Source organism: Nicotiana tomentosiformis, chromosome 1 (assembly GCF_000390325.3).
Source record: "Nicotiana tomentosiformis chromosome 1, ASM39032v3, whole genome shotgun sequence".
Taxonomy (NCBI): domain Eukaryota; kingdom Viridiplantae; phylum Streptophyta; class Magnoliopsida; order Solanales; family Solanaceae; genus Nicotiana; species Nicotiana tomentosiformis.
The window spans coordinates 98741039-98813127 of NC_090812.1; the positions used below are offsets into that span (position 1 = coordinate 98741039).

Genomic DNA, 72089 nt, shown 5'->3' on the forward strand with positions numbered 1-72089 from the left:
GCTTCATTTTTAGAATTTTTAAACCCGACCCTTTTTCGTTAAAACATATGCCATAGTCCATTTTTGAGCATATTTCTGATATTTTTAGAGTGAGAAAGAGTTCTTAGAGTGAGGAAGTAATATTCAACCTAATATCCAACAATTCTTGCTCAATCCTTGAAGATTATCAAGAATGTCTTCACCTTAAAGGTAAGAATCTATGCCCTGGCTCTTAATTTCAAAAATCTACTAAAAAGGGGATAATTAGAAAGACAATTATTGGGTGTGGGGGTTGTTCATCTTGCATGCATGTGTTATCAAAGAATGTGGGAAGGTTGTGAGCTAAAAATAGTAGAGAATGGTTTGGAAAAAGTTGGAATCTTTCACAAAAGGGCCTTAAAAATATTAATGCACGCCTAGTGTTTGATAATGTGCTCAAATGAGCTAGAATCATGACCATCTTCCTAATTTTGGTCCAACTTGTTATATTTCTAAAATAGATCGAAGTTGCTAAGAATTTCGGAACGTTTTAAAGTTTAAAGGAAGCTCAATTGAGGTATGTTGGCTAAACTCCCTTCTTTTTAGAATCGAATCCCACGGTGTTCATGTAATTGGTGTAAGTCCCAAATTGATCATTATAGAATTGGCTATTCCTAATGTGTTTGTGTTGAAGGATGTATGTTTAATATTTATTCTAAATGCTTCATCATGTCATCTTGCCATTTGAGGATGTGTTCAAAATGTGGAATATGTGTTAGAAATGTTAAGACTTCATGTCAAGATCGAATAAAGGTTGTTATGCCAAATTGTATGAAAAGCCTCTATGTGCCTAAGATTTCCAAATTGCTCATATGTGAATTTAATGTCTTGAATGGGAAGCCTTATTGTTGTTGATAATGATAATGATGTTTGAATGTGGAAAGGGGAGCTGGAATTATGAAATACGGCCAAGTGCCAAGAATGATCTTATAATTGTGGCCACTAATGCCAATGAATTGAAAGGATGTGAAAGAAGTATGATGTGAGATGATTGACTAAAAAAGGTTATGTATCGGGTGGAACGGCCTAGCCGATCGGGCCGTGATCGGACGCCATGCCACACACATGGTGGTAACTGTGCTGGAAATTATAATGAGATTGTGGTTATGGTTGATGTCTCAAATGAGACGACCTATCCGATCGGGTCGAGATCGAACTCCGTGTAAGAATACGGAGGTATTGTGAATTATAGTATATCGGCTCTAAAGATCATCCAACCTAATAATATGGAAATTAACTTGAGAACTTATGTGATCCTTACCTGATGTTTTAGTATTGTTTGAAGCTCTTATTGAACTCATGGTTGTTTCTCCCCTTGTATTATTATTCATTATATTGAGATGGTATTTAGTTTTTCATACTAGTACTATTCGACAGTACTAATGTCCCTTTTGCCGGGGCGCTGCATCTTTAAATGGATGCAGGTGGTTCCATAGCAGGAATTGTTGATTAGCAATAGTGGTACATCCTTTTCCCAACAGACTTGGTGAGCCCCACTTTATCCCGGGGTCATGTATTGTATCTTTCATATTATTATCACGTTTTGAGGTATAGACGGGGCCTTGTTGCCGGCACTATCATAATACTCTTTTGTATTTTTTAGAGGCTCCGTAGACACTATGTGGGCTGTACATGGGTGCTAGAAAAGTCAAACAGATTATGTTGTATTTTGATCTCTTGTCCCACTCTAATCATAAGAATATGTGTATCTTGAAACTTAAAAAAATAATGTAACCAATGAGACGATTTAGTATTGTATATATGATCTTCCTACTGTCTAAATAATAAAATCATGTCTTCTCTTGATCATGGGTGAGTTGGATAGAAAGTATCTAACATGATTGCTCGACCGGGTTCACTCGGTTGAGCGCTGGTCGCGCTCCCCGAGGTTGGGGCGTGACATGAGGGCACATGATTTTGCAAGGAATATGTGACGTTATTAGATTTCTCTATGATGTTAAATGTTCAAGCCTTGAATGCATTGTGATATTGAGTCGGTTTGTGAGGTTAGGATTGTTAGAAACATGTTGTCTTTTTGTTGAATAAAGATTTGAAGTATGGCATAAAGTAAAGAGAAATGTGTGTCGAAGACATATGCTAAAGTTTGTTGCTATCAACCATAGTCATAGGTATGGTGTACTTCGGATGTGCTAAAAAAAAAAAGTGCTCTAGGAATTGGTGGTTGACTCGAGAACGAGCAACTTTAAGTGTGGGGTGGTGATGTGATGCCAAAATGCTTTACTTTTAGCACATTAATCGCCCTATATTTTGTTGGTCTAATGAGTTATTGTGCGATATTTGAGCTAAATTGTGTTGTTTTATGTGTAGGAATATCGGAAGGAATCATCAAATGAAAATTTCACAAAAAGAAGACATAAATACAAGAAAAGAGCACAAAAGCATCAAGTATCCAAACCGTGCTACAGACCAGGCTTTACAAGGTCTATAGCCAGGTTGACCGTGCTACAGACCAGGCTTTACAAGGTCTATAGCCAGGTTAACCGTGCTACAGACCAGGCTTTGCGGGGTCTATAGCTAGGTCGACCGCGCTATAGACCAGGCTTCGCGAGGTCTATAGCCGGGTCGACCGCGTTATAGACCAGGCTTCGCGAGGTCTATAGCCAGGTTGACCACGCTATAGACTAGGCTTCGCGAGGTCTATAGCACGGTAATTAAAAGTCGAGGGTTAAAAGACCCAAACCCGAAATTAAACCGAGGGATTGACATAAATACTTCCCAAATGATTTATTCTAGGGTTGAACATGATTTTGGAGAAGAATCAAACGAGTTGTATTTATGAGTAGCTAGAATCATGTTTTTATCTCTTTACGAGTTGTATTTATGAGCAAGAATCAAACGAGTTTTCTCTTTCTTTATCTCTTTACTTAGTAGTTTCATGTTTTTAAACATTATATTGATTGTTGTTGTATTTATGAGTAGCTAAACTCTTTAATCTAAGGTTTGATGGAACCTATTGGAGGATGGTTCTCTACTGCGTTTAATATAGATTTGCCTTTGATTTTTTTCTACTTGTTCAACTATATTTTCATTATTGTTAATTGAAGAGCTCTCAATTAATTATGCATATTTAGTGTGTATATTGCTCGAGAGAGAGTGCACATTTAGGTAGTTGTTGAACAATACCACTCCTAACGTAGTTGAGAGATCGATACAGAGGGTTTAAAGGCAGAATTAGAGATAACGAAGCCTTGGTGCGATCGTAGTGAGCGGTAAATTAGTGCAAGCTAGCGTAGTTCGAGAGAATACGTCTAGTAAATTGTAGTAGTTACTCGAGAGAGAGCTACAACACTTAAAGTACTCACGATCGGTAAAAAATAATTAAGCGAATTTATGGGAGACGTAGCGGGGAAGATTCCGACAATAGGGGAAATCATAACCTTAGACTTTTTCAAATCCTGTCTATAATATTTGTCTTGTTAGTTATAAATTACTGCATTTTTAATTACTTGAATTCGTGCAAAACTATTAGTTGTAATTAACACGTTATTAGTTGTAATCCCAAAGGATTATCTTGATCTTGAAGCTATCCCCAAGAAGAAAAATGAATTGGAATGAGAGGAAACAAAAATGAAAAAAATGCAAATTTTTAATGTAAAGAGCAAAATCTCAATGAGATCACCAGCTGTAATTTGGTGGGAGTTGAAAGAATCTGGGCTGAATCTAAATTCCCTTGAAATCTTGAGCTTCGTAATCTAGTATGGCCTTAAACTTTTCATTCTTGATAAAAATTACAGAATCACCACTTCCAGCATAAGAGGCAGCACAAATAGAAATAAGTAGTAACATCATTCCCAAGTTTCATCCTAGGGCAGGCAAGTGGGCCGGTCCCGGACCTAAACGGGTCAAATGGGCCGGTCCAAACGATCCCAGCCCCGGTTCCGGGCCCAAATTAAACGGGCCAAACGGGCCCGGGCCTAAACGGGCTATTTCTAAGGATCGGCTCGGAACCGGGACCGGGACCGTTTGGTCCCGGGCTAAACGGGCTAAGTGGGCCCAATATTTTTAAAAATAAATAAATAAATAAATAAATAAATATTACAGACAAAAGGATGTTAAAATAAATATCTAAGATGTATAGATATTCGAATATATATAGTATATAAGATGTATATATAGTATAATATATATATTAAATGTATATATAGTATATATATATAAGCTATATTCCATAAGCTATATATACATCTTATATACTATATATAAGATGTATATATAGTATAGTATATATATTAAATGTATATATAGTATATATATATAAGCTATATTCGATAAGCTATATATACATCTTATATATAGTATATAAGATGTATATATAGTATAGTATATATATTAAATGTATATATAGTATATATATATAAGCTATATTCGATAAGGTATATATACATCTTATATACTGTATATAAGATGTATATATAGTATAGTATATATATTAAATGTATATATAGTATATATATATATATAAAAGCTATATTCGATAAGCTATATATACATCTTATATACTATATATATATATATATATATATATATATATATATATATATATATATATATAGTATAGTATATATATTAAATGTATATATAGTATAGTATAGAATATATATTAAATGTATAATATATATATATATAAGTTAAATTCGATAAGCTATATATACATCTTATATACTATATATGTATATATAGTATAGTATAGTATATATATTAAATGTATAATATATATATATCGATATAAGATGTATATATAGTATATTTATATATAAGCTATATTCGATATGCTATATATACATCTTATATACTATATATAAGATGTATATATAGTATAGTATAGTAAAGTATATATATTAAATGTATAATAGTTGGATTATAATAAAGAGCATTCATTAATTTATGGTCTAAGTATTCACCAGATCTAATATTATGGCAAAATTGACTTTCAGTAAATTGTAATAAACTATTATCGCTATCAAGAATAGCAGGTGTAGGACGTATATGGAGTTTGGTTCGGGGAGCCCGGGGCAGTGGGGAGGAACAAATTGAGCACTAGATTCGTCACTCTTGGATTTTCCCTTATTTTTACTAAAAAGTTTTTTTAAGGAAGTCATCTTAATTAATAAAGTAATAGAAAATAAATAAAACAAACAAAATTATAATATTAAAACTTAAGAGTTGGAACGAGTTTACCGAATTGACGAACAACTTGTTGGAAATTAATTATCGTTGAAGACTTCAATTCACCAACTTCACAATTATTTCACAAATTGTAACAATAAAGTAAGCAGTAGTAGCAATTATAGAAGAAAATTAGAGAGAGATTGATGATTTTGTAAGAAAAAATGAAAGAATGATGGGGTATTTATAGTTGAAAATAGGGAAAAAATATAATTATAAAAAGTTTGGGATTAAAAAAAAGTTGGGGTGGTTAAATGGCTATTTTATAAATAGCCAACGGCTATATTTTTTTAAAAAAAATTAAAAAAAAATAGCCGGTGGGACCGTTTGGCCCGCTAAGGAACCGGGCCGGTTTCGGGTCTGACGGGCCCAAATTATAGGATCGGCCCACGAGATCGGTCCAGGCCCACTAAAACCGGGTCAAACGGTCCTGGCCCGTTTAGCCCGTATGACCCGCGGTCCCGAGCCTGGACCGGCCCACTTGCCACCCTTATTTCATCCTTTTCTTGAAATCACTACTGAAACATTTCTCCTTGTAGTTAAAAGGCAGGCTTTCAACATTTGGATCTCTACGTTCTTTAACTAATCTGTAAAACTCAAAACTCTTACTTTCCAAGTCGAATGTTATCATCTTGTCAATCTCATCCAAAATTTGAAAACACCCATCAGCAAAAGTAGCACCTTTAACACCACCAAAAAATCTCAGTGAAAGATCATATTCATACTTCACCTTTGACATAGGAGGAGAAGTAAACACCGCAGAACCTTTAGAAATTTCTGATTCTTGAAACAGGGTGAGGTCAATTCTCGCGCGAGAGAAAGGGGAGAAGAAGAAAATGAGACCCTTTTGGGATAACAGTAACCAACCATGACTCGAAGCCAGGCAAGTAGCTTCTTTTAATTCGGGGATAATAAGGGAGTAAGTTCTGTCATTGGTGGGGTTAAAGTGTATGCTTTCCTCATCTTCATCATCGTAGAGTAGGAAATAAGGGTGTGTATCAGGAACAGATTCTATAGCTGCAGTAGCTGAGAAAGAAGCAGAGCGCCAATTTGTGCAGACTCCACGAAAAGCAAGAAGATCAGTAATTCCGAAGCTGTCTGCTATTTCTTTTAAAAGTTCTGAAGGCAGATCGCGCCATGATCTTGATGATAGTAAACAGTCTTGAAGTTTTCCTTTCTTTCTAGAACATTCTTCTCTTAACTGCTCTGCTTCGTCGTTGTTACTTTCGACATTAGAGAGATTAACAGGCTTCTGGAGAAACTCTTTGGCCACTTCCTCCATACGTCTATTCAAAACAAAGCAAAGGGAATTCAATCAGCCTAAGATTCGAGAACCAACAGCTTGAACAAATGAAGCATTAGTTTCAGATAGTACACTCCAAACAGCTATAAGAACACTGACAAATGTTTAGACTAGCAACTACTCACTCTCACAAATGTTTAGACTAGCAACTACTCACTCTCTTTGTACTAATTTATGTGTCATACTTTCCTTTTTAGAGACGATTTATAAACATACAACTATTTATGACTTGTTTTAAACTACAAGTTTCAAAAGTGTTCTTCTTTTTAATAAACTTTGTGCCAAGTCAAACATTGTCACACATGCTTGGGCGAGAGTACTAGTTTTTGTTGGAACTATGAAGATATGTTGATATTGCATAGTACGTGTCAAAGTTTAAGCAGAAGAGATGGAGTGAGAGTTCAACAATGGAGGATCGAATGTTCTAGAGAGAGTCAATGGAGAGAATTTTCACTTTCTCATTTTCATCTAATCTGTATGTACACAATACAATGCTTATATAGAAGATGACTACTACTTACTAACTAACAATTACACAGCTAAGCTTAACATAATTAACTATACTGTCAACCCACTAACCGTCTAACTAACCAATCCAATTGACAGCTAACTACCTCACACAAGTTGCACGTGTTATGTGACACTTCTACTCTCAATACTCCCCCTCAAGCTGAAGGGTGCGAATACATTTAGCATCCCCAGCTTGGATATTAGATATTCATGTTGTTGCCTTGGTAATGCCTTGGTCAACACATCTGCCAGCTGATCCCTTGAGCACACATGCACAGTCTTAATTGCCCCTAACTGTATTTTTTCTCTGATGAAGTGACAATCGATCTCGATATGCTTAGTTCTCTCGTGATACACATGATTGGCCGCTATCTGCAAAGCTGCCTTGCTATCACTATGTATGTTTACTGGTAGTTCCACTTCTGCTTCCAGCTCCTTGTACAAATTTATCAGCCAAACCTGTTCTGATATAACTGATGCCATACTCCTGTACTCTTCTTCTGCAGAACTCTTTGACACAGTGTTCTGCTTCTTGGATTTTCATGATATTAATGATTCCCCATGCTTCACAATGAATCTTGTCATTGACCTTCTCGTATTTGGGCATGAAGCCCAATCGGCATCACAAAAGGCAGTCAGCTTATTTTCTCTTTTGCTGCTCATCAATACTCCTATTCCTGGATCCATCTTCACATATCTTACTATCCTCAGTGTTGCTTCCCAGTGTGACTGCTTTGGCTCTTGTAGGAACTGACTAAGTGTCTAAACTGAGAATGCAATGTCCAACCTGGTTAGAGTCAAGTATAATAGCTTTCCTATGAGTCTTTGGTATTTTTCTCTATCTATCAAAGGCTCATCAGCTTGTAACCCTGTTAATGCATCCAACTATCTAGTAGTGAATTTCTGATTACTATCAAGAGGAGTCCAGCTTGGTTTTCCAGCACTCAGGCCTAAGTCTGATATGAGTTCCAGGGCCTATTTTCTTTGGTTCATCAATATCCCCTTGTGTGATCTAGAGAATTCAATCCCCAGAAAGTACCTTAGTTCCCCTAGATCTTTAATTTTGAATGACTGATGCAACTGCCTTTTAGTATCTTCAATCATTTGCAAGTTGTTGCCTGTAACTAGCATATCATCTACATATACTAGAATGACCATAATGTTGCTTCCCCGCTTCTTTGTAAACAATGAGTAGTCCAAACAGCTTTGAGTGAACCCCTGTTGGATCAATGCTTCAGTCAGCTTCACATTCCATTGTCTACTCGCTTGCTTTAGGCCATATAGGGATTTAACCAGCCTGCAGACCATCCCTTTAGACTCCCCCTGGCCGGTAAATCCCTCAGGTAGGTCCATGTATACTTCATCATGCAGGTCTCCTTGGAGGAAGGCATTATAGGCATCCATTTGATGAATATGCCAACCTTCAGCTGCAGCAATAGAAACTACAGCTCTAACAGTTACTATCTTCACCATTGGGGAGAAGGTTTCATGAAAATCAAGCTCTTCCCTTTGATTGTAACCCTTGGCCACAAGCCTAGCTTTGTACCTTTCTACAGTGCTATCTGCCTTGTACTTTACTTTGTACACCTATTTGCAGCCTATTGACTTCTTCCCTGTTGGCAATTGCACCAACTCCCAGGTTTTATTATCTTCAAGAGCTTGAATTTCAGCTCTCATAGCTTCAATCCATAACTTGTCTTGTGAAGCTTCATGAAAGGATCTTGGTTCAGTTACTGCAGATAAAGCCTGCAAGTAAGCTTGATAAGTTGGCTTCAAGTTGGAGTAACATACTGAATTGCTAATGGAATAAGATTGTTGCTGCTGTGAGGGAATGACATAATCTGTCATCCACATTGGCACTCCCTTATCTCTACTAGATCTCCTGAGCTCTTGTGGAGGTGGTAGATTCATCTGTGATGAAGCAGCTATGTCAGCACTATGTGGAGCAACTTCATGAGTGTCAGGTGGTTTGAGTTGATGCTGCAGGAAGATGACTCTCATGTGGCATGTCTGGATATGCTGTCTGTGGAGCACTCATATCTATTGGGGGTATTTTCTCCTGTGCTATGTCAATATCTGCGATTGAATCCACTTCTGCATCTAGAACCTGTTTAGGTTGCTCCTGATTTTCAACCTCTAAAAACATATTGTCTATGTGTGGTTGCTCCATTCTGAATGGAAATATATTCTCTTTGAAAGTGACATCTATGTTAGTAAAAAAATTGTGCTTGGACAGATCATATAGAATGTATCCCTTTGTAACAGAAGAGTATCCCATGAAAGCTGCTGCAATTGACCTGGCTTCAAATTTATCATGTACATTCATCCTCTTGGCATAACATAAACACCCCAGTGTCCTCATATGGTCAAGAGAAGGCTTCTTCCTGTGAAATACTTCAAATGGGCTTTTACCTTCCAAAGCACTAGAAGGTAATCTATTGATGATATACACAGCAGTTAGGATGCAATGACCCCAAAATCTTATTGGAATTGAACCCTGAAACCTTTATGCTCTTGCAATTTCAAGGACATATCTGTGTTTTCTCTCAGCAATGCCATTTTGCTAAGGTGTATACACACATGTTTTTTGATGAACTATTCCAAAAGATTGGAATAGTGAGCTGCATTCACCATTAACAAACTCTGTCCCATTATCAGTTCTTACTATCTTGATGCACTGTCAAACTGTGTTTTTACAAGCTGAATAAAATTTCTCAGAATCACAACCACATCACTTTTTAACTTCAGCAAATACACCCAACATATCCGGGAATGATCATCTACAATAGTAACAAAAAGTTTATTGCCATCATATGTTTGTACACAATATAGTCCCCATACATCAATATGTATCAAATAAAAAATTGCTTCTGCTCTACTAGTACTAGAGCTAAATAGCAGTCTAGCATGCCTAGCTAATGGAAATATAGAACAATCCTCTAATTCTTTCTTTCAATCATCATATCCTAATGAAAAAGTTTGTTTTATTGCTCCTGCTGTGGCATGTCCAAGCGTTTTGTGCCACAATCTTACATCCAATTTTTCTATTCTACTAGACAAACCAATTGTTTTATTCTTCTCTCTTTCTCCAGTAGTTTGAGGTAGTATGTAGAGGCCATCATCCTGCCTACTAATCGCTCTCACCTCCCATTGCAGAGGTCCTGGAACACAAAGAAATCAGGGAAGAAGCAAACTGAGCAATTCAATGCTCTTGTGATTTTTGCTACAGATAACAAATTGTACTTAAAGTCAGAAATGTATAGAATATTATCTATTGTTCCTGCTTGTCCCAATCTGCATGATCTTATTATGTGTTACCTGTGCAACCCCTCCATTAGGTAAATGAACTTTCCTGGTCTTATTTCTATTTACTTCTTGTTTCTTATCGAGCATGTTTATATCTGAGACCATATGATTTTTTACACCACTGTCAACTATCCAAACCTTTTCTTTGATATCTGCTAAAAAGACATTAATACTACCTGCACTACCTGCCATGTTTGCTGATGTTTCAGGTAGAGTTTCCTTGTTGAGTAGCTTCAGGATCTGATTGTACTGTTCTGAGGTGAAGTGTGGTGCAATATACTATTTTGGTATATTAGCAGCTATGTTCTCGTCTGCTCCAGTCTCCTGTGGTTTATGTTCTACAACAATGGAATTTTTTGCCAAGTTACCCCCAAACCTCTTCTTATATTTGAAGTCAGCCGGATAACCAATCAACTTGAAGCATCCTTCACGAGTGTGCCCCTTCATCTTACAGTAGTCACATGTGACATTATAATTCTTTTTGAACCTCTGAGTGTTGACATTTCCTCCATTGCCACCTCTTGTGGTCATTAATATTGTGACTTCCAAATTTTTACAGTGGCAACAGAAATATTAGACATAGTCCTCTAACTTTCCCTCTCAATTAGCATAGAATAGGCCTTGTTAACCGAAGGAATTGGGTCCATCATCAAAATCTGGCCCCTTGCCTGTTCATATATTTCATTTAATCCCATCAGAAATTGCAGAAGCTTTTGACGCCTCATGAATGCAACAAAATTCCTAGACTTCTCACAATCACATTCAGGAGTTGGAGCTAAGCTGTCAAACTCCGCCCAAAGTGATCGAATTTTTGAGTAGTAGGTCGCAATAGCGCTGGTTCCCTGACTCACAGTAGCAATCTCCTTGTGCAGCTGGAAAATGCGAGAACCATCAACCTTGTCAAACCTTTCCTTCATATCCTTCCAGACCGCACATGCACCGGAGGAATACACAATTTCGCTGAGTAACTCCGGTGATACGCAATTCATAATCCACGAAATCACAATTGCGTTGTACCTCTCCCACAGATCAACCAAATTTGGACCGTAATTTTCTCGCTTGCAACTGCCATTGATGAACCCCAGCTTGTTACGCCCTAGGATTGCAATTCACATCGCTCTACTCTAGACGGAATAGTTCTTTGTTCCGGTCAATTGCAAGGATATCGACACAGTTCCAGAATTATCCGTCGATTGCAAAAAAAGTGACTGGTTGTGGCTCAATTTTTCCGGCAACTCATTATCGATGTTGTCCGCCATTAATGAGTTTCGATGAAGTACGTTTCAGTAATTCAATTTCTCAGAGAGACCATATAAATGGCCGTATGCTCTTATACCATGTCAAAGTTTAAGCAGAAGAGATGAATTGAGAGTTCAACAATGGATGATCGAATGTTCTAGAGAGAGTCGGTTGAGAGAATTTTCACTTTCTCATTTTCATCTAATCTGTTTGTACACAATACAATGCTTATATAGAAAATGACTACTATTCACTAACTAACAATTACACAGCTAAGCTTAACTACTGTCAACCCACTAACCGTCTAACTAACGAATCCAACTGACAGCTAACTGCCAGCTAACTACCTCACACAAGTTGCACGTGTTATGTGACACTTCCACTCTTAATAGTATGATGGTCCCTCACTGAGAGATGTAGCAAAAAATAAAAAATAAAAATTAACAATTTAGTGACGAGGAGATGTAGCAAGTGAATAGTATTTCATATATTCACACAAATAAGGATGCGCACTATAAATTAAACAATTGAAGCTAAATATTCAACAGGAAAACAAGAAAATCAGAAGTAGAAGAAACCAGAATGATCTGAGATCAAGAAAACTTACCTATCTTCTTCCAATTTAGCTTACAAAGAAAGGAGCCTTGATGAGAAACTATCAGCTGAAGTTTGCAACTATCTGAAGTTTTGTAGGAGAAAAGAAAAGTAGCAGTCTTTAGAAAAAATAAAAAGAAGAGGAAAGAGTTTGTTGGTTCTTTCCGAGTTACCCGAGAGTAAGGCAAGTGAAAAAAACGAATTGGGTGAATACCAAACGTTACACTTTGAGGATACAAAACTAGTGTTACAATACGGGTGTGTTCGAGCGAATCCAGAATTTTAAGTTTATGGGTTCGTATAACAATCTCAAGTTAATCTACATGATAACTGGACCAACAAATTGAGTTTCAAATTAAATATTCTTATACTTTTAATGAATATTTTTGAACAAATACATGATCTATGCAAAAGTTACTGATTCACGGTAACCGTAAGATTCGCCCCTGGGTGTATTATGTGTAATGGGTGAATTTTTCTTAACAAATCGTATAAATAGTATTTGAGTTACAAAATAAAAATATATATTTTGAAAAATAATGAATGTTGAAATTTTCACATAAAAGTTCTCACTGATCATATCAGTCAATATATTTAACTAAAAAAATTTATTCCAATTTTATAATTTTATCACTCCAAATTCACAAGTTACCATACTTCTTTTTCATTTTCAACAATTACACATAACCCAGATTTAAGAATATTTCTGAAAGAAATTTTGGAAAGCTCTTATCAAAGTCATTTTAGAAAATTCAAACGAGATTAGCAAACTGATAGAAGACAATACTTTTTCCTCGTGAGAAAAATATAGATTATTCTATTTCTTTGTCCCACTAAGAATAAGGTCTTTTCCGAGGGAGAAAACAGACAGAAAGCCGGCGATAATTGTGATTAGTGGTTTTTCAGCTAAAAAACGGCGGATTGAGACATGTCAGAAATTATCACGTTGGTAGAAAAAGTCGACGGACTCGAGGTTATGGAAATTTTTATTAAAAGACCTATTTGGCGGAGTTCGTTGATTATCTTAAATTACGCATAAAATTCACTAGTCGAGATTGGTACTCGTTGGTCTAATGCTTCTGTTTTTTATTTATTTAAATTCTTCAAGCAAAACTAACCAACAGAGTCCGACAATTTTCTTATAAAAAAATTAAAAATTCACCAAAATTAACAGACAAAGCCGATCAGTTATTCCTTCGATTTTTGATAAATGAGTTGATTGTATTTTGACTGAAAATACCGACAGATTCGTCCGATTATTATAAAATATTTTTTATTTAAATTTTATTATGCAACCGATTAGGGACGTTAATCTTTTTTTAAAAAAATGGCGCAAAACACATTAATAACGGTGTCTGTCAAAATTAAGTCTTGGTGCATTATAGCGTAAAACTAACTAACGAATTTTTGTCGATTTTAATTTTTTTAAATCTATTTTCCGATATGCTTTGTCGGTTTCCTTAAATTATTATTGCTCATTTTGTATCATCAAACTACATAATATATTATTTGTACATGTAAATCATGAAATAAAAGAATTAGGCTTTAAATTAATGTACTGCTTAAAATAGAATTAAAGGAAGATACGGTGACCTTTCGAAAAGATAACCTGGTCGGTCTAGCAGCCTATTTTCGCAAATCAAACCAAAATTGGAAGGGGAAAAAAGGCTTAAAAGAGCATGCATGAGATCTCACATTTTAGAAATATAGAAAATTAAACTACAAAAAAGGGAAAAAAGGTAATATCAATCTAATTTATTCAGTTGTATCTAAAGGGACACCAATGATTCAAGGACCACCAAAGAGATATAATTCCGCCATAACATTGAAAGTCAAACTTATCAAAATTAGAACCTGGAATTTGCAATGACGGAGAACTGAAGAAGATCGATTAACTGACTTGTTTTGACACTGAATCGATATTACAATGCGTATTTATAACTCTATTTTTTTGTTCGGAATCATTATGCTACCAAACTTTAAAAAAACCTAAAAGAAATGGAAAGAGGTTATAAGTATTAATCAAGTAAATAAGTGTTATACTAAGATTTTAGGAAAAAGAATTAATTAACTAGTTTGTGTAATATAAAATTAATTTTAGAAAGTAAAAAATAAAAAATCATATTTCACTAAGTAATTTCATATTTTTATAATGATATAGATAAACAAATATAAATATAGATTATTAACTCCACCAAGGAATTCTTAATCATCTCCCTTTTCAGTTATACATTTATCTAACCTTTATTCATGGAATACAGGAGCAACAAAGTAAATTGAGTTTAACAAATAACTTAAACAGGATGCAATTAGTTATTATTCATTTAGTTCCATAGTCATGATGGAAAGATTAAACACATGTCCTAGAAGAATATCTTACGACACCAAAAATAAAAATCAATTTATCTACTATGTCAATAAGCAACTAGCTGATGATTAACCTTAAGATAATCAATAATAAATAAGACTTACTGTGACTATCTCTAGCAAATTGGGCGTTTGGTCTAGTGGTATGATTCTCGCTTTGGGTGCGAGAGGTCCCGAGTTCGATTCTCGGAACGCCCCTAAAGATGTTATCTTTGTTTTCAACTTATCGAATGGAATGGAAATGCTTATTTTACCCAAAGTGTTGCCGTTTTCATTGTCTAAATATGTATACTGCACATGTGATATTTTGTTTTAACTGTCTAACTTTTTTAGTTGGCTAGTTTTAAGTTATGCACAAAAGCGTGTATATCATATCAATAAGTATAAATTTTTATAGCGGAGGGTCTATCGGAAACAACTCCTCTATCTCTATGAGGTAGGGGTAAGGTCTGCGTACACACTACCCTTCCCAGACCCCATTTATGGGATCAAACTGGATTTATTGTTGTTGTTGTAAGTATAAAATTTTAAAAGTTTATATAAATATTACTAAATTATATATTCTGATGATGCAATTGTTATGTGTTATTTTGAAAGTATTTTTATAATTTGATATTGGGTTAGAGCGTATTAATTGTGACTATTGTGGTAATTACTACATAATCATAGTAGCTATTAAAATGTGTATTTAAATTTTAGTTCATAAATGTTATAAAAGAGTTGTTTGACTAAAGGGTAATGGATATACTATTGTATATCTAGAGGAACGCGCATAACTATTTACAAAAAGTCTTTCTCTATTTTTTTTTATACTAGTATTAGGGTATGCGCTTTGCGCGTGTACCTATATCATGAGTATATAATTTTTTTTTTAAAATAGGTAACTATATTAAATAATTTATTTGCGTTATTGAACAAAAATTAACGAAAAAGATCTAAGCTACTAAAAAATATAAATATTGATCTAATTTAGCTAGTTCAATAAATAAATAAATTTTGTCTTACATATGCATTATTGTATTTTTCTTAGGACATACATGATATCTTATGAACATCCTTGTTATTTTTGTTACCTAATACGAAAAACAAATAACAAGTTAAACTTTAACATAATCAATTGTGCTCTATTTTATTTTTTTATTAACCGTCAATGTACTTCTTGTAAAAATAAATTTATGTACCTTAAGAGTTTTATCAATTTAAAAAATAATTTTATTTATATGATGATTTTGCTAGTTACTCCCTCCTTTCTAGTTTATGTGAATCTTTTCACTCTTCAAGAGTTAGTTTGAGTAATCTTTAAAGCTAAATTGAATTAGATTTTTTTGATATTTTAAAGTTAAAACTTAGATATTAAGAAACTATACGAACAATACTATTAAGCTGCAATCTTTTCATGTCAATATGATGAAAAAAATATTTAATTTTTTTGTCAAAGCTTATATATTTTGAATCTTGAAAACTAAAAGGTTTTATATAAATTGAAATTGAGAGAGTAATTAATTCAAAGACTTAATTATTTATTCTCAATATTAAAAAAATATTTTTATTTTTTTGCATCGGGGTTTAGTACTTTTACTATAATATAAAAAGTATAATAATTGTTTTAATTATTTTTTGTATAATATTTGAAATCTACATTCGCGCATTGCGCATGTATCCTATCTTGATGAATAGAATATTATATTAAATATTATATTTAAGTTATAAATAAATATTTAGACTCTTCCTTTTTAGTTTCAGCAAAAATACATAGCCTTTAAAAATATAAAAGCTTTTTTGGAAAAAAACTTCAATATTTATTTTTGATTTAGTGGTTATTTTTTTCTGTTTACCTTTTTTTTGTGGAGTATCCATTTGTAACTTTGTTTGCTCTAAGTTTTTTTGTCTATCTTCATTCTCATCTTTATCTATTCATATTATTTCATGGATAAGATGATTGAAATAATAGTCTTTTTTATTTATTGAAAACAAACCTGCACGATTGATATGTACCTCGAACAATTGAGATTACATTCTTTGCAATATTAGTTTCCTGTTTTTGAGTCAGTTGTGTTGCTAAAATTAATCGTTATATTTCTTTAACTAAGACCAAATACTCCTAACCCTAAAAGAAGTCCTTAGTGGTTTAAAAGGAGTCTTAAGTCTCAAATATTTTTGTACTTAAACTTTTCCAAACGTTACTTTTTTGATAATTTGTTTTTGTTATGTTACATCATTAATTAAGGAAGGATATATTTAATATTAGGACTTTGTGTATATACTTCAAATAAATAAAGATTTAATGTATTAATTTAGTTTATTTAAAACTCCTAAATATTAGGGAGAAAACTTAAAATGACTATTTTGTCTAATATAAAATTTATTTTTAAGGGACAAAAAAGTCGAACGGCATTTCGCGAAGGGCCTTCGTGCTTTTAATATAGTACTAGTCTTAGAGTACGTGCGGCACGTGTTTGTTGCGTCAATAATAAAAAATTACTAATAAACTATATTCTTCATCATATAAATAATATTAATGTCGTGTTTTAATCGAATTTAAATAATTTCGATTAAAAATTTGAACTAAATGTTAAATAATGTGTCAGCACAAGTTGCTTCGTATTTACAAAAGATTGTAAATTTTTGGCAAAACAAAAAAGAAGAAGAGTTAGAGCTTATACTATTTAAAGAATAATAATTTTACTTTCCAATTTTAATTTTTTATAAGTTATTAGGTCTTCATTGTTTCCTCTTTTTTGGTCTACTTGATATGTTTTTTGCCTTCTATCTTTTCAACTTCAATTTTTATTGCACCAACTTTTACAATTTCCTGTAACTCCTATACAATTAAACATTTTCCAACATGATGTCTTCCATTTATTGTATTAAGTTTGAAAAGAAAGATAAAAATTTTATTCACACTCGTGACTATTTATCATATGATTTATTATTGTTAAAAGAAAGCGAGTTAGGTAAAAACAAATATATATATATATATATATATATATATATATATATATATATATATATATAGATGAAAAGATGATAAAGCTTTTTGAGAGATTAATTCAATATATTTTGTATTATCGCAACTTGCAACCAACCAAATATCATGTAGCTTCAAAGAATGTAACATTATTATTCATGCTTATTATCTTTGATATCAATCACCTCATGTATTGGAATATATCTAGAAAGTCATATGTAAATAAATTATTATCGCATTTATGAAAATATCATAATGAACTTTTTAAATCTTGAATAATTTTAAACTCCTAAATATGGTCTTAATATGTAGTTCAATTGAATTGAATTCTTTTGCTAATCAGTTAATTAAAAAAGTAACTATATTTGTTTTCAACACTAAAGGAATAATTCTTTACCTTTTTCAGATTCTTATACTAGCTCATCCCAATTTTAAAATATTTAAGTGTAATTATGAAGGAAAATAATAATATTTTTCTTTATATATATTATTAAACTTTTAATTAATAAGAAAGTAAATCAATAAAGTAATAAGAATATGAGATGCATTGATCGAGAAAACAATTGTTGAACTCCACAAAAAATATGGCAAACAAGTTGCTACAAAAAAAAATATTCTTCTATTTTTATTTTTTATTTTTACTAAGATAATCAATTATATAGAATTAATTTATTTTAATTCTATGGTCGTCTGTAAATCCATAATTAAGAATAAGGAACATCAAAAGAGTGCCAACCGAAATTATCGATTTTAGTTATAATTTTCAATTGGTCTTGCACTATATTTTTTGTTTTTATTAAGATAATAAAATTATATAAAATTAATTGGTTGTAATTCTATGAAAAAGAATATTCAAACATAGAAGACGTAATATTTTCTATTAGGAAAAAAATTAAACTTAATATACATTCTTCTGAGAATATATGTCTGCTTGATGTATTTTGAGTATGTTAAGGTTTTTTTTTATAATAAAATTAAATTATTTAGTAGCTCTTGTAATTTTAAGCGTAATGTTATTTTGCCACGTATAACGTGCAATGTCCTAAATATACATAAAATAAACTAAACGTCTAAACCTAGATAAATTACAAAGTAGCATGGAAGTAACAATTTATTAAACTTAAAAATATCATTTTTTAGTAAGTTCTTTGGATGTCCTAGAAAGAATAAAATTATGGTACTGAAATTCTAGCAAAAGGTTTATATAAGATGAACTTCTTCTTACATATTAATTCAAATAAGGAACGCTTGAATAAACAAAATTTTAGTTAATTTTAAAGACTTAAATATTGAAAAAGTAACTTAAATTATAATTTTATCTATAGTTTTTTTGAAAAATATATAAAATTTATTTTTAAAGGATAAAAAAGGCATGTATCATCTCACGTATATCATTTTAAAAAAGTATATCCAGGACAATGGATTTATAAGTGTATATTACATTATAAGTACAGAAAATATATGATATTGTTTTTGTAAAAGCTATACTAAAATTAAACTTATAACAGATCGACCGCAAGGGATTTAAAATATATATATATATATATATATATATATATATATATATATATATATATTACATTTTTTAGCACCAATAGTTCTGATAACTTTTAATTGACTTCAATGTCCAACGTATGTTGTAGTCCATTGGAAATTTAAATTTCTATAACTTTAAAGAATGTAGGTCTTAAAGAAAATCTGTAATCGTTTCGTAAGAAAATATCAATTCTTCAGTGTCAAAGTACGAAAGAAAAATGCAGAAAAATATTTTTATAAGTTGGTTGCTGAAAGATCTAGATAGAAACAGAGAAAAATATGATGAAATCAATATTGTTAGAAACAAAAAAAAATTCTACCTATTTGTCTCCTAAAGTTCTAGTTTTATAATTTTAAGGTTTTCGAATTACATCTAAATATGGTCTATATTTTGTTTCATAAATCAATAGCATCCCCTTAAAATGTGATTCACATCCCTAAAGGTAACGTCCAAATTTAGATATTTGTTCAATAGGAACAAAATTTATATAGGTAAATTTTTAATTAATTTAAACCTTAAATATGAGAATTTTCGCATATATAATAGTTCAAATAAGGAAAAATTTAGTATGCATATTTAGTTAATTTCTAAGTCCTAAATATTAGAGAAACAATTAAATAACTATACCTATATATTAGAAAAATAACTTAAATTACTACTTTGTCCAAACTGGAATTAGTTTTTAAAGGGCAAAAAAGGCGAACGACATTTTGCTAAGGGCCTTCGTGCTTTTAATAGGGTACGCGCTTTGCGCGTGTACCCTATATAAGTGAATATACGATCTTACAAAATTAAGTAATTATTATTAAATAATGTGTTTGAGCTATTAAGAAAATTAAAAGAAAATATAAGTTCCTAAAATTGATAAATGCTGATCTAATTTAGCTAGCTCAATAAGTAAAGAATACTATCATGTAGAAAATTTTATATGCTTTATTGTGATTTTTGATGACTTATGTAGGAATATATGATGAAAAGCATTGTTACTTTTGTTACCTAATAGTGAAAACAAGTAACAAATAATACTATGATATAGCTAATTTTGCTCTATTTTCTAATTTCTTTCACCGCTAATGCTCTTCTTGTGTAAATAATTTTATGTAACTTAGGAGTTTTATCAACCTAAAAAATAATTTTACTTACATGAAGATTTTGAAAAGAATTGAATAAGTTTTTTTTTTTTCTAATTAGTTAATTCAAAGACTTTTTTTTTTGTTTTTGCATTCGGGCTTTGTACTGTTAAAATAACTTTAAAAATATAGTTAATTTTTTAACTCCATTACTTCTCAAACAATTATTTTTCTCTTAATTAATTTTTGAATAATATTTCAATAACTAAAAAAATATTTAATTAAGTGCATACCTCTTGCTTTTAATAGTTACAATCTATTGAGGTTTCTCCTTATAAGAATAAGTTCCCTATAATAAGAATGAATGTCTAAACATATTTTATATGAAAATTGCCGGGAGAAACTATAAGGAAACGAAAAAGTCTTACATAATACATAGTTCATACACAAAAGGATAGTAGTTCAAATATAATTAAGACAATAATTTTAATTCAAAATAAGTAAAGATTTAATAAAAATAATTTTAGTAATTTCAAAGTCCTAAATATTAAAAAAATAAAAATTAAATTAGAATTTTGTCTATTATGAAGACTATTTTAAAAGGGTAAAAAGGCGAACGACATTTCGGCAAGAGCCTTCGTACTTTTAATATAGTATAGATGCTTCTAGAAAATAATATATAATATCAAATACATTATTTATGTATTCTATACGTATTTATTAATATAATATTACTATTATTATTTTAGTAAAAAAAATAACATTTATTCTTGAATCATATATACAAGTACTATTTTAAGAGCTAGTTCAATCCAAGTTTTATTATTATTGATATTTAATATTTTGAAGTCAATAAATTACAAAATTATTTAAATTCTTAATTGGATGTTTCCTAATGCTATACGAATCGTACAAACAATAAAATAAATAAGTGAATGAAAGAAAAGCTGAAAATAAGAACAAAATTCCGGCGTTGACATACATGAGATCTTTCACATGTTTCCTTTCATTTTTTCTTTTTCTTTTTTTTTTTAATGTTTTTTTCTATTTAATATAATACTCCAAAATTTGAATGGAGTTAAAAGCAAAAAACTTTATTAAGAAAACAAACCCTTAAAAAGTGGACGAAACTTTCCTAATTTGGATTGAAAAGTGCAGGAATTCTAGAATTAAAAAATTAAATTCCTAAATATTAGGAATATAATTAAATGACTACTCCTAAATATTATAAAAATAATTAAATAAATACTCTTACATATTAGGAAAATAATTAAATGACTATTCCTAAATATTAAAAAAATAATTAAATGACTATTCCTAAATATTAGAAAAATAATCTAATGACTATTTTGTCCATTGTGAACTATATTTTAAAAGGGTAAAAAAGGCGAACGACATTTCGCTAAGGGCCTTCGTGCTTTTAATATAGTATAGATAGATTATTTTTGCTGACACAATTAAATTTTTTAGAATTAAAATATTAGCTCATTGAAAAAATAAAAAAATGATTGTAATATATAACATTTAAAATATTAGTGGCAATTATCATTATATATATAACATGGAATGATTATAATTAAGAATACTAAAAATCAAAGAACCGTCGGTCACCATTATCGACTCTAGTCATTATTTCCTACTTTTTTATTGTTCTATTTTTAGTTTTACTAAGATACTTAAATTATTTAAAATTAAGATATTAGCTCATTTAAATCTAATTAATAAAACAAAATAAATAGTCAAACCTAACGTGTACCTGTAACAACCCGGCCGGTCGTTTTGAGTATTATAACCCCATTTTCCCATTTACTACTCAATTTATGCTTTACAGTTGTTTTATGACTTACCGGGTCAGTTGATTCGGGTCCGCAAGGAATTCGGAGTAAAACGAGACACTTAGTCTCATAATTAAAATTTTAAGTTAGAAAAGTTGACTAGATATGGACTTATGTATAAACGACCTCGGATTTGAATTTTTATGATTCTGATAGCTCCGTATGGTGATTTTGGACTTAGGAGCGTGTCCGAAAAATTATTTGGAGGTCCGTAGTGGAATTAGGCTTGAAATGCCGAAAGTTGATTTTTTGGGAAGTTTGACCGGGGGGTTGACTTTTTGATATCGGGGTCAAAATCTGATTCTAAAAATTTTAATAGGTCCGTTATGTCATTTATGACTTGTGTGCAAAATTTGAGGTCAATCGGACATGATTTGATAGGTTTCAGCGTTGTTTGTAGAAATAAAAAGTTTCAACGTTCATTAGGCTTGAATCTATGTGTGATTCATGTTTTTAGTGTTGTTGGATGTGATTTGAAGACTCGACTAAGTTCGTATGATGTTTTAGGACTTGTTGGTATATTTGATTGAGGTCCCGAGGGGCTCGGGCGTGTTTCAGATGGTATTCAGATTATTTTCCTTCATTTTGGTACTGCTGGTAGCTGCTGTTTGCTGGTATTTCAAACCTTCTTCGCGATCGCGAAGATTGGGACACGATCGCGTAGGTTTAGTTGGGCAGTGGAGGTTTTGTTCTATGCGATCACGTGGAAATATCCGCGATCGCGTAGGGTTAATTGGGGGTTGCTGAGTTTTGTTCTATGCGATCACGTGAAGAGGGATGCGATCGCGTAGCTCTGGGATTTTATGACTCGCGAACGCGTGAAGAAGGTCGCGTTCGCGTAGAGTAAGTGGAGCGGAAATAAAAGTCACGCGTTTTGTGCTTCGCGATCGCGTAGGTCTGTGAAGTTGTGCATCACGATCGCGTGAAAAAGTCTGCGATCGCGTAGGGTTAAATCTTGGCAGTGGAAAACTGTTCTTCGCGATCGCGTAGAGCAAATGACTAACAGTGAGTTTAAGTTCTGAAAATGGGATATTTTTTATTTTTGACGGATTTGAGCTCGAAAAGAGGCGATTTTCCGATTTTTCAAGGAAAATAACAGGGTAAGTGTTCTTAACTCAATATTGGTTAAATTACCCGAATCCATGGTTATTTTTATCATTTAATTGGTGAATTAAGTTGGAAATATTTGAAAATCCTCTTGGATAAATTTGAGGATTTGAGGGCCGAATTGTTATCGGAATTTAGTATTTTTGGTATGGTTAGACTCGTGGTTGAACGAGCGTTCATATTTAGTAACTTTCGCTGGATTCCGAGACGTGGGTCCCACGAGCAATTTTTTGAGCTAATTTTCATATTTTTATGGAAAACTAGTATTTTCTTATGGAATTAATTCCAATAAATTTTATTGGATGAATCGAATTATTTGTGGCTAGATTAGAAGTGTTTGGAGGCGAATTCACGAGGCAAAAGCTTAGCGGAATAAGAATTTCACGGTTTGAGGTAAGTAACCGTTATAAATCTGGTCCTGAGGGTATGAAACCCCGAATTTTTGTATCATGTGATTATTTTGGAGGTGACGCACATGCTAGGTGACGGGTGTGTGGGCGTGCACCGAGAGGATTGTGACTTGGTCCGTCCCATAAAACTGTAAAGTTGAATAACTCGTTGTTAGCTATATGCTCTCTATGTATTGAAGAAATTTGACTGTAAATCATGTTAGAAATCATGCTTAGGCTATGTGATAGTACTGTTGGGACCCGCAGAGGTCGCGTACTTGTTGAATTATTTGTTAATTGTTGTCTTGTACTCAGTCATGATTTTACTGGCGTATCATACCTCAGTCCTCCTTGATTTTTGTTGATACACTATGTTATCTTTGTTTGGGCTGATCTTTGTGATTTTCGAGAGCTCGAGAGACTAGAGAGGTTCATGACTGAGTGAGGCCAAGGGCCTGTCGGTGAGGTATGGATATTATAGCACGTGAGTTGTCCGTGTAGGATATTATAGCACGTGAGTTGTCCGTGCGGATTATAGCGCTTGGGCTGTAGGAGCCCCTCTGGAGTCTGTACACCTCCAGTGAGTGCGGGTACCCATTGAGTGTGAGTGGGATGAGAGCCCACTGAGTGATTGTAGTCGTGAGAGGCTGTACTTGCTTTTCATTTGTTATTGCATTTAGTTGCTATCTGTCATTGTTGTGAAATTTTCTGAAAGATTTTATATCCGGAATACATGAACTTGAACTGCATAGAACTGATTTGACTTAAAATGCTGGATTTGGAAGCATGTCTTTTCTTTGCTGGAATTACTGAAAATGAACTGTCACGACCCACTTTTCACCTATAGGTCGTGATGGCGCCCAACACTACAGCTAGGCAAGCCAACTAATAAATTAAACATATATCGATAAAATTTAAATCCAAGAAAAATAATAAGACACCAAATTCTACCAATGTGTGTGCCAAGACCTAGTGTCACAAGTGTATGAGCATCTAGTAGATTATACAAAATTTCAAATACTGTCTGAAATAAATATAGACAGAATTAAGAATACAAGAAGAGGCATTGGTAGCTGCAGGACGAATCAGAAAAGCAGCTCACCACTACGCCCCTGGCTAACGAGGATGTGCGATGATAGGTCCTCCACTAGTATCTGTCTCAGATCCTGCACAAAAAAAGTACAACAAGTGTAGCATGAGTACGTAAACAACGTATAACCAGTAAGTATCAAGCCTAATCTCGAAGTGGTAGAGACGAGATGGTCGACTTTGACACTCACTAAGGGTCAACAATAATAAATGGAATAAATTATAATTATTCAAATCAGCATGATTCACAGAGTTAACAATAATTTTATTCAATTAGCAGAAATAATAAAAATCCTTCAAATGCAACAATTTCCAATTTATCAAATAGCTTTACAAGCTGCAATAAACTGTCCAAGTATCGTGTAATTATTATTATTATTAAGCACGATTTCTGCCGAGGTCGTACGGCCCGATCCAGAGTTTCGTGTACACTGCCGAGGGACGTGCGGCACGATCCATAGATGCATCTATCCTGCCGAGGCGTTCAGCCCGCTCCACAAGAAAGGAGGACATTTTCTTATGTACCTCCGGAATGAGAGTATATTTATTATAAGATAAATTCAGGAGGAAGAATAATTTCTCTTAACAATTAATCAATTTAAACAGAAATTCAAGCATATGAGATTTTCATCCTTTAATATTTTTATCTAACAATTCACAACATATATATAAATATATCAAATAATTTAATTAAGTAAAGACTACCATTTACACAAGTAATTCATGCTTTTGAGTCCTAAACTACCCGGACTTTAGCATTAATAGTAGCTACGCACGGACTATCGTCACCTCGTGCGTATGTAGCTCCCACAATTAGCAACAATTATTCAATTTAATCACCTATAAGGTAATTTCTCCCTCACAAGATTAGACAAGAGACTTACCTCGTCTTGATCCAATTTAATCCACTAGAAGGCATGTTCCACGATTATCCAACTATGTCTGGCTCGAATCTAGCTAAAATAATTCGATACAATCACTACAAATTATAGGAATCAATTCTATAAGAAAATACTATATTTTAAATAAAAATTCTGAAATTAATTAAAAATTCGCCTATGGGGCCCATATCTCGGAATCCGGTGAAAGTTACGAAATCCGATAATCCATTCTATTACGAGTCCAACCATACTAGTTTCACTCAAATCCGACTTCGAATCGATACCGAAATCTCAAAAATTCGTTTCTATGAGATTTCTAAAAATTTCTCAAATTTCAATCTCAAAACACTAATTAAATGATGAGAACAATGATATATTTGTGTTTATAAACCAAATTCAAGTTAGAATCACTTACCCCAATGTCTTTTCCTTGAAAATCTATCAAAAATCGCCTCTTCTCAAGCTCCAATTTGTTAAAAATGGCGAATAGGACGAATGCTCTCTTTTATAATTTTGCCCAGGCAGCTCTCGATCATGGCCTAGATCATGGCCTCGATCATGGCCTCGATCATGTCCTCGATCATGGCCTCGATCGTGGCTTCGATCATGGCCTCGAGCATGGCCTCGATCATGGCCTCGATCCTCGGCCTCGATCGTGGCTTAGACCATGGCCTCGATTCTCCGCCTCGATCGTGGCTTCGATCATGGGTCTCAATCTTGGGCCTCGATCTTGTCACGACCCGAAATTCTCACCTTCGAACCGTGATGGCGCCTAACATTTCACTTGCTAGGCAAGCCAACGTTAGAATAATATTAACAAATTTTTAAACAATCTTTAAATGATTAATAATCAAGGAAACAAAAGCGGAAGCAAAGTTTAAAATATAGTGAAATAATCCATAAAAATAACGGTGTCTAAATACCATCCCAGAATTGGTGTCACAAGTGCACGAGCTTCTAGAATAAATACAAATAAAGGTCTGAATAAATAAAGCTGTCTGGAAATAAACACACAGCTAAAGTAAAATAGACGGGGACTTCAGAACTGCAGACGCCATGCAGTTATACCTCAAGTCTCCTCTGGTAGCTGAAATCCGAGCAAGTCTATGGTACGCCGCTGAGACCAACTCCAAAATCTGCACAAGAAGTGCAGAGTGTAGTATCAGTACAACCGATCCCATGTACTGGTAAGTGCTGAGCCTAACCTCGATGAAGTAGTGACGAGGCTAAGGCGGTTCACTTACATTAACCTGTACGCAATATTGATAACAATAACAAATAATAGAAATAAATCAGGTAACTCATTTATAATAACTGAAGCCAACTTAGTAGTCATAATCCATTAATATTTCAACCAATTCTGTTGCAGCGTACAACCCGCTCTCACAATGTATTCACATTCAATTCTGTTGCAACGTGCAACCCGCTCTCCTAATATATTCTTTTTAATCAAGTTTGTCATGTATTTATTTCAATCAAGTATATATATAGACTTTTTAATAAGTCTGTTGCGGCGTGCAATCCGATCCCCCAATATTGACTTTTTAATAAGTTTGTTGCGGCGTGCAACCCGATCCTTCAATATTGACTTCTTAATAAGTCTGTTGCGGCGTGCAACCCGATCCTCCAATATATATCCATTTCAATCAATTCTGTTGCGGCGTGCAACCCGCTCCTCCAACATATTCATTTACCAATTCTTATAGAAGAAATTTTTCCGATAAATGCAAAAATTAATATAAAACTATAAGACTACAAGCATAAAATAATTATGATTTAATTATGAAACAAACAATGACAAATAACAAATTATTATGGAAATCAGGGAGAAAATAGGCAGTTTAATATTTAATATGATAAATGTCAAATAATAATTAAGACATATAATTCAAATAGCATGTAACAATTAATGCAAGAATTCAAGGATTAATGTTTGACAAAGAATAGGATAGAAACAATTATTATAATAATTAATTCATGATTTAAAATAATTTATAATTTTTCAAGTAAGTAGGCAAACAGTCAATTTGACGACGTATAGACACTCGTCACCTCGCCTATACGTTGTTCACATGCATTTCACATAACAATAATTTAAGGGTTCTATTCCTTCAAGTCAAGGTTAACCCCGACACTTAACTCGCTTTGCAAATTCCAATCAATTATTCAACAACAGTTTTTTCTTTTAAATTTACCTCCGAAAGCCTCAAATCTATTCACAAACAATTCGATATATTCAATACGAATCATAGGAATTAATTCCAAATGAATTTACAAATTTTCTGGATAAAAATCTGAAATTCATTAAAATATTCGGCAGTGGGACCCATGTCTCAAATACCTGAAAAACTCATGAAATCCGAACACCCGTTCCGATACGAGTTCAACCATACAAAATTTGTCCAATTCCGATATCAAATGGACCTTCAAATCTTAATTTTTCGTTTTTGAAAAGTTTTACAAAAATTCCAATTTCTTCCATCTAAATCCGAAATAAATGATGAATATAGGCTTAGATTTATGAAATACAATCACTATATGATAAAGAACACTTATCCAGTCCGAAATCATGAAAAACTCCTTTGAAATCGCCCCTAAGCCGAGTTATAATTGAGGGTTTGTGAAAAATGGGAAAAATTCCGTTTTGGTTCTGATTTAAGTCACAGGGGTCAGGCCTTCTTTGCGTTCGCGAAGGGCCTGTCGCGTTCGCGAAGGGCCTGTCGCGTTCGCGATGAGTAGCAGCCCGTGGCTTTTGCGTTCGCGAAGGCTTCCCCGCCCTCCCCGGCCTTCGCGTTCGCGAGGCATTGCTCGTGTTCGCGATAAAGGAATGATCAACCCTTCCCCAGGTGTGCCAAACACTACGCGTTCGCAAGGAGCTGGTCGCGTTCGCGAAGGGTAATGCCCCCATCGCTTCGCGTTCGCGAAGAAGAAAACTTCAGCTGCCCAGTTTACTTTTCGCGTTCGCGAGAGTACCTTCGCGAACGCGAAGAAGGACATGCCAGAACACCTGTTGCAGCAAAATACCAGATTTTCAAAGTCCAAAACATCCCGTAGCCTATCCGAAACTCACTCGAGCCCTCGGGGCTCCAAACCAAACATGCACAAAAGTCCTAAAATATCATACGAACTTGCTCGCGTGATCAAATCGCCAAAACAACACCTAGAACTACGAATCGGACACCAAATCAAAGGAAGTTTTCAAGAAAACTTTAAAACTTATATTTTTACAACCGGACATCCGAATCACGTCAAATCAACTCCGATTCTCACCAAATTCGGCAGACAAGTCATAAATATTATAGTGGACCTATACCGGGCTCCGAAACTAAAATACGGACCCGAGGTCAATAAATCCAACATCAGTAATTTCTTAAAAATCATTAAGCTATCAAGCTTTTAATTTTTCATCAAAATTCCATATCTTGGGCTAGGGACCTCGGAATTCGATTCCGGGCATACGTCCAAGTCCCAAATCACGATACGGACCTACCGAAATTATCAAAATACTGATCCGGGTCCGTTTGCTCAAAATATTGACCAAAGTCAACTTAGTTGAGTTTTAAAGCTCTATTTCACATTTTAATCCATTTTTCATATAAAAACTTTCTGAAAAATTGTACGGACTGCGCACACAAGTCGAGGAATGATAAATGGTGCTTTTCGAGGTCTTAGAACACAGAATTACTTATTAAATTTAAAGATGACATTTTGGGTCATCACAGATCTTGGGCTCGATCTTGGCTCAGAATTTTCCAGCAGAAAGGAAAAATTGTAGCAGCTGTTTTAAGTCCAACCTTTGATTCGTTAACCATCCGAAACTCATCCGAGGCCCTCGGGACCTCAACCAAATATACCAACAAGTCCTAAAACATCATACGAACTTATTGAAACCCTCAAATCACATAAAACGATGCTAAAACCACGAATTATGCTCCCATTCAAGCTTAATGAAACTTAAAATTTCCAACTTCTACATTCGATGTCGAAACCTATCAAATCAACTCCGATTGACCTTAAATTTTGCACACAAATCATAAATAACATAACGGAGCTATAAAAAGTTTCAAAACTGGATTCCGACTCCGATATCAAAAAGTCAACTCAACGGTCAAAATTCCAAACTTAAATTCTTGTTTTTAGCCATTTCAAACCTAATTTAACTACGGACTTCCAAATAAAATCCGAACACGCTCCTAAGTCCAAAATCACCATACGGAGTTGTTAGAATCATCAAAATTCTATTCCGGGGTCGTTTGCACATAATTCGACATTCGGTCAATATTTGAACTTAAACTTTTAATTTTTCATCAAAATTTCATATCTCGGGCTAGGGATCTCGGAATTTGATTTCGGGCATAGGTCCAAGTCCCAAATCACGATACGGACCTACCGGAACTATCAAAACACTGATCCGAGTCCGTTTGCTCAAAATATTGACCAAAGTCAACTCAATTGAGTTTTAAAGCTCTAATTCACATTTTAATCCATTTTTCACATAAAAACTTTCTAGAAAATTTTATGGATTGCGCACGCAAGTCGAGGAATGATAAATAGTTTTTTTTGAGGTCTTAGAACAAAAAATTAATTATTAAATTTAAAGATGACATTTTGGGTCATCACATTCTCCACCTCTAAAACAAACGTTCGTCCTCGAACGGGTTTAGAATTATACCTGAACTGCTGAATAAGTGTGGATATATGTTCCGCATATTTTCCTCGGCCTCCCAAGTCGCTTCCTCGACTGGTTGGCCCCTCCACTGGACTTTTACTGCAGAAATCCTCTTGGACCTCAACTGTCGAACCTGTTTATCAACAATGGCAACTGGCTCCTCTTCATAACCCAAGCTATTGTCTAGCTGAACTGTGCTAAAGTCTAACACATCTGATAGGTCAGCATGATACTTCCGAAGCATAGATACATGGAAAATCGGATGGACTCCCGATAGGCTGGGAGGCAATGCAAGCTCATAAGCAACCTCCCCAACTCGTCTCAACACCTCAAATGGGCCTATAAACCTTGGGCGCAACTTGCCCTTCTTCCCGAATCTCATGATTCCATTCATCGGCGAAACTTTCAAAAGAACTTTTTCACCCACCATAAATGATAAATCACACGCTTTCTGATCCGCGTAACTCTTCTGTCTGGACTGTGATGTACGAAGTCGCTCATGAATCAACTTTACCTTTTCTACGGCATCTTTCACCTAATCAGTACCATATAACTTAGCCTCACCGGGCTTAAACCACCCGATGGGGCGAACGACATCGCCGACCATATAAAGCCTCAAATGGATCCATCTCGATGCTGGATTGGTAGCTATTATTATAAGCGAACTCGGTCAAGGGCAAGAAACGGTCCCACTGACCTCCAAAGTCAATCACACATGCCCTGAGTCCTCTAAAATCTGAATTGTCCGCTCTGACTGCCCGTCGATCTGCGGATGAAAGGCTGTGCTGAGCTCTACACGGGTTCCCAACTCACTCTGTACTGCTCTCCATAAATGTGAAGTAAACTGAGGGCCTCTATCTGATATGATGGAAATTGGCACACCGTGCAGCCAAACTATCTCCTGGATATATATCTAGGCCAACCTATCTGAAGTATACATAGTCACAACAGGAATAAAGTGTGCCGACTTGGTCAGCCTGTCAACAATCACCCAAACTGTATCAAACTTCCGCAAGTTCCGCGGCAACCCAACTACAAAGTCCATAGTAATGCGTTCCCATTTCCACTCTGGTATAGTCATCTGCTGAAGTAGGCCACCTGGCCTCTGATGCTTATATTTAACTTGCCGACAATTTAGACACCTAGTTACATACTCAATTATGTCCTTTTTCATTCGCCGCCACCAATAATGCTACCTCAAGTCACGATACATCTTCGTAGCACCTGGAAGAATAGAATACCGAGAACTGTGTGCCTCATCCAGGATCGTTTTCCTCAGTTCATCCACATTAGGAACACATAGACGATCCTGGAGTCGCAGAACACCATCCACTCCAATAGTGACTTCCTTGGCACCACCCCGTAGTACCGTTTCTCGAAGAACCATTAAGTGTGGATCATCATACTGGCGAGCCTTGATCTCCTCAAACAGTGAAGACTGAGCTGCAACACATGCAAGAACTCAGCTGGGCTCTGAAATATCCAGCCGCACAAGTCTGTTAGCCAAGGACTGAATATCTGAAGCCAACGGCCTCTCATCTACTAAAATGAAAGCCAAACTACCCATACTCTCCGCCTTTCTACTCAAGGTATCTGCAACCACATTTGCTTTACCCGGATGGTATAGGATAGTAATATCATAATCTTTCAGTAATTCCAGCCATCTGCGCTGCCTCAAATTTAGGTCCCTCTGCTTGAACAAATGCTGCAAACTGCGATGATTAGTGTAAACTTCACAGGACACCCCATAAAGATAATTCCTCCAAATCTTAAGAGCGTGAACAATCGCAGCTAATTCCAAATCATGTACCGGATAATTCTTCTCGTGGGGCTTCAGCTGACATGAAGCATATGCAATAACTCGCCCTTCCTGCATTAATACACAACCCAAACCAACGCGTGAAGCATCGCAATACACTGTATATATTCCTGAACTGGAAGGCAACACTAACACTGGTGCTGTAGTCAATGCTGTTTTGAGCTTCTGAAAGCTCACTTCACAATCATCAGACCATCGGAACGGAGCACCCTTCTGGGTTAATTTGGTCAAAGGTGCTGCAATAGATGAAAAACTTTCCACGAACCGACGATAATAACCCGCTAAACCCAGAAAACTCCCGATCTCAGTCGACGAAGTGGGATGATGCCAATTCTGAACTGCCTCAATCTTTTTGGGATCAAACTTAATACCATCACCCGATACAATATCCCCCCAAAATGCTACAGAATCTAGCCAAATCTCATATTTAGAGAACTTAGCATATAGCTTTTGTTCCCGCAATGTCTGAAGCACCACTCTCATATGTTGCTCATGCTCCTCCTTACTGCACGAGTAGATCAAAATGTCATCAATAAAGACAATAAAAAACGAATCAATATATGGCCTGAATACCCGGTTCATCAGATCCATAAACGCTGTCGGGGCGTTAGTTAAACCGAAGGACATCACCAGAAACTCATAATGACCATATCTAGTCCGAAAAGCAGTCTTCGGAACATCTGAATCCCGAATCTTCAACTAATGGTATACCGACCTTAAGTCGATCTTAGAGAATACCCTAGCACCCTGCAACTGGTCAAATAGATCATCAATATGCAGCAACGGGTACTTGTTCTTAATAGTGACTTTGTTCAGTTGACGATAATCAATACACATCCGCATTGTTCCATCCTTCTTCTTCACAAATAATACCGGTGCACCCCAAGGCGATACATTCGATCTGACGAACCCTTTGGCTAGTAACTCCTCAAGCTGTTCTTTCAATTCTTTTGGAGTCATGCGATACGATGGGATAGATATAGTCTGGATATTTGAAGCCAAGTCAATACAGATATCAATATCACGATCAGGTGGCATACCTGGAAGATCTGAGGGAAATACATCGGAGAACTCCCGAACTACATGCACTGAATCAATAGCCGGAGTCTCTGCAGTAGTATCCCGAACATAGGCTAGGTATGCCAAACAACCCCTCTCAACCATGTGTTGAGCCTTTATAAAAGAAATAACTTGATTAAATGAACTAACAAACAAACCCTTCCACTCCAGCTTAGGAAATACTGGAATAGCTAAGGTAACAGTCTTGGCATGATAATCTAGAATAGCATGATATGGAGATAACCAGTCCATGCCCAGAATAATTTCAAAATTGGTCATCTCAAGCAATAGGAGATCTGCTCTAGTTTCATAACCACAGAATATAATAACACAAGACCGGTAGATCCGGTTCACAATAACAGAATCTCCTACAGGAGTGGACACATAAACAGGAGTACTCAAGGACTCACGAGAAACACCTAGGAATGGAGCGAATAGAGATGACACATATGAATACGTAGATCCTGGATCAAATAATACTGAGGCATCTTTGCCGCAAACAGAAATAATACCTGTAATCATGGCATCTGAGGCCTTTGCATCTGGTCTGGCCAGAAAAGCATAGAACCGAGCTGGAGCACCAACTAACTGGCCTCCGCCTAGCTGACCTCCACCTCTAGGACGACCCTTACCCACATGTCCTTTACCTCTTGGTGGTCGGACTACTGGTGGAGCAACTGGTGCGGTAATCATAGGCTGCTGACCCTGCTGCACTGGTCTACCCCACAGTCTGGGGCAGAATCTCCGCATTTGACTGCGGTCCCCGCACCCGTAACAACCTTTCGGTGCGATAAGCTGCTGACTAGAAGTCTGGCCCTGGTGACCTGAATACCCACTAGAAGAACCCTGAATAGCTAGTGGGCGATAAGAACTCTCTGGTATAGCACTGAGATAGGGTCGCACTGGAGCACCTCGAGGAGGCGGTGGTGCTGGATATGGGGGCCTGCTGGACTGTCCTCTCACGAACTGACCTCTGCCCCCAGACGGAGCACCTCTGAACTCTCCAGAATACCTGAATCGCTTATCTCTTGTAACCTGCTCTCGGCTCTGCTGACGTATACCCTCAATCTTGCGGGCTATCTCCACGACTAGCTCATAAGAAGTACCCATCTCAACCTCTCGAGCCATAGTGGACTGAATGCCAGTAAGTAAACCCGCAACAAACCTCCGCACTATCTCTGCCTCAGTAGGGAGTATCATAAGTGCATGGAGATATAGCTCAGAAATACTCGCCTCATAATCGGTCACTAACATATGACCCTGCTGGAGCTGCTCAAACTGAAACCACAACTCTTCCCTCTAAGAGGGTGGAATATACCTGTCCAGGAAGATACGGGTGAACCTATCCCAAGTCATGGGAGGAAAATCTGCTGGTCTGCCAAGAACATAAGACTGTCACCATCTACGGGCTCTGCCCTCTAGCTAAAAAGTAGCAAAGTCTACCCCATGAGACTACAATATCTTCATGTTGTACAGTCTATCCTTGTACCGATCAATGAAATCCTGGGGATCCTCATGTCGCTCACCCCCAAAGACAGGAGGATGTAGTCTAGTACATCTGTCCAATAGTTTCTGAGGATCAGCGGCTACAGCTGGCCTGGGCTCAGGTGTAGCTGCTGCCACTGGCTGGGCTCCACCCATGGGTAGTGCACCCTGGGTCTGATATACAGTAGCTGCATGTCCATGAGCCTGTGCGGTAGGGGTCTGTGCTCCCCCGCCCGCCTGAGATGTGGCTGGGTCTGCCGGAAATAAACCGGCCTGAGTCCATGAACCGCAACATACGACCCATGACATCCTGAAATCCCGATGCAGATGTGAAATGCACCGGAGCTAGCTCTGCCACAAGCACCTCACCCTGCTCCTCAATAATGGGATTCTCTGCTGGACCCACTGGCGGCATAACTGGAACAGTCCTGGGACGTCCTCGCCCTCTACCACCGGCTGGAGCCCTCCCTCGGCCTCTGCCTCGGCCTCCAGCAACTGGGGGAGTAGCTCTTCCCTGGTCTGGAACCTCATTAGAGCGCGTTCTCACCATCTGTGAGAGAATAAGAGAAGGATATTTAGTACTACATTAATTGCACGATGGAATATGAAGAAAGGTAGTTTCCTAACACCCCATAGCCTCTCGAAGATAAGTACAAATGTCTCTGTACCGATCCGCAAGACTCTATTAGGTCTGCTCATAACTTGTGAGACCTACGTGAACCTAGTGCTCTGATACCATGTTGTCACGACCCAATTTCACCTATAGATCGTGATGGCGTCCAACACTACAGCTAGGCAAGCCAACTAATAAATTAAACATATATCGATAAAATTTAAATCCAAGAAAAATAATAAGATACCAAATTCTACCAATGTGTGTGCTAAGACCTAGTGTCACAAGTGTATGAGCATCTAGTAGATTATACAAAACTCCAAATACTATCTGAAATGAAAATAGATAGAATTAAGAATACAAGAAGAGGCATTGGTAGCTGCAGGACGGCTCAGAAAGGCAGCTCACCACTACGCCCCAAGATAATGAGGATGTATGATGATAGGTCCTCCACTAGTATCTGTCTCGGATCCTGCACAAACAAAAGTGCAGCAAGTGTATCATGAGTATGTAAACAACGTGTACCTAGTAAGTATCAAGCCTAATCTCGAAGTGGTAGAGACGAGATGGCCGACTTTGACACTCACTAAGGGTCAATAATAATAAATGGAATAAATTATAATTATTCAAATCAGCATGATTCACAGAGTTAACAATAATTTTATTCAATTAGAAGAAATAATAAAAATCCTTCAAATGCAACAATTTCCAATTTATCAAATAGCTTTACAAGCTGCAATAAACTGTCCAAGTATCGTGTAATTATTATTATTATTAAGCACGATTTCTGCCTAGGTCGTACGGCCCGATCCAGAGTTTCGTGTACACTGTCGAGGTACGTGCGGCACGATCCATAAGATGCATCTATCCTGCCGAGGTGTTCGGCCCGCTCCACAAGAAAGAAGGACATTTTCTTATGTACCTCCGGAATGAGAGTATATTTATTATAAGATAAATTCAGGAGGAAGAACAATTTCTCTTAACAATTAATCAATTTAAACAGAAATTCAAGCATATGAGATTTTCATCCTTTAATATTTTTATTTAACAATTCACAACATATATATAAATATATCAAATAATTTAATTAAGTAAAGACTACCATTTACACAAGTAATTCATGCTTTTGAGTCCTAAACTACCCGAACTTTAGCATTAATAGTAGTTACGCATGGACTCACGTCACCTCGTGCGTACGTAACCCCCACAATTAGCAATAATTATTTAATTTAATCATCTATGAGGTAATTTTCCCATCACAAGATTAGACAAGAGACTTACCTCGTCTTGCTCCAATTTAATCCACTAGAAGGCCTTTTTCACGATTATCCAACTCTGTCAGGCTCGAATCTAGCCAAAATAATTTGATACAATCATTAAAAATTATAGGAATCAATTCTATAAGAAAATACTACATTTTTAATAAAAATTCCGAAATTAATTAAAAATTCGTTCATGGGGACCATGTCTCGGAATCCGGCAAAAGTTACGAAATCCGATAACCCATTCTATTATGAGTCCAACCATACCAGTTTCACTGAAATCCGACTCCGAATCGATACCGAAATCTCAAAAATTCATTTCTATGAGATTTCTAAAAATTTTCCAAATTTCAATCTCAAAACACTAATTAAATGATGAAAACAATAATATATTTGTGTGTATAGACCAAATTTAAGTTAGAATCGCTTACCTCAATGTCTTTTCCTTGAAAATCTATCAAAACTCGCCTCTGCTCAAGCTCCAATTTGTTAAAAATGGCGAATGAGACGAATGCCCTCTTTTATAATTCTGCCGAGGCAGCCCTCGATCATGGCTACGATCAGGGCCTCGAGCATGGCCTCGATCGTGGCTTCGATCATGGCCTCGATACTCGGCCTCGATCGTGGCTTCGATCATGGGTCTCGATCTTGGGCCTCGATCTTGGGCCAGAATTTCCAGCAGAAAGGAAAATTGCAGCAGCTGTTTTAAGTCCAACTTTTGATCCGTTAACCATCCGAAACTCACCCGAGGCCTTCGGGACCTCAACCAAATATACAAACAAGTCCTAAAACATCATACAAACTTATTTGAAACCTCAAATCACATAAAACGACGCTAAAACCATGAATTATGCTCCCATTCAACCTTAATGAAGCTTAAAATTTCCAACTTCTACATTCGATGTCGAAACCTATCAAATCAACTCCGATTGACCTCAAATTTTGCACACAAGTCATAAATGACATAACGGAGCTATAAAAATTTTCGGAACTGGATTCCGACTCCGTCATCAAAAAGTCAACTCCCCGGTCAAACTTCCAAACATAAATTTCTATTTTTAGCCATTTCAAGCCTAATTAACTACGGACTTCCAAATAAAATTTCGAACACGCTCCTAAGTCGAAAATCACTATACGGAACTGTTGGAATCATCAAAATTCTTTTCCGTGATCGTTTGCACATAATTCGATATCCAGTCACTATTTGAACTTGAACTTTTAATTTTTCATCAAAATTTTATATCTCGGGCTAGGGACCTCGGAATTTGATTCCGGGCATATGCCCAAGTCCCAAATCACGATACGGACCTACTAGAATTGTCAAAATACTGATCCGAGTTTGTTTGCTCAAAATGTTGACCAAAGTCAACTCAATTGAGTTTTAAAGCTCTAATTCATATTTTAATCCATTTTTCACATAAAAACTTTCCAGAAAATTTTACGGATTGCGCACGCAAGTCGAAAAATAATAAATAGTACTTTTTGAGGTCTTAGAATACATAATTAATTATTAAATTTAAAGATGATATTTTGAGTCATCACATGAACTATAAATGTGTAGTCACTATCTTCAGTTCCTTATTTATTATTGCTACTTACTGAGTTGGTTGTATTCATACTATACCCTGCACTTCGTGTGCAGATCCAGATATTCCCGGATATAGCGGGTGTTGATTCTTTCGCGCAGTTAATTTTTTCGGAGATTCTGATGTAGTTACCGTGTTTCGCAGACCTTGTCTCTCCTTTCCTATCTCCTTGTTTACTGTATTTGATCTCAGACTATCATAGATCATATTTTCCAGACTTGTAATCATATTAGATGCTCATGTACTCAGTGACACCAGATTTTTGGAGTATTTATATTTGTACTTGTGAGATTTTTTCCGCTAAATTTAATCATTCTCTTTTTAAATTTAAAAGAATACGTGATTTATTGAGATTGTCGGCTTGCCCAGTATTAAGATAGGCACCATCACGACGGGTGAAATTTGGGGTCGTGACAGTACCTCCGGAGAAAACTTGAAAAGAAGCAGTTTATCAATACATTCCTAAGGTGTAGCATAAAGTCACTATAAATTGATATAGTAACATTCTTCTTTTATTAATTGAAAGGTCAGAAAATTTAGGAAAAAATAAGGATTTCTTACCTAGTTCAAATAAGGAATAATTTGATAAGTAAATCTTGGTTTGATTTTACAAAATCCTAAGAATTAGGAAAGTAATTTAAATTATAATTTTATCCAATATAAAATTAATTATTAAAAAAAAAAAGTAGAATGACATTTTGCTAAGGTGTTTTGTGTTTTTAATATAGTACTAGTCTTACTGTAAGCGCGTTGCGCATATGACCTGTCTCAACTTGTTAACTTTATTTTTAAAAATTGCATAAATATTATATCTACAATTATATAATAAAATATTAAAATTGCAAGAAATTGAGAAGACAATATTTATAAAAAAAAGTCAGAAATAAAAACATGATATGCTTTCATTCCCAATTATGATTTACTCAAAGCTCCAACCACACATATACACGAATACCAAAGAAGAAATAATGATGTATATTCTAATTTTGATTTTTTAAGTTAGTACTTTAGTTGAATGAATGTACTTAACTGGAAAGATTTAAAAAGCGCTTTGATCAATCCTAAAGAAATTTCATTTTTATTTCCATTATTAAAGACCAACATTAGTATTTAACTCTTTATTCTTCCATATTTCACCTATAATATAGACAACAATTTATAGAGGTCTATTAATTTAGAACATATTCTTCACTTATAGCTTACTTATTTATATCTAATGCTCTAATGATGAGATGTACAATTGCTCCAACTACATCAAATATGGTTATAATATTTGGACGATTCTAATTAGATCTTGTCAAAATATTATCGTACCATTTCAATAAACGGAGAGAGAAAAAATCAAAATTCAAAAGTGTTTGTTAAAAAGTTCATTTTAACTGTTTTTTTTGCTGTTGCTTACCAATTAGCTGATAAGTCTAGCAGAAATAGATTACAAGGGTGTAAAACTTATATGTAATTTGGATTTGGACTAAAATGAAATTTTATTATATTTAACTATTTAAGTTTGAGCCTAATTCAATTATTTCTAACAAAATAAAAAGGGCAGACTTGGGAAAAAAGCTTGCCTGACGGGGATAGGACAGAGATAGAATTTTATTATATTTAACTATCCAAATTTGAGATAAAGAATAATAAAATTATTTCTATCAAAATAAAAAGGGCAAAGGCTTGGGAAAAACTTGCCTAACGGTTCCTAACATGTTAAGAAAAATAACTTGACTTTTTACATAGTTAAAAGAAGGAAGCATTTAGTAATCAAATTTATAGTTGATTTCAAAGTTCTAAATATTAAAAAAATAATTAAATTATATTTTTGTTCAATATGAAATATAGTTTTTGAAGTGTAAAAAAGACGAACAATATTTCGCTAAGAGATTTTGTGCTTTTAATATAGTATAGTATAGTATAGATAGATAGATATAGTAGGTAAATTTGTTCATCCAAAACTTTTTCAAACATTTTTTGGTCGAAAAGAGGAACTATGTAGTTTTGCTCCCTGTATGCGTGCTGGATGATTGGATTATCTAGTTGTGGGATTATTAACCTGCAATCATCAAACATGTTAGTGTAACCTAGGTGGTCTTTTTTAAGTAGAGTGAGTACCTCGGTTGCATCCACCTCGACGATAAGCGGTATAAATTTGTGTTGTTTTGCCATCCGTAGGCCTATCAGTAGCGCATGCAGTTCGACTTCTATGGGAGAAGTAGCAATTATATTTTTTGAGAACCCAAAGCTCCAGAGCCCTAGGTGATTGCGAAATATCCCTCCTACCTCCATTTGATTGTGCATAAAAGAGCCATCAAATTTAACTTATAGAGCCCTTGGGGTGGTGGGTGCCATTTAATATGCAGAAGGATTTTGCGAGGCCTTGTATGAGAAGCATGTGTAAGAAAATAGTATTCAAAGGCCTTTGAATATGATTAGTGAAAGACTAACGGAAATGTTAATGTTTTCGAAGACACGTTGATTTCGAGTTAACCAAATTTGCTAGAGGCAGAATGAGAAGAATTCTTTTGGGGGTATATTATTGGGGCATTGACCAAAAGGTATATGTAGGAATTGGTAAGCCCATTGAGGGTGGTCGTGATAGGGTGACATGAAATTGTGGATAAGACTGGTGGGGCTATCCCAAAAGTGTGTGGCTTTGGGACAGTGAAATAATATATGTTGTGATGTTTCAGGTGTCATTTGACATATTGTGCAAACATTGGAGTTGAGGATGGAGAAGTATGCTAAGCAGTTGTTTGTGGGAAGGCGATCATGGCAGCATATCCATAAAAAGTGTAGGATTTTGGGTGGTAGGCGCAGTCTTCAGACCCACTTGAAGAGGTGCATAGGTGTAGAGGAAAGTAGGGATTGATAGCTGGGCTTAACCGAAAACATACCATTATTAGAAAGAGTCCAAATGATTTTGTCAAATATGAGAGGTTATGGGATAGGTATATGCTACTGATTTTTTGTAAAATATCATGTGCTAGCTTAAAAGATAAATTGTGTAGCTGCCATGAGGTATTTGAGCGATAATGTGCTATAGTGGAGGATTCTTCGTGAGGTAGAATAGGATCATAGATGAGTGAACGAAGGGTTGTGTTTGCCTTAAGCCATGGATTAAGCCAAAAATTTATATGACACCCATTTTCCATTCTCCATTTGTAGCCTAGCTGACAGGTTGACCATACCTTCAGGATATTTGTCCAAATAAAAGAACCTTGCGTATGGCACTGTGGTTGAGCGTTATATTTTGACGAGAGAATCTTGGCCCATAGTTGTGTAGGATTATGGAAAAGGCACCACGCAAGGCTTGCTAGTAGTATCCAACTGTTCTATACCAAGACCTCCTTCTGATTTCGGACGAGTAACCTTATTCCATTTTATAAGATGTAATTTTCTTTTTTGGGCTGTTGTGCCATACAGAAAATTACGTTGGTAACGATTTAAATGGGAGAGAATATTTTTAGGGATGAAGATATATTTCATGATATGGTTAGGAAAAGTGTTAAGCGTGGAGCGAATACGAGTCGTTCTTCCTTCCACAGTAAGGTGATTAATTTTTCACCCTGCAAGTCTTGTCTTGAAAGTATCAAACAAGAATTGGAAATACGTTTTACTAGGTTGACTTAGAAAAATAGGAAAACCAAGGTATCTCCCAAACTGACCTCCATTAGGCATGTTAAAATTGTGTAGAATGAAATGTTTATCATGATCAGCATAATGTTTGGAGAAAAATATTTGGATTTAGCAAAATTTATTGATTGGCCTGAAATGGCAGTAAAATGGTTTAAAGTGTCTATAATAGTATGGTAACTTTTAGTCGTTATTTTAGAGGTGAGTATTATGTCGTCAGCAAAGAAAAGATGAGAGATACTTGGTCCCCTTCTGGATAGTTGTATGGGTGACCACAGTTGGTAATCTACATGTAACGATCCGGCCGGTCGTTTCGAGAGTTATAGTCCAGTTTTTCCCATTTCTGCTTCTTTATGTGTTATTTAGCTGTATTGTGTTGTATCGGGTTGGTTGGTTCGGGTCTAGAGTGGTTTCGGAGTGAAATGAGACACTTAATTTCTAAAGTAGAAGCTTAAGTTGGAAAAGTCAACTGGATGTTGGCCTATGTGTAAACGATCTTGGTTTTAAATTTTTATGGTTCCGTTAGCTCCGTTAGGTAATTTTGGACTTAGAAATGCGTCTGGAATGTGATTTGGAGGTCCCTAGTGGAATTAAGCTTGAATTGGTGAATTGGAAATTTGGCGATTTTCGGTCGGCAGTGAAAAATTTGATATCGGGGTCAGAATGGATTTCCGGAGTTGGAGTAGGTTCGTGGTATCATTTGTGACGTGTGTGTAAAATTTGAGGTCATTCAGACGTGGTTTGGTAAGTTTCGGCTTTGTTTGTGGAATTCGAAAGATTTGATGTTCTTAGGCTTGAATCCAAGGGTAATTTGGTGTTTTGATGTTGTTTGGAATGATTCGAAGGTTCGACTAAGTTTGTATGTTGATATATGACTTGTTGGTATTTTTGGTTGAGGTCCCGAGGGCCTCGGGCGTATTTTGGATGGTCGACAGATTGGTTTTTGGTGTTTGAGAGCTGTTGGTGTGAATTCTGCTGGTGTTTCCGCACCTGCGGAAGGGGAGTCGCAGGTGCGAGGCCGCATGTGCGCTTGGGAAGTTCGCAGGTGCGGACAGTGCTGGGCTAGGCTGGAGCGTAGGTGAGGAGGATTGGCCGCACCTGCGAGTCCGCATGTACGAGGCCTGGGCGCAGGTGCGGAGGCTGAAAAATTAAGTGAGTTTCGCAGGTGCGGCGATTTGACCGCAGGTGCGGTCCCGCAGGCACGAAGAATTGGCCGCAGGTGCGAAAAGCCTGGACAAATAGTATAAATTGCACACTTTGCGAATTTTGGTCCATTCTTCACCATTTTCAGGCCGTTTTGAAGCTTTTGGGAGTGATTTTGAAGAGGGATTCAAGGGGATATCAGTGAGGTAAATTGCTTGAGCCCTAATACTTGTATATATGATAATTTCCCATTGCTTAATCATGTAATTAGTAAAAATTAGGAGTAAAAATGAGGGGTTAGGGCTTGGGATTTTAGAGAGTTTGATTTAAGGATTTGAGGGACCAAATGAGGTCGGATTTTGATAAATTTTGTATGTATGGACTCGTGAGTGAATGGGCTTTCTAGTTTTATAAGTTTTTTCAGATTTCAAGACGTGGGCCCAGGGGTCGGGTTTGAGCCGATTTCGGGTTTTTGGTCTAATTTGATAGTTTTTCTTGTGAAATTCATTCCATTAGCATATATTGATGGTATTGTACTGATTGTGAATAGATTCAGAGCATTTGGAGGTCGAGTCGAGAGGCAAGAGCATTGCGGGGTAGAGATTTGACCGGTTTGAGGTAAGTAACGATTGTAAATCTAGTCCTGAGGGTATGAAATCTCGGATTTCGTATCATTCTACTATTTTGAGGTGACGCACATGCTAGGTGATGGACGTGTGGGCATGCACCGTTGGGGATTGTGACTTGGTCCGTCCCGTAGCAACGGTAAAGTTGCATATTTTGTTTAAACTATATGATACTTATCAGTTTTAGAAATGAGTTTCTGTAAATTGGGCGGAATGCCACGTTTGGGCCTTGTGCTAGTACTGTTTGGACCCTTAGGGGCCTTTTTCTTACTATCCTCTCACTGTTTTCGATTGAAAATCTATACTCAATTATGGTTATACCTGTTTACTGCATAACTCAGTTTTATTACTCTGTTTTGATGCATATAAATGTTGTTTTGGGCCGAATACCCTATTTTTTCTTAGAGTCCGAGTGGCTTGAGAGGTTTATGACTGAGTGAGACCGAGGGCCTGATTTGTGAGGATATTCATGGGATCGGGCTGCATGCCGCATCATGTTTGATATAGGCTGAGAGCCTGATTGATTTATGCCATGATTTGGCTTAATATAGCGCTTGGGCTGAAGGAGCCTCTCCGTAGTCTGTACACACCCCTAGTGAGCACAAGTACCTACTGAGTACGAGTGCCGAGTGCCGAGTGACTAGGAGGCATGAGAGATGGTGAGGTATGCCCGATGGGCTGTATACGAGTGATTGTGAGGTATGCCCGATGGGCTGTATACGAGTGATTGTGAGGTTTGCCCGAGGGGTTGTATATGAGTGATGTTGCCCGAGTGGCTGATTATGATTTCATTTTTTTTTCTCACCTTTGCATTGAGCCTTTGTTTGAAAGATTATTGAAAGATGTCTTTAAATGATTTATTTTTTGGAACTGGATTTAAAAGAGCTGATTTGATTCAAACCCTGATTTTAAAAGCATGTTGTGTCTTACTGAATTTTTGTGTATGAACTTTACTTGCATTACTGCTCATCACTTCTTCTCAGTCTTTATTTACTGTTGTTGGTTACTGAGTTAGCGTATTCACGTTACTCCCTGCACCTTGTGTGCAGATCCAGGTGTAGCTGGACACGGTAGCGGCTATTGACTATTCCGGTTGCAGATTTTGTCTCGGGGAGAGCAAGGTAGCTGCCTGGCGATCGCAGCCCTGCTCTTCTCCCTCTTATCTTCCTTTAGTTGTATTTAACTATTTTCTAGACTATGCTAGTCTCGATATTGTCAGACAAATTGTAGTAGATGCTCATGACTAATGATACCCCGATGTCGGGCTTTTCTTTTCCGCACTTTTGTTTTGATTTGAACTCCTTTACTAAGGTTTTTATGTTAAATAGTCTTGAAATTTTCTTTGAAATGAAAAATATCGGTTTGTTTTGGGAATGAGTCGGCTTGCCTAGTTTCACGATAGGTACCATGACGACAGGGCTAGTTTGGGTCGTGACAAGTTAGTATAGTACGGAGACGTCTGTACTTATCTTCGAGAGGCTGCAGAACCCTACAGAAAACTCCACATTCTTGAATTCTTGTCGTGCGAATTTGTTGGTTCTAGTAACTAAACATCTGTTGTTTCATTCTCTCAGAGATGGTGAGGACTCGTACTACCGGTCAGGAGGGCCAGCCACCAGTACCACCAGCCAGGGCCGCGAGAGGCCGAGGCCGCGGCAGAGGCCGTGGTAGGGACAGAGGTGCAGCTCGCACCGCAGCTGGGGCAGTACCTACATATCAAGACCAAATTCCAGTTGTTGATGCACCAGCTCAGGCACCACCTGTGCCTATTGTGATTCCAGGCCTTCAGGAGGCCCTAGCTCAGATTCTGACAGCGTGTACCGGCCTTGCTCAGGCGGTCTCTATTTTGACGGCCGCAGCCACTTCTCAGGCCGGGGGAGGCACAGGCACTCAGACTCCCGTCCCTCGTACACCCGATCAGGTTGTTCAGGGACTCCAGACACATGGGGCACTACCAACCCAGCCGGTTGCAGCTGCACAGGATTATATGGTTCCTGCTATGCTTGAGGATGATCAGCGTAGGTTGGAGAGGTTTGGGAGGCTCCAGCTGCCACCTTTCAGTGCCACACAGAGAGAGGATGCTCAGAACTTCTTGGACAAGTGTTAGAGGATACTCCATACTGCTGGTATTCTGGAGACTCGTGGGGTCTCATTCACTACTTTTCAATTTTTCGGGGCTGCACTCAGATGGTGGGAGACTTATGAGCCACCTCAAGGCTTTAGGCCTCACGATTTTGTCCCCTTGGATTTTACCCCAAAAGGCTCAATGGTTGAATCATGAATTAACCTTTATATGACCCTTAAATTTCCTCTCTCATTCGCTAGGGTGATATGTCTATGATGCAGTAAGAGATGCAATTCTCGGAGTTGGCCCGTCATGCTATATGGTTGGTTCCCACGGATAGGGAGAGGATTATGAGGTTTATTGATGTTCATGAGGTTTATAGATGGTGAGATATGCCCGAGGGGTTGCATACGGGTGATTGTGAGGTATGCCCGGGGGGCTGTATATGAGTGATTGTGAGGTTTGCCCGAGGGGCTGTATATGAGTGATGTTGGCCGAGTGGCTGATTATGATTTCATTATTTTTTTTCTCACCTTTGCATTGAGCCTTTGTTTGAAAAACTATTGAAAGATGTCTTTAAATGATTTTTTTTTGGAACTGGATTTAAAAGAGCTGATTTGATTCAAACCCTGGTTTTTAAAGCATGATGTATCTTACTGAATTTTTGTGATATGAACTTTACTTGCATTACTGCTCGTCACTACTTCTCAGTCTTTATTTACTGTTGTTGATTACTGAGTTGGCTTACTCACGTTACTCCCTGCACCTTGTGTGCAGATCCAGGTATAGCTGGACACGGTAACGGCTGTTGACTATTCCAGTTGTAAATATTTCTCGGGGATAGAAAGGTAGCTGCCTGGCAATCGCAGCCCTTCTCTTCTCCCTCTTCTCTTCCTTTAGTTGTATTTAGCTATTTTCCAAACTATACTAGTCTCGATATTGTCAGACAAATTATAGTAGATGCTCATGACTAGCGACACCTCGATGCCGGAATTTTCTTTCCCGCACTTATATTTTGATTTGAACTCCTTTACGAAGGTTTTAATGTTAAATAGCCTTGAAATTTTCTTTTAAATGAAAAATATCCGTTTGTTTTGGGAATGAGTCGGCTTGCCTAGTTCGACGATAGGTTCCATCACGACATGGCTAGTTTGGGTCGTGACACTACAGCTGTATGGATACGATGGGAGAGCATTTCCATTGAGAGAATAAATAGATATGGAGATAAAGGGTCGCCTTGGCGGATGCTTCTGGTCGGTTGAAAATACTCAGTTGGGATACCGTTAATGAGAACGGAGATAGATGATGTGGAAACACAAGACATTATAAGTTGGATAATAGGTCCAGGGAAGTTTAATTGAATAAGGGTTTGGCGTATGAAAGAACATTCAAGTCGTTCAAAAGCCTTTTCCAAGCCCAATTTCAAAAGCATATGGGGAACTTTGCCTTTCATGTGTTGGAACTTAGAAAGGATTTCTTGGACAATAATGGCATTATCTGCCGTACGTTTATTTTTTTTAGAAACTAGTTTATGTAGGGTTTATAATACTTTGAAGAAACGGCTTTAGCCGATTAACAATAATTTTGGTAATTACTTTATAGATAGTATTACATAAACTAATAGGGTGATATTGAGTAATGGTAGCAACATTCTTATATTTAGGGATTAGACAAAGATACATGGTGTTGATTTATTGAGGTATTTTGTGTTCCCGGAAAATTTTGTTGCAAAAGGAGAGGATGAATTGTTTAATATCTTGCCAATAATGTTGGTAAAAATGGGGTTGAAGGCCATCTGGGCCTAGAGCCTCTAAAGGTTGAAAAGAATTTAAGGTTTTGAGGAGATGTTGTTCCTCCTATGAAAGAGCGTTGTCGATGTAGGTGGGATATGTAGAGGTGGAAAAGGGTAAGTCAGTGGTAAAAAGTTTTATTGAATCTGTATTACTATAATAGATAATGAAATAGTAAATTTTTTCTGAAATAGAAAACAAAAAATTAGCAGCAATAAAATGTCGAAATCATCAACCAGAATCGGAAAAATAATTTCGGAATAAAATCAAGCCCACTGAATGTACTGTGTGTCCTTAAGGAAATTATTTTCCTCAAGTACCCGAGGTACTGAAATATTATCCTCTAGGATAGAACGATTTAACTCAACAGAGTGTTGGTACCAAAAATGCTAGTGAAAAGCTAACCACTCGAAGGCTGTAAATCACACTAGAATTTTATTTGTGCAGAAGAAGGAGAAGCTTAAAAAATTTCGTATGTAAAGATTTTGGGATTAAGGCATATTTATAGCCATTTTCTGGCATTCTTTATAAAAAGGTTTGCAACCTTTCAGAAGCAGCCATGGCTGTTGGAACAGGTGGGAACATTTCCCGTTTGAAATATTTCGGGAAAAGGATTCAAAATAATCCGGGAAAGAAATGGAACGGGTTGCGTCGCGGGTCCTATGTTATTACGGGTTGAATTTTCGTTAATTAATTAAATAATTGAAAGAAATTTTGTCCAAAAAGATTAATCAATCAATCGATCTTTGACCAAAATTTCGAAGCCGAAGTATAGCCGAGCAAGCGACGATGATGACGACGCGAGGCTTACTTTCTTTCCTTATTTAACACCAAGAGAAGTGCTTTCTCAATATAAGCACATTCACTTTTCTTTCCACCACCAATGAGGGACACTTGCTCTTTCCAAAGCAAAAGGGAGTTCATTTTCCCTTCACTTTCTTCCCTTCATTTCCCATTCACCAATCGTTTAATCCCAATAACCCTCCACATGAATGGGGAATGGCTATAAGATATAGGAAGGCACGGACGAGTGTGTGATTTACATGCAATGATTAATTGCATCTGGATAAGTAGGTTTTCCTTTGAACTTTTCGTAGTGAACTTATATCGCATATACTCGGTCAATCGGTAGATTTGATATATTTGAACCGTGGAGCTTTGTTGTATACCTAGACAACATAAGTCACACAATCAACCCTTAACCATCTATGGTTCTCACGGTTGTGTTCGTTTTAGCCATGAACACCGCCCGGTTTCATGAGTGCTTAGAGAATGGGCCTTTACTTTCATTCCCCTTGAAGTGGCTTATACTTCACACTCACATAATTGATTTCTCAACTTGCAATCCTATAGACACACTATCTGGTCATTTCCTACTAGACTTAGCAAATCATTAAAAAACTTTAAGCTTTATTGACTCATCAAAAAGCCTTAATGCTTTACCCTGATTTCTGAACATTGTCTTCATCACGAGAATGGGTTGAGTTATTTGACAATGTTGAACCATCATTCATAACTTTGTTTGATCTCTTTGAACCTATCTCTTTGGATCTCTAGTCTGCTAGGTAGAGTTACCGCCATGATGACTCTTCCTAGGCCTTAATCCCATTCCCTTCGATAATCTTTCAACTGCCTCTCTAGATAGGCCTTTTGTAAGTGGATCCGACACGTTATATCTTGACTTTACGTAGTCAATCATTATAATACCACTAGAGAGTAGTTGTCTAAGGTATTGTGTCTCCATCGAATGTGACGAGATTTTTCGTTATACATAACGATCCCTGCCCTGCCTTGCCTATTGTCGCTTGACTATCACAATGTATACATATAGGTGCCAAAGGTTTGGGACAAAATGGAATATCTTTCAAGAAATTCCGGAGCCATTCAACTTCTTCACCCGCCTTGTCTAAAGCTATGAATTCAGATTCCATTGTAGAATGGGTGATGCACGTTTGTTTGGATGATTTCCAAGACAATGCTTCACCCCCAATTGTGAAAACATATCCACTTGTGGATTTAACTTTAGATGAACCGATGATCCAATTTGCATCAGATCGAGGGATATTTGTTATAATGCAAAGCATAATTTTGGGTATGTTTCAGATACCCGAAAACTTGTTTCATTTCCATCCAATTTATTTGTTTGGGATTACTTGTAAACCGACTCAGTTTGCTAATAGCACATGCTATATCTTGTTGCATACATTTCATGATATACATCAAGCTTCCCAATACTCTTGCATAGTGTAGTTGTGAGTCACTTTCATCTTCATTCTTTTGAAGTATTGTTTTAAAAGGCGTGATCGTAAGGCGAGGCGTTTTACATATGCCGCAGCGGGGCGTAAGCCCCGAGGCACGGGGCATAAGCCCCATAGGTATTTAATTTTTAATATTTTATAAAATAATATAATGACAGTAAATATTTATAAACAGGTAAAATTACATAAAAATTGAAGAAAACTATATATATGTGTGCTTCATCCCCACAAAAAACTAATCAAAACAATCTATTATACGTTACTACAAGCACAAGTAATTTGAGTCTAAAAGAATAAAGTTTTCTATATGGAGGAACAAAAAGAATGATTAACCTGTAATTTGAACTTTGAATTTGCTGCTATGATGAAAGAATGTAGTTCTCTTTGTAGTTGTAAAAAAAAATTAAATATTCGTTGCTTTTGGGAGATATTAGCAGACTAGCAGACAAGATAAAAATTTGGAAAAACCATGAATTAGGGCTTAAATCAATAAAAAAGGTCTTTACTTTTAAATTTAATACTTTTGAGTTCCTTTTTAAACCTTTTGAGTAATTACCAAACTGACTTTTGAGAATTTGGGTATTATATGAATGACTAATTCAACAAATTTTGTTTTAATTTGAAAAAGTATTTGGGCGTACGCCCCGAACGCCCGGGCGTTCGGGACCCCGGGGCGTTTTTGGTATGCCTCGCCCCGGGGCTCTCCCCAGAAATGCCTTTTAAAATAGTGTTTTGAAGTGCATAACTCACGTCAATTGGAGTCTTGGCAATCTTGAATTCCAAATACTTGAACTTGTCAAGTACTTTTTCAATATAGTGAGACTGTGCTTATGCTAGACCTTGTGGAGTTTTGTGAATTCTGATTCCTAAGTTCACATCAGCGACTCCTAAGTCTTTCATGTCGAATTTTCTAGCCAACATGCGCTTAGTAGCATTTATATCTGCCATATTTTTGCTCATTATCAACATGTCATCAACATATAAACAAATAATGACTTCATGACCTGGAGTGTTTTTAATGTAAACACATTTGTCACACTCGTTGATTTTAAACCCACTTGCCAATATTGTTTGGTCAAATTTGGCATGCCATTGTTTGGGTTCTTGTTTAAGTCTATAAAGCGACTTAACCAGTTTGCACACTTTCTTTTCTTTATCCGGAGCCACAAAACTCTCAGGTTGTTCCATGTAAATATCTTCCTCCAATTCTCCATTTAAGAAAGTTGTTTTAACATCCATTTGATGGATTTCAAGACCCTAATAGATGTTATCCTCGTTACTGGCGAGTAAGTGTCTAAGTAATCAAGGCCTTCCTTTTGTCTATAACCTTTGACAACAAGTCTTGCCTTATATTTGTCAATAATGCCATCAACTTTCATTTTCCGTTTGAAGATCCATTTCGAACCTAATGACTTATTTCCTAGAGGAAGATCAACCAATTACCATGTATGGTTATCAAAAATTGATTGAATCTCACTATTGACCGCCTCTTTCCAAAATGCTGAATAAGAATATGACATAGCTACTTTGAAAGTTTGAGGCTTATTGTCAAGCAAGAATGTCACAAAATCTGATCCAAAGAAAGTAGATGTTCTTTCACGTTTGCTACGCCTTAGATCTTCTTCACTTGGATTATTTTACTTTGGTTTTTCCATTGGTCGTTTAAGTCTTTCACTTAACGACTAGCTTTCAGTTTTATACAGATAGATGCTTTCAAAGAATTCAGCATTATCTGATTCAATTACCGTATTAACATGAGTTTCGGGATTACCAGATTTATAAACCAAAAACCAACATGCTTTACTGTTTGTAGCATATCCAATGAAAACACAATCCACAGTGTTTGGTCCGATTTTTATCCTTTTGGGTAAAGGTACTTGTACCTTTGCTAGACACCCCCACACTTTAAAATATTTCAAGTTGGGTTTTCTTCCTTTCCATTTTTCATATGGAATATATTCCATTTTTCATATGGAATATATTATGTTTTACTGTGGGGTACTCTGTTGAGTATTCGGTTAGCTGTAAGGATAGCCCCCCTCTCCCACCACAAATTCTGTGGTAATCCAAAACTTATTAATAAAGAATTCACCATTTCCTTTAATGTCCGATTTTTCCTTTCCGCAATTCCATTGGATTGAGGTGTTTAGGGGGCAGTAGTTTGATGGATAGCTCCATATTCCGAACATATTTCTACAAGCGGAGATTCATATTCTCCACCCCTATCACTTCTAATCATTTTGATCTTTTTATTCAATTGATTCTCCACTTCATTCTTGTATTGCTTAAATGCTTCAATTGCTTCATCCTTACTATTAACAAATAAACATAACAATATCAAGTACAATCGTCAATAAAAGTTATAAAATACTTTTTTTCACCTCGAGATGGTGTCGACTTTATATCACAAATGTCAGTATGAATTAAATCTAAAGGATTTGAATTCCTTTCAACAGACTTATAAGGATATTTTACAAACTTATTTGACATTTTGATTTATTACACTCGAATTTAGGCAATACTTCTAAATTAATTAACTTCCGCAAGATTTTGTAATTGACATGTCCTAAACGAATATGCCATAAGTCATTTGACTCTAATAAATAAGAAGAAGCTGAAATTTTATTAATACTGTCAACAATCATTACATTGAGTTTGAAAAGGCCCTCTGTGAGGTAGACCTTTCCAATATACATTTCATTCTTGCTTACAACAACTTTGTCAGATACAAATATACATTTGAATCCATTCTTAACAAGTAAAGAAGTTAAAACTAAATTTTTCCTAATAGTAGGAACATGATGTAACGACTCGACCAGTCGTTTTAAAAGTTGTAGCCCCATTCCCCTATTTAAGTTCCAAAGTTTAAAACTTAAGTTGAAAAAGTTGTCTGGATGTCGACCTATGTGTAAACGACCCCGGAATAGAATTTTTATGGTTCCAACAGCTCCGTATGGTAATTTTGGACTTAGGAACGTGATCGAAATTTTATTTTGAAGTCCGTAATTAAATTAGACTTGAAATGGCTAAAATAGGAATTTAAGTTTGGAAGTTTGATCGGGGAGTTGACTTTTTGATATCTGGGTCAGAATCTAGTTCTGAAAATTTTCGTAGCTCAGTTATGTCATTTATGACTTGTGTACAAAATCTGAGATCAATCGGACTTGATTTGATAGGTTTCGGCATCGAATGTAGAAGTTGGAAATCCTTAAGTTTCATTAAGCTTGAATTGGGGTGTGATTTTTGATTTTAGTATTGTTTGATATGATTTGAGGGCTTGACTAAATTTGTATGGTGTTTTAGAATTGGTTGGTATGTTTAGTTGAGGTCCCGGACGCCTCGGGTGAGTTTCGGATGCCCAACGAATCGATTTTTGGACTTAGGAGGTTGCTGAAGTTTTCTGGTGTCTAAGTTTTAGTTTCCTTATACGCGATCGCGTGGGGTGATCCGCGATCGCGTAATCTAGCTGGTTGAGAGGATGGAATTGTTATTCGTGTTCGCGTACAGGGGCATGCGAACGCGTAGTGAAGTGAGGTGGTGCTTGGCGAAAGCAGAGACAAGGTCGTGTTCGCGTAGGGTTAAGTGGACCAAAACTGGACCATGCGCTTTGCTCATCGCGAACGCGTGTGGAAGTTCGCGATCGCGTGAGTCTGAGAGCCAAAGCATCACGTTCGCGTGGTGTTTTACGCATTCACGTAGAGTTAATCCCTGGGGCAGCAAAGTTATTCTTCGTGATCGCGTGGCTATTTACGCGATCGCGATTAAGGAAATGTCTGGGCAGCATTAAAGTTTCCAAAAATGGGGGTTTTTCCATTTTATCAAAAGCTTGAGTTGGGAGCTCGGATTTGTACGAGAATTTGAGGGAGTTTCAGAGATATCGATTGGGTAATGATTCTACACTCCATTTTTGGTTATATTCTATTAATCTATCATTAATTTCCTCTTTAATTTCAGATTTTGGGGTTGAAATTGGGAAAAATTGGAAGAAGTTCTTCAACAAAGATTTCAAGTTTTGAAAGGGGATTTGTGGTCAGATTTGAGTAATTTTTATATGGTTGGACTCGTGAGTGAATGGGCGTTCATATTTCGTAACTTTCGCCAGATTCCTAGACGTGGGCCCCACGGGCGATTTTTAAGTTAATTTCGGATTTTATTGATAAATGTAATATTTTCTTATGAAATTGATTCCTATAATTTTTGTTGACTGTATCGAATTACTTTGGCTAGATTCGAGCTATTCAGAGTTGGATAATCGAGGAAAAGGCCTACTAGTGGATTAAATTGGAGCAAGTCGAGGTAAGTGACTTGTCTAACCTTGTGTGAGGGAAATTTTTCCTAGGATTGGTATTGATGTGATAATTGTAATGTGTTGAAAGTCGTGTACACAAGGTGACGAGTATGTACACGGGCTAAATATGGAAGATTATGTCTTTAAATTGTGTAGAGCACTGTTGCATATTAATTAAATTATTTTATTCTGTTATATTCATCATCATTAATATATTTTCGTATTTTTAAATTTGCTTGACCTATTCCTGCTAAGTGTTTTACCTGTTTAGTTGAAATTCTATTTTTTTTTTGTTCTGTGCATTACTTGAAGGATAGATTTCTTAATTTAAATATTATTTAAAATGAAGTATTTTACATTTAAAAATTTGATATTTAGACAAGGTGTTAAATTTGTAAAATATTATTTTTGCTGAATATTTTATGAGATTTTCGTACTCATTGTGATGGAGCCGTGAGCTCTTTATTATGGAAAATATTGCTGTTGATTTATTTTGGCATGAGCCATGAGCTCTTTATTGTGAAAAAAATATTATTATTGATTTATTTTGGCAAGTTGAAATATTTGGGCACTTGAGGTACAAATTGTGATATATTGTGATATTGATACACATGCAGTGGTATAAGGTCTGGGTGTTGAAACGCATGCAGTGAGATAAGAGTGGCTTGATACGCGTGGATAGTAGGGGAACTACTAGAAGTCATGCGGTGGGATAAGGGTGGCTAAAACGCGGGATGCTATTTCGGGAAAAATATTTTCTTTAAAATTAAATGTGAAGGCTCCCGTGGTGATATAAGAAAATGAGATATTGTGAAATTATTTATTATTTGGGACTACGAGGCGGTACCTCGGGAGTGCGCTTGTTGATATTTATTTATGGTCGCAGTTGCCTTTGATTATTGTTGTGTTTTTCTTAAAGTTAAAAATTCTATTTTGTTTCCGCGAGGTATTATTTGCTCTTATTCTGTGTAGTTAAATGGTGACATACTATTTACCTGATTCATTTCCATTGTCATTTTATTGTTAGTATAATGTTAAACATGTCACCATGTCTTTCATTATTCCAGTAGGGCCTGACCTGACCTCGTCACTACTCTACCGAGGTTAGGCTTGGCACTTACTGGGTACCGCTGTGGTGTACTCATACTATGCTTCTGCACATCTTTTTGTGCAGATCCAGGTACTCCCTATCAAACCAGGCATCAGTGAGCTACCTGTGTACAGAGATTTCGAGATATATATGCCAGCGTCCGCAGACTCCGGAGTCCCCTTCTATCCTTATTATGTTGTTTTCTCTATTCACATTAGACTCTGATGTATAAAGATATTCGTGCTACTTCTTTAGAGCTTGTGACTTGTATTTCACCGGATTTTTGGGAATTTCTTTATGTACTGAGATGTTGAGATTTTAAAAGTTTTAATTGTTATTTTAATTATTCCGCATATTGATAGGCTTACCCAGCCTTAGAGACTAGGTGTCATCACGACATCCTAGGAGGGAAATTTGGGGTCGTGACACATGAAGAATGTTGTTGAGCGTTAACACCTTGCCGGAAGTCATTTTCAGGAATATCTTCCCATAACCCTCAATCTTGGATGTTTCAGTATTTCCCATGGAAAGCTCTTCTTGGGGACCAGCAGTAGAGTAAGTCGTAAATGCTTCATTGACAACACAAACATGTCGAGTGGCTCCAGAGTCAATCCACCACTCATTCGGATTTCGAACTAGGTTGCATTCCGAAAGCATTGCACACAGATCATCAATGTAATCATTCTTCTCCACTATGTTGGCATGTCTCTTTTTCTTATTCTTTTTCGGGAGACGAAAATCAGGGGCTTTGTGACATGCTTTTCCACAATTGTAGCAGTTGCCCTTGAATTTCTTCTTGTTCTTCTCCTTAGTCTGTCCAGAAAACCTCTTCCTCTCTTACTTTTTGGAGTAGTCTCCTCAATGATATTAGCTCCCATAATCGTTGAATTTCAACGAGACTTCTTCTTGGCTGTTTTGTTGTCTATCTTCCAGCTTCATTTCTTTGCGCTTGTGCTTAAGATAATTTTGAAATCTCTCCACGAAGGAGGCACTTTTTCAATCATTGCAGCCACTTGAAATACTTCATTCACTACCATACCTTCAGTAATAAGGTCATAAAAAATAAGTTGAAGCTCTTGAACTTGGGTTCCAACAGTTTTGTTGTCTATCATTTTATAGTCTAGAAACTTGGCAACCACAAACTTTTTCAAGCATGCATCTCCAGTCTTGTACTTCTTCTCAAGTGCGTCCCATAATTCTTTTGAAGTTTTCATATCACTGTAGACATTGTACAAGTCATCCTCCAAAGAACTTAGGATGTAACCTTTGCAAAGAAAGTCTGCATGTTTCCACGCCTCAACAATCATAAACTTCTCATTGTCCGACATGTCGGCAGCAGGCACTGGAGGGTCTTCACTGGTGAACTTCTGCATACCAAGCGTGGTAAGCCAGAAAAACACCCTTTGCTGCCATCCTTTGAAGTTGGCTCCAAAAAATTTTCCCAGGGTCTCGGCCGTGGCATAGCAGTTCGGCATGACGGGACTATCATCGTTGCCGCAACAGTCGCAGAAGGATTTCCATTATCAATTGTCATTTCTCACTGTCAACAACAGAAGGGTTCAATTAATGGCAATAAATAGTACAGTAAAAAATACTGTAATTAATGATAAACAATACGTTTAATAAATAAAAACTAAAGTTTTTATATACTATTTCACAGAAAACGATGAAGTTTTTATGTTCAAATCGTTTCTGAATTTTAATACTCCGATGAAGTTTTTATATCTTCAAATCAGAATGAAAATATTTAGAAGGAGTAGAAAATCACACAGGTTCTAATCTCCAAAAACAGAATACAGATTATAATATAAAAAATAATTTCCTTAAGATTGTTATTGAATCTGTATTACTATAATAGATTATAAAACAGTAAATTTTTTCTGAAACAGAAAACAGAAAATTAGCAGCAACAGAATGTCAAAATAATCAACCTGAATCTGAAAAATAATTTCGGAATAAAATTGAGCCCACTAAATATACAGTATGTCCTTCAGAAAATTATTCTCCTCAAATACCCGAGGTGCTGGAATATTATCCTCCCAGGATAGAACGATTTAACTCACCAGAGTGTTGGTACCAAAAACGCCAGTGAAACATCAAACCACTTGAAAGTTGTGAACCACAGTAGAATTTTAATTGTGCAGAAGAAGGAGAAGAAGCTTAGAAAAATTCGTATGAAAAGATTATGGGATCAAGGCATATTTATAGCCATTTTCTAGCATTGTTTCTGAAAAGGTTTGTAACCTTTCAGAAACAGCCATGGTTGTTGGAACAGGTGGGAACATTTCTCATTTGAAATATTCTAGAAAAAAGGATTTATATAATCTGGGAAAGAAACGGACCGGGTCACGTCGCGGGTCCTAAATTATTCCGGGTTGAATTTTTATTAATTAATTAAATAATTAAATTTTGTCCAAAAAGATTAATCAATCAATCAATCTTTGACCAAAAATTCGAAGCCGAAGCCGAGCGACGACGGCGCGAGGCTTACTTTCTTTCCAACCCATTTAACACTAAGAGAAGTATTTTCTCAATATAAGCACATTCACTTTTCTTTCTACTACCAATGAGGGACACATGCTCTTTCCAAAGCAAAAGGGGACTCATTTTCCTTCCACTTTCTTTCCTCCATTTCCCATTCACCAATCTTTTAATCCCAACAAAAAGTCAGTGGTGTCTAGGCAGCCATATTATGGAACGTCTAGATAGACTAATGGTAACCTATGAATGGATTAATTTATTTCCCAATTCATTAGTTACACATCTCCCTCGAACTCACTCCAATCACCGCCCTTTGTTACTATAATTCAATCATCATAGGAGCACGCATAAGAAAGTATTCTGTTTTGAAACCATCTGGGATTCCCATCCAGATTTTTGACTACTGAACCAATCAGTATGGTATACTCACTCTAACTTACTACCCGCTATTGAAAATTTTACCACAATTGTGCAACTCCCTGAAATATCCCACTAGTCTCTTTTTACAAAACGTAGAATATGAGCTAATTAGAGACTACAACTCTATATTACAACCCATGTTTTCGTACGTACGAGTACGTCGTAAGTCAATTGATGTAAGCTCAGAAATGAAATCATATTTTAAAAGTATATAAAATAAGATAATCATGTTACCTCTGAGGTTACAAATATTTAAGATCATGAACAACAAGTACAAAGAGGGTTGGACGGTTCAGAAGCTAAAGCAATTGAAGAAAACAATGTTTCGTCAAAAGTCGACAAGTTGGGAATGTTATAACATGTACCTTTGGGGTGAGACTAGGGTGCTTAACATGATAAGGAGATTATGTTATGATTTATATTAGTCTTATGACATCCGTATGTTATGTTTTGAAGTCAAGCGAGTTGTGGAACAAAAGTCGATGAAAGTCATCACAAGTTACATTCATAAGTTTTACTGAAACTTTGGGTCAAATATAACTGCAATTTTATCCCAATATACTTAGGGTTACGGGGTGTTATACCCATCAAATTAAAGATCTATGAGTCTATTTTCCAACGCATTAAACCGTTTGTCAATACGACATCGGAGTAGAGAGATATGGTCATTGTTGCGATACTGCGCAAGCTGCTAGGTGACAAGTAGGTGTGTCACCTACTTTCTTAAATGAGAGCCCAAAAATGGGCCATTTCGGGTCGTCCAAAGAGGCCTTTTAAAGGCCTATTTTCTTCATATATTAGACTTAAAATAGAGCATAATAACCAGACATAAGCTCTGCAAAAACCCTCCCAAATATTTCCCACAAACCCTAATTGATTTTCACTCCCTTTCAAGTTCTAATTGGAGGTAAAACCTAGAGTTTGAAGAACCAAGATAGGAGCTAAGTTATCTAACAAATAAGGTGAGTTTACTGATCTCTTTAATCCATTTTTTCTTCTGTAAATTCATGGTACGTTGTTCTATACTTGTAAGAACTCACGGGACGGTGATCGGAAGCCGTGAGTTCGAGTTATTCACTTGTAGCGGACTGTTTTGTGGACTGTTTTGTGTTGCTGTTGGGCTGCGTGTTTTACTACTATTTTGTGGAGTTCTGGAGGAGGAAGGGGGTGTAGAAACACCATATAAATGTAGGGTGTTGGGATGGTTGTTCGTCATAATATTTCCGGGTCGTTTGACACTACTACGGTGGTCGTTTTGTGTATGAAGAGATTGGGGAGTGTTGGGCTGTTTTGTAGTATTTGATGGCGTATATAGAGCTGGAAAATGATGTATATATGTTGTTATTGTTCTGTTCTTATATTGTTGGTGTTATCTTAAATTTGGAGGAAGTAAGGATTATAGGGGAGATGCTGCCCGTTTTAATACAAAATAAGCTTGTCGTTCGTTGTGCGATAGTTGTACCTTTCGTAACTTAACGATAACATTATTATCATTCTTGTAGATTAAGGTGAAAAGAGGTGAGTTCAACTTGGTGATTGGAAAGATTGTGATAAGGTATGTTAAGGCTAAACCTTTCGTAACTACATGAGTTTGATAACGAAGCATAAAGAGAAGTTTGTATTCCTGAATTTATTCACATTATCCTAGTCTCAGAAGTTACAGTATTCTCCCTTATCGGGACTTCATATTCAGTTTAGTATTGTCTTATTTCAGCCAATAGAGCAGAGAGTGTATATATATATATACAGTATTACAGTATTTTTACCACCATCGAGCTATAATCGGTGGGCAGCCCCCTATTGGGCAACCTCTGATCAGATGGTAAGTTATATACCGAGCCTACTGTGGCCGAGCGCCTATGAGCGAGCCCAGAATGGCCGAGATACAGAGCCTAGTATGGCCGAGCGCCTATGAGCGAGCCTACTACGGCAGGGCAGTTACACATACCGAGCCTTATAGGGCCGGACAACTATTTTACATACTATATGGAGAGAGTTGAGTCAGTATCAACAGGTAAGCATATCTTCAAATTATTTTTGACTCCCAGTTACATTCAGTTATTATATTATCAGTTCAGTTTTAGCTTTCAGTTATTCTATTGCCTTACATACTCAGTACATTATTTGTACTAACGTCCCTTTGCTGGGGACGCTGCATTTCATGCCTGCAGGTCCTGATAGACAGCTGGATAGACCTTCCCAGTAGACAGAGCTAAATGACAGCTTGGTTGGTAAGCTCCACTTCCCCGGAGTTACCAGGTCTAGACCTTGGAGTCTGTTTTATATATGCAGGTTTGATGGGTAGGTCGAGGCCCTGTCCTGACTATGATACAGTTCAACTATCTCTAGAGGCTTGTAGACAAGTCCTATATAGTTTGTATATCAGTAGATATTCATGGCGGCCTCGTCAGCCTGCACATTTATATATAGATATATATATTTATATTTATATGAGTTTTTGGGTATGTTTACCCCTCAGATGAGAGAGACGATATTTTCAGATGATTCAGAATATGGCCTCATCGGCCTAGGTTGAGGGTTACCCCTCTATAGTTCATAGTTATAGAGTGGTACGCTCGGGTCGAGTATGGTACCGGGTGCCGGCCACGTCTCTTCAGGTTTGGGGCATGACAAACTTGGTATCAAAGCAGTTCTATCCTAGGGAGTCTACAAGCCGTGTCTAGTAGAGTCTTGTTTATCGGTGTGTTGTGCACCACACTTATAAGCAGGAGGCTACAAGGCATTTAGGAGTTTGTTACCCTTCATTCAAATCCAAATCGTGCTATAGAGCTGAGTCATAAGAGTTCGAGCCAAAGCTTATGTTTGCTAATGATATAGCAATGCTTTCAATTAGAATAATTATAGCTAGCTAAAGGTCTAATACAACAACAGGTAAAAGCATTAGTAGAGAGAGAATTCTTGACTACGTGGCCCTGTTTGAGACCATATTAGATTGTGCTTACCATATGTGCGAATTTCCCATTTACCCTAAGACAGGAATATCTAACATACCCCGTGAATAGCAGGCCATGGGAGTATCATAAGGTAAAACTATAAGTTTCAACATGTAACAGAAGCAAGGTGAAGAAGGGTACGAGGTATCTAGTTAATTAAGACTGTCCGAATTTCCACGTCAGGCAGAGAAATAAAAGAATTCTATGTTACCTTCAACAGAAATAGAGGTATGTACAATTGGCAACACACATCTCAGTTATGTCCTATGGGAGCTAACATATATAGTTTAAGAGAAGGATGGGATATCAAGATCCAGCTTAGGTTAGAGTAACCCGAAATGGTGGATTGAGCCAGGGGAGCTAAAAGTGAAACAATGTTTTGTTGAAGTTTTCACAATAATGCGATAAACAGAAGTATTAGCAAGAGAATAAGAAGAGAGAAATGAAGTATTATGAGTAAGATGTGATAAATGGGTGATAATGGTAAATCAAAATATGATATGATGACAGAGTCTATAGTCAAGTGAAAAAAAAAACAAAAATAAACCAGAGGTGACAGGAGGTCTTGAGACAATAAAAGAGTATAGGCCAAAAGTCATATTCTAATTTCGAGAAATGAGTTGGTGCGTCCAACGTGATTACCAAGACAAAACAATTTAGACCACCGGAGTAATAGAAATTAGCATGGGCTAGTGAACAAGATAAACTGAACATCAATTAGGGATCGAATGAGGTGATGATAGTCGACATCAAGTGAATTTCAAAGATCACATTCCGGCAATAATACAATAGACAACAGAAGAATAACCTTTAAAGGTCACTCAGGAAGACGCTTCCCTAAAGCAAGAACTTTGATCAAAGTTAATCTTAAGGGACTAAGTGTTCCAGTTACACTAGGTATCTTATACCGTCGTGTGTAAGATATTTAATTATCCTTGTTACATAAGGGTTACTGCAAGGCAAGTAAGAGTCAATAAAGACATGAAAAGACGTCGAAGATGAAGAGGTAAAATATTTATAAGTAAGTTTTCATAGCATTACATGTTAATACTCCCCTAAAGAGGGGAAGATGGTGTAATATGGAATTAAGTCAGAGTTAAGTGGTTCAGGTAACTATGGAATAGTAAAGGAAGAATGCAGTAAATGGTGAAAGGAATGATATTGCATTTATTCAGATCCTACAGACATGATACGAGTCCAGAACATTATGCAAGCACGACGCCGAGGGGAGGCAGTAAGGGTTCCCACACTAGATGTTATTGATAAATAAGAGCGAATGAACACTTGATGCATTAGGAGCCATTGAAAAAGTTAAGTTAAAGTAGAAGACATAACCCAAGAGTGGTTACCCAGAAGGTAAATATGAGCATGGACTGACGAGTAGTTAGTAGTTCATTCAGGAATTCAGGAAGAGCCTAGTCATGGCTAGACAAGAGGTCTCAGATAAATCAGTAGATTATGCAAGATAAACGAAGTGAAACCCAACATAGGAAATTCGGTCTCGTAGATACGACATCGTAATCCTTGAGGAATATTCTGATAGGAGTTGGGCAGTAAAAGGTACCGTATAAGTATTATGGAAATAAAAGAGAGACTGCCACTGAGGAGATAATAAAAATTTGAGTGCAGAAGTAACCCTACGAGCATAAGGGCGTAGAGATAAGTAACTAAGGATAATTATTGGCAAGTCAGTACATCAAAATTTTTGTCAGGTATAGGATGTAAAAAGCTCCCAGCATTACAAAAGTCAGAGGGTCTTCCCTAAGTGCTACAACGAAAGACTAGCTGAGGAAATAAGGAAGAAGGCTTCAACATAAGCATAATGACCTAAAGAAGAAATGATCTTGTAACAACAGTCTCACTACAATATTATATACACTCCATAAGAAAGTGGCACCTATCGTGGCTAATGAACGGGAAGTAAAAATCAAAAGTAATATTTGAGATCATATGAGTTGCACGAAATTCCAATAGGTGTGGGCACAAGGATAAGCCAAGTATTCATGCAATAAGTGGCAGAACGACCAGGAGAAGTAATTGTGCTCTTTTAAAGAAAACTGAGAAGGCACGAAAGGAATTATTAAATCAATGACCCAGAGTTAGTTATGTTATGACCGCACTTAACATTTCAAAGTATTATCCATGTAGCATATATGTTGACATTTTTACAACTATAGGAGACATCGATATAAAGTTAAAAGAGAGAATTGAGTCCACCTCACAGACAAAGGCTTGAATTGTTAGAAGATTATATTATGGATGTTCCATGGCGTCCACCAAAGGAGAAAGTAATAATACCCTGAGCAGCAGATCGGAAGATAGCTTAAGCCTACTTAAAGGCTGGGAGAGAAGAGGAAACTAACGAGTTACATCAGGTAAGTGAATCAGGAGTCTGATTATTAGACCAATATAATTATAGAAATCATGATTCTGAACATTGCAAAATCACTCTTAAGATTAGAGGTACAAGAAAGATAGTGCAACGGCCATATTCTATAATGGCTTTACAATAAAGCCAGATTAAAAAAAAAGTACCAGTCTCATAAGGAGTAAGTATGAAGCTCCCACCAGATTGTGTACGCACTAGAGGTGCAAGTTTATTGTAGAGCTTCAAGTTGTGGATGTGAATTCTACCTATGTGGAAGAGAGGTTATGAAAGAAACAGAAGATACAATGCGAGATTAAAAGCTAAGTAAGGTAAAGGTTAAGACGGTACGAGATGCGCAGGTGTAGGAGGTTGTGAATAGTCCATACATCAGATAGAGGGCTAAAAGCACCGAGATTCAGTATCCACAAATGATAGTGGTGTTGTCAGTGGCATATCTTCTAGCCTATAGTTTCCCAGTACCGAGAGGTCTAGTTAAGAGATTAAAGAAGAGTTAGAGACGGTTTGATATCTCGCTTGAAGTTCCAGAATAACATAATGAAATGTATGGTGCTAGAAAGTTAAAGGAAGGTTGTGAGTACTATAAATAAATATGGGTAGATCGCAAGCTATAGTATGGTAGAGCAATAGGGTTTTAGGCGGACATGAGTAAGGATAAGCAGAGGTGATTGAGAAGCTAACGAGAATAGGTAAGGCCTCAGAATTAAGCCCATCAAAACAAGAGAGCTGATGGTTTCCGTAAGTTATAAAACAAAAAACTCAGTATAGCCTTAATGAACTTAGAGAAGTCTAAGACTATGAGCAATTTGAAGAGATGAAATGTTGCCCTCGTAGTAGAATATGGGTGTAATTGTGATAGATAAGAGGATGACGTTAAGGCCATTGATTGGTTAATGATTCAAAAAGAAGGGATTTCATGAATTGCATGAGATTAGAATACCCCTCATAAGATGAATCACGTTGGGATGCGATGAAATACGGTTATTGAAGTATAGTATCGCCCCTAGGTGGATCGAGCAAATAACTTCAGATGTTCTCTGATGAGACGTGATCCCTAAGGATAATGTATTACATAAGAGGTTTCAATTTATCAGTGGTAGATTATAGATCAACATTAAGATGAATCAACAATAGGTAGATAAAAGTTCCAAAGTATGAGATGATATTAGGCCGTCATTATTAAGATGAACAGTAATGAGGAAGAAGTAAAGGACTTAGATTTATACATATAGGATAAGCAGCGAGAGGGTAACCTGGAGTTGGGTAGAAAACCTCAACAATAATAAAATGAAGTAAGTGTGATGGTGTAGTATAACCTACCTAGATGTAGTAAAGCCATAAGGATATATTTATAAGGCTACGAAACAAGATATCGCAATAGTCGTAAGTTTGACAAAGTACCGAGCAAAGAACTTAACTACACCTATATACACTGGGAGGAACAACTTGTCATAGTCCTATATATGTTCCCAAAGTGAGGCCTAGAGATTGGCTAAAAGCTGGAGGAAAAGGAACAGAAGAGTCGCATAGGCGCACATACAAGGACAAAGTCGTACAGGCTGCATGACAGAATGTCGCAATAATTACGAGGTTGGAAGGATTCAGACCAAAAGTCGTGGTGTCAGAAAGAGGCCTAAAGGGGGGAATGCCCTGGCCTATGGATTTATTCATAGAATAGTTTCCTAGATGGAAAGGCCAGCAATAAAGTATTTATGAGAGCTATAGGTTATGAGACTAATAAGTGCACCAGTCAACATTCGAGGACGAATGTTCCAAAGGGGGGAATGATGTTACAACCTATATTTTCGTACGTACGAGTACGTCGTAAGTCAATTGATGTAAGCTCAGAAATGAAATCATATTTTAAAAGTATATAAAATAAGATAATCATGTTACCTCTGAGGTTACAAATATTTAAGATCATGAACAACAAGTACAAAGAGGGTTGGACGGTTCAGAAGCTAAAGCAATTGAAGAAAACAATGTTTCGTCAAAAGTCGACAAGTTGAGAATGTTATAACATGTACCTTTGGGGTGAGACTAGGGTTCTTAACATGATAAGGAGATTATGTTATGATTTATATTAGTCTTATGACATCCGTATGTTATGTTTTGAAGTCAAGCGAGTTGTGGAACAAAAGTCGATGAAAGTCATCACAAGTTACATTCATAAGTTTTACTGAAACTTTGGGTCAAATGTAACTGCAATTTTATCCCAATATACTTAGATTTACGGGGTGTTATACCCATCAAATTAAAGATCTATGAGTCTATTTTCAAACGCATTAAACTGTTTGTCAATACGACATCGGAGTAGAGAGATATGGTCATTGTTGCGATACTGCGCAAGCTGCTAGGTGACAAGTAAGTGTGTCACCTACTTTCTTAAATGAGAGCCCAAAAATGGGCCATTTCGGGTCGTCCAAAGAGGCCTTTTAAAGGCCTATTTTCTTCATATATTAGACTTAAAATAGAGCATAATAACCAGACATAAGCTCTGCAAAAACCCTCCCAAATATTTCCCACAAACCCTAATTGATTTTCACTCCCTTTCAAGTTCTAATTGGAGGTAAAACCTAGAGTTTGAAGAACCAAGATAGGAGCTGAGTTATCTAACAAATAAGGTGAGTTTACTGATCTCTTTAATCCATTTTTTCTTCTGTAAATTCATGGTAAGTCGTTCTATACTTGTAAGAACTCACGGGACGGTGATCGGAAGCCGTGAGTTCGAGTTATTCACTTGTAGCGGACTGTTTTGTGGACTGTTTTGTGTTGCTGTTGGGTTGCATGTTTTACTACTATTTTGTGGAGTTTTGGAGGAGGAAGGGGGTTTAGAAACACCATATAAATGTAGGGTGTTGGGATGGTTGTTCGTCATAATATTTCCAGGTCATTTGACACTACTACGATGGTCGTTTTGTGTATGAAGAGATTGGGGAGTGTTGGGCTGTTTTGTAGTATTTGATGGCGTATATAGAGCTGGAAAATGATGTATATATGTTGTTATTGTTCTGTTCTTATATTGTTGGTGTTATCTTAAATTTGGAGGAAGTAAGGATTATAGGGGAGATGCTGCCCGTTTTAATACAAAATAAGCTTGTCGTTCGTTGTGCGATAGTTGTACCTTTCATAACCTAACGATAGCATTATTATCATTCTTGTAGATTAAGGTGAAAAGAGGTGAGTTCAACTTGGTGATTGAAAAGATTGTGATAAGGTATGTTAAGGCTAAACCTTTCGTAACTACATGAGTTTGATAACGAAGCATAAAGAGAAGTTTGTATTCCTGAATTTATTCACATTATCCTAGTCTTAGAAGTTACAGTATTCTCCCTTATCGGGACTTCATATTCAGTTTAGTATTGTCTTATTTCAGCCAATATAGCAGAGAGTGTATATATATACAGTGTTACAGTATTTTTACCACCATCGAGCTATAATCGGTGGGCAGGCCCCTATTGGGCAACCTCTGATCAGATGGTAAGTTATATACCGAGCCTACTGTGGCCGAGCGCCTATGAGCGAGCCCAGAATGGCCGAGATACAGAGCCTAGTATGGCCGAGCGCCTATGAGCGAGCCTACTATGGCAGGGCAGTTACACATACCGAGCCTTATAGGGCCGGACAACTATTTTACATAATATATGGAGAGAGTTGAGTCAGTATCAACAGGTAAGCATATCTTCAAATTATTTTTGACTCCCAGTTACATTCAGTTATTATATTATCAGTTCAGTTTTAGCTTTCAGTTATTCTGTTGCCTTACATACTCAGTACATTATTTGTACTAACGTCCCTTTGCTGGGGACGCTGCATTTCATGCCTGCAGGTCCTGATAGACAGCTGGATAGACCTTCCCAGTAGACAGAGCTAAATGACAGCTTGGTTGGTAAGCTCCACTTCCCCGGAGTTACCAGGTCTAGACCTTGGAGTCTGTTTTATATATGCAGGTTTGATGGGTAGGTCGAGGCCCTGTCCCGACTATGATACAGTTCAACTATCTCTAGAGGCTTGTAGACAAGTCCTATATAGTTTGTATATCAGTAGATATTCATGGCGGCCTCGTCAGCCTGCACATTTATATATAGATATATATATATTTAAATATATATGAGTTTTTGGGTATGTTTACCCCTCAGATGAGAGAGACGATATTTTCAGATGATTCAGAATATGGCCTCATCGGCCTAGGTTGAGGGTTACCCCTCTAGAGTTCATAGTTATAGAGTGGTACGCTCGGGTCGAGTATGGTACCGGGTGCCGGCCACGTCTCTTCAGGTTTGGGGCATGACAAACTTGGTATCAGAGCAGTTCTATCCTAGGGAGTCTACAAGCCGTGTCTAGTAGAGTCTTGTTTATCGGTGTGTTGTGCACCACACTTATAAGCAGGAGGCTACAAGGCATTTAGGAGTCTGTTACCCTTCATTCAAATCCAAATCGTGCTATAGAGCTGAGTCATAAGAGTTCTAGCCAAAGCTTATGTTTGCTAATGATATAGCGATGCTTTCAATTAGAATAATTATAGCTAGCTAAAGGTCTAATACAACAACAGGTAAAAGCATTAGTAGAGAGAGAATTCTTGACTACGTGGCCCTGTTTGAGACCATATTAGATTATGCTTACCATATGTGCGAATTTCCCATTTACCCTAAGACAGGAATATCTAACATACCCCGTGAATAGCAGGCCATGGGAGTATCATAAGGTAAAACTATAAGTTTCAACATGTAACAGAAGCAAGGTGAAGAAGGGTACGAGGTATCTAGTTAATTAAGACTGTCCGAATTTCCACATCAGGCAGAGAAATAAAAGAATTCTAAGTTACCTTCAACAGAAATAGAGGTATGTACAATTGGCAACACACATCTCAGTTATGCCCTATGGGAGCTAACATATATAGTTTAAGAGAAGGATGGGATATCAAGATCCAGCTTGGGTTAGAGTAACCCGAAATGGTGGATTGAGCCAGGGGAGCTAAAAGTGAAACAATGTTTTGTTGAAGTTTTCACAATAATGCGATAAACAGAAGTATTAGCAAGAGAATAAGAAGAGAGAAATGAAGTATTATGAGTAAGATGTGATAAATGGGTGATAATGGTAAATCAAAATATGATATGATGACAGAGTCTATAGTCAAGTGAAAAAAAAAACAAAAATAAACCAGAGGTGACAGGAGGTCTTGAGACAATAAAAGAGTATAGGCCAAAAGTCATATTCTAATTTCGAGAAATGAGTTGGTGCGTCCAACGTGATAACCAAGACAAAACAATTTAGACCCCCGGAGTAATAGAAATTAGCATGGGCTAGTGAACAAGATAAACTGAACATCAATTAGGGATCGAATGAGGTGATGATAGTCGACATCAAGTGAATTTCAAAGATCACATTCCGGCAATAATACAATAGACAACAGAAGAATAACCTTTAAAGGTCACTCAGGAAGACGCTTCCCTAAAGCAAGAACTTTGATCAAAGTTAATCTTAAGGGACTAAGTGTTCCAGTTACACTAGGTATCTTATACCGTCGTGTGTAAGATATTTAATTATCCTTGTTACATAAGGGTTACTGCAAGGCAAGTAAGAGTCAATAAAGACGTGAAAAGACGTCGAAGATGAAGAGGTAAAATATTTATAAGTAAGTTTTCATAGCATTACATGTTAATACTCCCCTAAAGAGGGGAAGATGGTGTAATATGGTATTAAGTCAGAGTTAAGTGGTTCAGGTAACTATGGAATAGTAAAGGAAGAATGCAGTAAATGGTGAAAGGAATGATATTGCATTTATTCAGATCCTACAGACATGATACGAGTCCAGAACATTATGCAAGCACGACGCCGAGGGGAGGCAGTAAGGGTTCCTACACTAGATGTTATTGATAAATAAGAGCGAATGAACACTTGATGCATTAGGAGCCATTGAAAAAGTTAAGTTAAGGTAGAAGACATAACCCAAGAGTGGTTACCCAGAAGGTAAATATGAGCATGGACTGACGAGTAGTTAGTAGTTCATTCAGGAATTCAGGAAGAGCCTAGTCATGGCTAGACAAGAGGTCTCAGATAAATCAGTAGATTATGCAAGATAAACGAAGTGAAACCCAACATAGGAAATTCGGTCTCGTAGATACGACATCGTAATCCTTGAGGAATATTCTGATAGGAGTTGGGCAGTAAAAGGTACCGTATAAGTATTATGGAAATAAAAGAGAGACTGCCACTGAGGAGATAATAAAAATTTGAGTGCAGAAGTAACCCTACGAGCATAAGGGCGTAGAGATAAGTAACTAAGGATAATTATTGGCAAGTCAGTACGTCAAAATTTTTGTCAGGTATAGGATGTAAAAAGCTCCCAGCATTACAAAAGTCAGAGGGTCTTCCCTAAGTGCTACAACGAAAGACTAGCTGAGGAAATAAGGAAGAAGGCTTCAACATAAGCATAATGACCTAAAGAAGAAATGATCTTGTAACAACAGTCTCACTACAATATTATATACACTCCATAAGAAAGTGGCACCTATCGTGGCTAATGAACGGGAAGTAAAAATCAAAAGTAATATTTGAGATCATATGAGTTGCACGAAATTCCAATAGGTGTGGGCACAAGGATAAGCCAAGTATTCATGCAATAAGTGGCAGAACGACCAGGAGAAGTAATTGTGCACTTTTAAAGAAAACTGAGAAGGCACGACAGGAATTATTAAATCAATGACCCAGAGTTAGTTATGTTATGACCGCACTTAACATTTCAAAGTATTATCCATGTAGCATATATGTTGACATTTTTACAACTATAGGAGACATCGATATAAAGTTAAAAGAGAGAATTGAGTCCACCTCACAGACAAAGGCTTGAATTGTTAGAAGATTATATTATGGATGTTCCATGGCGTCCACCAAAGGAGAAAGTAATAATACCCTGAGCAGCAGATCGGAAGATAGCTTAAGCCTACTTAAAGGCTGGGAGAGAAGAGGAAACTAACGAGTTACATCAGGTAAGTGAATCAGGAGTCTGATTATTAGACCAATATAATTATAGAAATCATGATTCTGAACATTGCAAAATCACTCTTAAGATTAGAGGTACAAGAAAGATAGTGCAACGGCCATATTCTATAATGGCTTTACAATAAAGCCAGATTAAAAAAAAAGTACCAGTCTCATAAGGTGTAAGTATGAAGCTCCCACCAGATTGTGTACGCACTAGAGGTGCAAGTTTATTGTAGAGCTTCAAGTTGTGGATGTGAATTCTACCTATGTGGAAGAGAGGTTATGAAAGAGACAGAAGATACAATGCGAGATTAAAAGCTAAGTAAGGTAAAGGTTAAGACGGTACGAGATGCGCAGGTGTAGGAGGTTGTGAATAGTCCATACATCAGATAGAGGGCTAATAGCACCGAGATTCAGTATCCACAAATGATAGTGGTGTTGTCAGTGGCATATCTTCTAGCCTATAGTTTCCAAGTACCGAGAGGTCTAGTTAAGAGATTAAAGAAGAGTTAGAGACGGTTTGATATCTCGCTTGAAGTTCCAGAATAACATAATGAAATGTATGGTGCTAGAAAGTTAAAGGAAGGTTGTGAGTACTATAAATAAATATGGGTAGGTCGCAAGATATAGTATGGTAGAGCAATAGGGTTTTAGGCGGACATGAGTAAGGATAAGCAGAGGTGATTGAGAAGCTAATGAGAATAGGTAAGGCCTCAGAATTAAGCCCATCAAAACAAGAGAGCTGATGGTTTCCGTAAGTTATAAAACAAAAAACTCAGTATAGCCTTAATGAACTTAGAGAAGTCTAAGACTATGAGCAATTTGAAGAGATGAAATGTTGCCCTCGTAGTAGAATATGGGTGTAATTGTGATAGATAAGAGGATGACGTTAAGGCCATTGATTGGTTAATGATTCAAAAAGAAGGGATTTCATGAATTGCATGAGATTAGAATACCCCTCATAAGATGAATCACGTTGGGATGCGATGAAATACGGTTATTGAAGTATAGTATTGCCCCTAGGTGGATCGAGCAAATAACTTCAGATGTTCTCTGATGAGACGTGATCCCTAAGGATAATGTATTACATAAGAGGTTTCAATTTATCAGTGGTAGATTATAGATCAACATTAAGATGAATCAACAATAGGTAGATAAAAGTTCCAAAGTATGAGATGATATTAGGCCGTCATTATTAAGATGAACAGTAATGAGGAAGAAGTAAAGGACTTAGATTTATACATATAGGATAAGCAGTGAGAGGGTAACCTGGAGTTGAGTAGAAAACCTCGACAATAATAAAATGAAGTAAGTGTGATGGTGTAGTATAACCTACCTAGATGTAGTAAAGCCATAAGGATATATTTATAAGGCTACGAAACAAGATATCGCAACAGTCGTAAGTTTGACAAAGTACCGAGCAAAGAACTTAACTACACCTATATACACCGGGAGGAACAACTTGTCATAGTTCTATATATGTTCCCAAAGTGAGGCCTAGAGATTGGCTAAAAGCTGGAGGAAAAGGAACAGAAGAGTCGCATAGGCGCACATACAAGGACAAAGTCGTACAGGCTGCATGACAGAATGTCGCAATAATTACGAGGTTGGAAGGATTCAGACCAAAAGTCGTGGTGTCAGAAAGAGGCCTAAAGGGGGGAATGCCCTGGCCTATGGATTTATTCATAGAATAGTTTCCTAGATGGAAAGGCCAGCAATAAAGTATTTATGAGAGCTATAGGTTATGAGACTAATAAGTGCACCAGTCAACATTCGAGGACGAATGTTCCAAAGGGGGGAATGATGTTACAACCCATGTTTTCGTACGTACGAGTACGTCGTAAGTCAATTGATGTAAGCTCAGAAATGAAATCATATTTTAAAAGTATATAAAATAAGATAATCATGTTACCTCTGAGGTTACAAATATTTAAGATCATGAACAACAAGTACAAAGAGGGTTGGACGGTTCAGAAGCTAAAGCAATTGAAGAAAATAATGTTTCGTCAAAAGTCGACAAGTTGGGAATGTTATAACATGTATCTTTGGGGTGAGACTAGGGTGCTTAACATGATAAGGAGATT

The 72089-nt window shown here is 36.5% G+C and overlaps 3 protein-coding genes, 1 long non-coding RNA gene and 1 other non-coding gene across 5 annotated transcripts; 1 reads left to right on the top strand and 4 right to left on the bottom strand.

Annotated features, from left to right (window-relative positions):
- Positions 1 to 5695: 5695 nt before the first annotated feature.
- Positions 5696 to 6487, bottom strand: LOC104118920 (F-box protein At4g00893-like). Its single transcript, XM_009630313.1, has one exon. It carries the CDS (start codon positions 6485 to 6487, stop codon positions 5696 to 5698), a length of 792 nt encoding a protein of 263 aa, XP_009628608.1.
- Positions 6488 to 6946: 459 nt separating this feature from the next.
- On the bottom strand, positions 6947 to 12323 carry LOC117273112 (uncharacterized). Its single transcript, XR_004503075.2, has 2 exons — positions 10501 to 12323; positions 6947 to 10179 (listed from the first exon to the last, which is right to left on the bottom strand). It is a non-coding gene; the product is annotated as an uncharacterized lncRNA (long non-coding RNA).
- Positions 12324 to 14650: 2327 nt separating this feature from the next.
- TRNAP-UGG (transfer RNA proline (anticodon UGG)) lies at positions 14651 to 14722 on the top strand. Its single transcript has one exon. It is a non-coding gene; the product is annotated as a tRNA-Pro (tRNA).
- Positions 14723 to 31531: 16809 nt separating this feature from the next.
- Positions 31532 to 34201, bottom strand: LOC138907450 (uncharacterized). Its single transcript, XM_070198048.1, has 4 exons — positions 33919 to 34201; positions 33460 to 33801; positions 32929 to 33165; positions 31532 to 31662 (listed from the first exon to the last, which is right to left on the bottom strand). Exons 1-4 carry the CDS (start codon positions 34199 to 34201, stop codon positions 31532 to 31534), a joined length of 993 nt encoding a protein of 330 aa, XP_070054149.1.
- Positions 34202 to 55715: 21514 nt separating this feature from the next.
- LOC138907454 (uncharacterized) lies at positions 55716 to 56255 on the bottom strand. Its single transcript, XM_070198053.1, has one exon. It carries the CDS (start codon positions 56253 to 56255, stop codon positions 55716 to 55718), a length of 540 nt encoding a protein of 179 aa, XP_070054154.1.
- Between the last annotated feature and the right edge of the window lie 15834 nt (positions 56256 to 72089).

Excerpts from the sequence above, each read along its gene's own strand:
- LOC104118920 (XM_009630313.1), bottom strand. The coding sequence starts at position 6,487 with ATGGAGGAAGTGGCCAAAGAGTTTCTCCAGAAGCCTGTTAATCTCTCT.
- LOC138907450 (XM_070198048.1), bottom strand. The coding sequence starts at position 34,201 with ATGTTAGTGACCGATTATGAGGCGAGTATTTCTGAGCTATATCTCCAT. Across the intron at positions 33,802-33,918 it reads TGCTCCGTCTGGGGGCAGAG|CTATTCAGGGTTCTTCTAGT; the intron begins GTCAGTTCGTGA and ends ATCGCCCACTAG. Across the intron at positions 33,166-33,459 it reads CTCAGATGCCATGATTACAG|ATTATCATGCCAAGACTGTT; the intron begins GTATTATTTCTG and ends ATGCTATTCTAG.
- LOC138907454 (XM_070198053.1), bottom strand. The coding sequence starts at position 56,255 with ATGCCGAACTGCTATGCCACGGCCGAGACCCTGGGAAAATTTTTTGGA.